This window comes from Dendropsophus ebraccatus, chromosome 12 (genome assembly GCF_027789765.1).
Source record: "Dendropsophus ebraccatus isolate aDenEbr1 chromosome 12, aDenEbr1.pat, whole genome shotgun sequence".
Classification (NCBI taxonomy): domain Eukaryota; kingdom Metazoa; phylum Chordata; class Amphibia; order Anura; family Hylidae; genus Dendropsophus; species Dendropsophus ebraccatus.
This window is the reverse complement of record NC_091465.1, coordinates 68,032,864-68,095,362: the sequence shown is the minus strand read 5'-3', so window position 1 is coordinate 68,095,362 and position 62,499 is coordinate 68,032,864. Positions and strand designations below refer to the sequence as shown.

General features: G+C 44.0%; 1 protein-coding gene across 5 annotated transcripts; it reads right to left on the bottom strand.

Moving 5' to 3' along the window:
* Nucleotides 1-5,422: 5,422 nt before the first annotated feature.
* Nucleotides 5,423-49,156, bottom strand: LOC138769910 (carnitine O-palmitoyltransferase 1, liver isoform-like). 5 transcript variants are annotated; one of them, XR_011359347.1, is made up of 20 exons: nucleotides 43,036-43,138; nucleotides 35,116-35,279; nucleotides 34,259-34,398; nucleotides 32,959-33,130; nucleotides 28,553-28,654; nucleotides 27,957-28,094; nucleotides 27,714-27,791; nucleotides 25,519-25,626; nucleotides 22,962-23,049; nucleotides 18,195-18,390; nucleotides 17,310-17,498; nucleotides 16,902-17,007; nucleotides 16,203-16,319; nucleotides 15,577-15,741; nucleotides 14,069-14,203; nucleotides 13,056-13,208; nucleotides 12,845-12,958; nucleotides 10,988-11,080; nucleotides 6,534-9,223; nucleotides 5,423-6,503 (listed from the first exon to the last, which is right to left on the bottom strand). XR_011359347.1 is itself a non-coding variant. In XM_069948644.1 (19 exons), the coding sequence occupies exons 2-19, from the start codon at nucleotides 35,254-35,256 to the stop codon at nucleotides 9,146-9,148; spliced, it is 2,313 nt and encodes a 770-aa protein (XP_069804745.1). In that variant the 5' UTR covers nucleotides 35,257-35,279; nucleotides 48,856-49,156; the 3' UTR covers nucleotides 5,423-9,145. The 5 variants fall into 5 exon arrangements, 4 of the variants coding, with proteins under 4 accessions (XP_069804745.1, XP_069804744.1, XP_069804746.1 ...); XM_069948644.1 differs by lacking the exon at nucleotides 43,036-43,138 and adding an exon at nucleotides 48,856-49,156 and having other exon boundaries at nucleotides 5,423-9,223; XM_069948643.1 differs by having other exon boundaries at nucleotides 5,423-9,223.
* Nucleotides 49,157-62,499: the final 13,343 nt, after the last annotated feature.

The window sequence follows — 62,499 nt, the reverse complement described above, 5'->3', positions numbered from 1 at the left end:
TTATGGGAAATGCTCCTATACTGCTATTTCCCTTAATTTAGTGTATCAGGAAGTGTTAGAATTCTCTCAGATCCAGTGACGTCACGACGAAAGGTGTAATTCCTATGGAGTGTCCAGCAGGTGGCGCTCTTTATATAGAAGTCAATGGGTACCATTGACTTCTATATATAGTGCGCCCCTGCTGGACACTCCATAGGAATTACAGTGTATGTAATGTAATGTTATGCACTGTACTTTTGGGGACTTTATGAATACATTTATAGAATACTTTGGGAAGCAAGTGTCCTTGCTCCCCAAAGTATCCCATAAATGTATTCAATGAATAGATTTGCTGGGCACCGAGCAGGGAGGGAGAGAGGTGCAATCTACCTCCCCCTCCCTGCTCGGTGCTGGGAACATATACAAATTACTACTCCCCCATTATCTGCAGATAATGGGGGAGTAGTACCTGTGCTATCCCTATCACCGCCGCTCACACAGGGGCTGCCTCTGACTGCCACTCACTACAACCCACCCGCCAGCGCCTCTACTCACTATCCAGCCGGCCGCGCCGCTCCTCACTATCCCTGACTGCTGACTGCCGCCCGCACGCCCCGTTCCTCACACTATCTGGCCCCGCACTCTGCTCATGCATGACGGCCGCGTCAGCCCGCACCCACCCCGGCCGGGAGCACGGCACTTCCTGGTGTCCCCGGCCGGGGTGGGGGCGGGCTGACGCGGCCGTCATGCATGAGCAGAGCGCGGCGGCCAGATAGTGTGAGGAGCGGTGAGGAACGGGGCGTGCGGGCGGCAGTCAGCAGTCAGGGATAGTGAGGAGCGGCGCGGGCGGGTGGGAGTGAGCGGCAGTCAGAGGCAGCCCCTGTGTGAGTGGCGGCGGCGGTGATAGGGATAGCACAGGTACTACTCCCCCATTATCTGCAGATAATGGGGGAGTAGTACTTTGTATATGTTCCCAGCACCGAGCAGGGAGGGGGGAGGTAGATTGCACCTCTCTCCCTCCCTGCTCGGTGCCCAGCAAATCTATTCATTGAATACATTTATGGGATACTTTGGGGAGCAAGGACACTTGCTCCCCAAAGTATTCTATAAATGTATTCATAAAGTCCCCAAAAGTACAGTGCATAACATTACATTACATACACTGTAATTCCTATGGAGTGTCCAGCAGGGGCGCACTATATATAGAAGTCAATGGTACTCATTGACTTCTATATAAAGAGCGCCACCTGCTGGACACTCCATAGGAATTACACCTTTCGTCGTGACGTCACTGGATCTGAGAGAATTCTAACACTTCCTGATACAGTAAATTAAGGGAAATAGCAGTATATGAGCATTTCCCATAATTAATGTACATTAGAAAATTGTATAACTTTTCATAAGTAATAACATATAAAAAAAATAATTTTGGCCGGACTTCTCCTTTAACTTCTTGGTTCAATCCAAGTACAGTATCAGTCGCTAGCACTGCTCCTTGCATGCCATCCATATCCACAACCCCTCCTGTATCTAGCCATCCAGTTTCAGCAGACAAAGTTGCAAGGACATGTGATGATACCATTTATTACTTCAAAGTATTCACTCACAGCAAGAGTATTGGCAAAAAGTGTTGTCACGTGTTGTTTCTGTGATTCGCTTTCTTGCTTCCAGAGGTTTGGCATTTCGTGGAGAAAATCCAACAATTGGCTCTGCAAAAAATGGAAACTATTTAGGTATTCTAGAGCTGTTGAGTGAATTTCTGTGTGTTATTCTTCAAGAAATAAAAGTATTTTTCAATAAGTGTGGATTCTACACCTGACATCTCACACACAGATCAGTTGACATTTACAATACGCTATGTTCGAGGATGTGGGCCGGTAGAACGTTTTCTTAAGTTCATCCCCATATTTTCTCACGGAGCAAAGACTCTAGCAGATACTGTTGTGGATTTCCTTAATCACAACAAAATTCCACTATCAATTTGCCGTGGTCAGTTATATGATAACGCTTCAAATATGTTTGGACGTTATTCTGGATTGCAAGCAAGGATAAATCAAATGAATGAATTCGCTATCTATGTCCCCTGTGCAGGACACAGTCTAAACTGTATGAGTGTTGTATGCAGACTGTTAAATTCTTTGACTTTGTTCAGCATCTGTATTCCTTCTTCTCTGCCTCTACATATCGATGGAACGTTCTTTTAACATCTTTAGGAAAAGATGTTGTGGTCAAGCATTTGTCAGACACAAGGTGGTCATCACATTATAATGCTGTTCATGCTTTATATGGTGGTTTTGAGAAAATTAAAGATGCACTGGATTCTGTATCTGCTGACACTCAACAAGAAATGAACGCAAGACGAGAGGCAGAAGGATTGAGTGGGAGAATGGAGGACCTTGAAACCATCTTCCTCACAATTCTTTGGAATGACATTCTTGAAAGAGTGGACAAAACAAGTAAAGTTTTGCAGTCAGAGGATGTAAACATACTTGTCGCCACAAATCTTCTTGAGTCTTTGAAAAGCTATCTTCAGGAAATTAGAGAAAAGTTTACAGAATATGAAGATAAAGCCAGAAGTAGGTGCCCAGATTCTGATTTTAGAGAGTTAAAAAAACGGGACCGAAAACGAAGTGTTCGTCTTACTAGATATGATGGATCAGAAGAAGAAGTACTTCTCAGTAAAAGTGAGAAGTTTAAGGTGGAAACATTCCTTCCTATGGACTCTGTAATTCCTGAACTGACAAAACGTGCAGAAGCTTATTCATCTGTTTTCTTTCTTCAGTGAATTAAAAACGATAGCTTCGGATGACTTAAACAAAAAATGTCAGGATCTTGCTAATAAATATCATGAAGATCTTGATGGCGATGACCTTTTAAATGAATGTGGACAACTCAAGCAATACATTGCTCTTGATGAAACTTGTGATACTCTTCCTGCATTGTACAGAAAAATAATTTCAGAAAACTTGACATCTGTGTTTCCCAATGTTGAAATTGCACTCAGAGTGTTCATGTGCATGATGGTGACCAACTGTGCAGGAGAACGTTCATTTTCCAGGCTGAAACTTATCAAAAATCAGCTCCGCAGTACAATGGGGCAGCAACGTTTGAACTGGCTTTCGCTCATGTGTATGGAAAATGACATCCTGAAGACAATTGACTTTAAGCCAATTATAAAGGAATTCTCTGACAAAAAATCTCGCAAATTTAGTTTGTTGAAAGAAACTATAAATAGGCTGCTCTGCCAAAACGTTGCACTGGTGTGAAAATAAACCCTGCAGATTGCTGTTGGAAGTGCTGTCTCCATTGCGTTTTTTGGATACTTTGAAGCCAACCTGGTCTGGTTTGGTGAGCCAAGATGGAGCCAGAAGAGGAGGAGAGCTGAATTAGGTGAGTAGGATGTTCGTTTTTTTTGGGGCACCTCTGGGGGCATTACTAGTTCATAGGGGGCACCTCTGGGGGCATTATTAGTTCATAGGGGACACCTCTGGGGGCATTATTAGTTCATGGGGCACCTCTGGGGGCATTATTAGCTCATGGGGGCCACCTCTGGGGGCATTATTAGTTCATGGGGCACCATTAGTTCATGGGGGCATTATTAGTTCATGGGGGGCACATCTGGGGGCATTATTAGTTTATGGGGGCATTTTTAGCTCATGGGGGCACCTCTAGGGGCATTTTTAGTTCATGGGGGCACCTCTGGGGGCATTATTAGCTCATGGGGGCACAGCAGGGGGCATTGTTAGCTCATGGGGGCCACCTCTGGAAGCATTATTAGTTCATGGGGGCACCTCTGGGGCATTATTAGCTCATGGGGGCACCTCTGGGAGCATTATTAGCTCATGGGGGCCACCTCGGGGGGCATTATTAGCTCATGGGGGCACAGCAGGGGGCATTATTAGCTCATGGGGGCACAGCAGGGGATCCTACATACAGGGGGCATCTCACATTCCTACTCGCTTTACTGCACATAACACCAAACAGCGCAGTTACTTTGGGAGCCTACAGGAGGGAGAAAGGAAAGGAAGTTGCTAGAAATGTGCGGAGCCTAAATTGTTTGTCTCGCAGGTTCTGAAAAGACGAAACGTATCTGGAAGGAATCATCATGGAGGTCTGGGCCGGATGGAGAGGAAAAGGGAAAGTGACGCCTCAGATCAAAGAAGACGTCACCTGTGAGTCACTGTAGGACAGTTTTCTTATTTTGTAGAACATTATTTAGTAGGGGTGCCCCGAGGTAATTTTTTTTTCCAAGGGGTGCCCCGAGGTGGAAGAGGTTGGGAAGCACTGCACTAATCTGTCCTGCTGCGCCCGCTGGCACATGCTGTCATCTGATTGGGCCTCTTACCTAATCAGATGACAGCAAGTACCAGCGCCCCTCCTCCAGACATTTGCGTTGGCGGCCCAAACTGTGTCCTATGGCCGTACCTTTACCGCATTAAGCTCCAGCTTGTGCTGCAATCCACCTCTCCTCAGCGTCGAGGCCCCTCCCCCAGGTCAGATGACATCACTATACAGCCGGCAAGTAACATCAGAGTACAGCAATGTTGTGATTCGGTGGGGGAGGGGCCTAAACCCTGCGGGAACCACTTACACCACTGAGGAGAGGAGAAGTGGACTGCAGGTGACATCTACATTATCTGTACTCAGAGATACCACTGTGTTATCTGTGATGGTACATAGGACTGCAGGTGACATCTACATTATCTGTACTCAGAGATACCACTGTGTTATCTGTGATGTTACATAGGACTGCAGGTGACATCTACATTATCTGTACTCAGATATATTAGTGTTATCTTTGGTGTTACATAGGACTGCAGGGGACATCTACAACATTATCTGTACTCAGAGATATCACTGTGTTATCTGTGCTGTTACATAGGACTGCAGGTGACATCTATATTATCTGTACTCAGAGATACCACTGTGTTATCTGTGGTATTACATAGGACTGCAGGTGACTACTACATTATCTGTACTCAGAGGGATATCACTGTGTTATCTGTGGTGTTACATAGGACTGCAGGTGACATCAGGTGACTTATCCAGGTTGCAGAAGTTCAAACTTCATCGTGCCCTGCTGACAGTTTATTATGGGAGTTGTAGTTTTGCAGGATGTGGTTCTTCAGACTGCAGCACTACAACCCCCATCGTTTCCAACTGGCAGTTCATGATGAGAGTTGTAGTTTTTCAGCTGGAGAGTCAAAGATTGGAAAACAATGATTAGACAATGACACAGTACAGTCCATTATTTATAGGGGGCAGTAGTGCAGTACATGAGGTGGAGGCAGTGACAGTGCATTAGAACATGGTGGCACATTAGAGTAATTGGATATAACGTTAGATATGATTTTGCCTGATCGGGTGAGATGGGGGGCCCCAAGCTAAAATTTTGCACCAGGGCCCATCAGCCATTAGCTACGCCCCTGATAGACAGCACACATTACACTTTAAACATAGGCTTTTTATTGCCCTCAAGTCCTTCCCAAATTGAAATTGCATTGATAATGGCAAAAGAACAAAAATATACAAAGTTTTTTTTTCTTAACAAGAACAATAAATGCAAGTAACACCGAAAAGCAAATTGTATGTAATAAAAAAAAAAGCGTATTAATATATAAAGGAACAATGTTGGACTCATGCAAAAGCCTTTCCATAGGTCGCTCTGATGTGCAAATATAGAACTGTATGACATGTAATATTGTCACTGTAATGTTGTCCTATATAAAATGACAGCGATTTAGTTAGTGACGCCACACTATGTAGATGGCAGTACTGGAGATTATATGAGGTTTTCCTACAATATATATATATATAGCCCTCAATGAATACAACTAAAACTGAGCCTGTAATAAAGCCTCTGACCTCTCCCTGCAAGACTCCAGACCCGCACAGGACAACACAATGAGAATTTTTTGGGATATAGTCAGGAAGTAACGTTCCTTTAAAAACAGTGGATATGCCTGAAATACCTTAACTGTGGGGGGCATGTCTGTTCCTGGTGTAGAGGATGACAGTACACAGGCCTTCACTCCCCATTGTATATGCTCGCACATATTTATCCACTGCTCCCATAGATTATAAAGGAGAAGGACATACATGCTCTCGCCTTCTCTGACGGGGACGTAGATCGGGGTCTGAGAAAATTTGCACCAATCAGATTTATGGCATATACAACTTGTTTCCTTATTGTATTGATGGGTATCACAGCAGTCTCCTCAGTGGTGTCACCAACGAAATGACGGACTAACTTATGTCCTTATTGGACAATAGGCCCCACTAGTGAAATGATAGCTGATCCCTTACCGATATCACTTGTGAACTTATAGGAATCTGCTTACTGGTGTCACTAGAGAAATCGCAGAAGCCTCTTCACTGGTGTCACTAGAGAAATCGCAGCAGCCTCTTCACTGGTGTCACTAGCAGAACGGCGGGCTAGCTTCCCCTTGGTATCATTTGTGGAATGATAGGCCTTACTAGTATCAAGCTGATTTCTCCTTGGTGTCAATAGTGAAATGATAGGTCTCACTGGTATCACTAGTGAAATGATGGGCCTCACTGGTATCACTGGTGAAATAATAGGCTGTCCTCTCGTTGCTGTCACTGGTGATGTAATAGGCCTCACTGGTATCACTGGTGATGTAATAGGCCTCACTAGTGTCACTAGTGAAATGATAGGCCGTCCCTTCACCGGAGTCACTAGTGAAATTACTGGCTGCACAGTCACTGGTGTCACTACACAGATGTCATTGCACTGGATTGCACTGGCTCAGGACATAGAATATATGTATACACTCTATATAGGATAAGAATCTAAATGATGTAAGTGCGAAACAAGAAATCATGTACAACAAAGTCTATATAACAGATCAAGAAGGAAGCAAAAAGATCAAAGCTCAAGTAAAATGAACAATAAAAATGAGGTAAAATTAAACCCAAGAATCAGCAGTGGAAATGATAGGAAACAAGCCGGCCTCAAGTGTGGATTTACCCCCCCAAATTAATACAACACAGCAATAAAAAAAGGTTTTCACCCGTTTTGGCTTTGCCAAGTCTGAATCATTTTGCAATCCTTTGCAATTGCAGATTATTCTCAGATACGTGACCTCACCCCAACCCTTAGACATTGTGCACGGAATGTGCAAGAGATCAACCACTGTGCATCTTATGAGAACCTGGTGTTGATTCAAAGACTTACCCTGTAGGTGTACTGGCCATGGACCCCGGTGATCTGCTTCATTGTAACACCTCTAAACCTATAAAATAACCATACAGCATTGCATAGATCCGTATAATCATGCCTGCTCTTTATACCGATAGAGGCCATCAATGTACAATACCCATCATTCAGGTGATTGTCCAAAATCCAGTTTTATCTTCGCATGAGTGTGTGGGTCGCAAAAGACAGGAACCTGGATATCTCAGTTATGGGGTCATGTAGATAATGCCATCATCTTGGAGGAACAGAGGAGGGATCTACTGGCCCGTATCTAGTCAGAAAGTTTACCTTTTTGGTTTTGCCTGAAAGTTCACACACATGACATATATACTCTGTGTACTTTCTTATATATAAACCACTATTATAGTATCTAGTGATTTGGGGAAAGTGAATTCCCAGCTATTTAACGTGAAAAGTGCTTTGATTGTGTCTTTTTGTTATTCTCTTACTATAAAGATCCCCTACGATCCCGTAAATATAAGTAGGAGGTTTGGTGTAGGCCTATAATCACAGTTTTAGCTCAGATCTCCATTCTGTCCATTATCCTAAATGTTTCTGTTAGACTTATACATTTCTGTATCCTCCCTTTAAATAAGGCAAATAGCATTGGAATCAGTGGCTCTAACAGCAACATATCTCAATTTAGTAAACTACCACAAAGCTATGACAAAATTTAAAGGGGAATTCCATCTTACACGACTCAATGACATGGGGTCTGCGAGCTGGGAACAATTTCGTAAAGGGGTATTCATGTCAGCAAGTTATCCACAGAATAGGTAATATCTAGTAGGTTGGTAGGGGTCTGACTGCAGGGAGTCCCGCCAATCCTGAGGCCACAGGTATACTGAGCATACTACTGAACAGAGCTCACTGAGCATCCACTCCATTTATTCTCTATGGGGCTTCCATTACTGAGCACAGAACTGGGCAATGGTCGAAAGTCCCATAAAGAATGAATGGAGTGCTCTGACTGAACAGGATCCTATAGTACCCAACCCAAAGTCAGGGGAGCTATGGCTGGGCTTGGCACGATATGGAATGTAAAATGTCTCCATATTATGACGAAGGACGAATTACCTCTAATGGCGAATCCTCAATACAGCGCTACTTCAATAACACCATTCATTTAGTGGTCCTGTATTGTGTATGTGCTAGTAGGAGCCACTGAAACGAACGCTACCATCATGGGAGGGCTATCTCTGAGCTAATAGAAGCATACCGAGAACCGATACAGATAAATAGCCCATAAACCAACACCCATGTGAACTTCTGTGTAACAGATGAAAGTCCCCTTTAAGTTTAGCAGAAGAGTCTGCATAAATAGATTAGAAAACAAAGACTGGTCATGTGAACTGAATAATGGCACAAAAACAATAAAAAAAAAAAACCATGAAACGCAGATCAAACACTCCTGTAAAGTTACTACAACGATAAAGCAAGCCAAGAATATAACTTATGAAAAATAACCAACCTAGAGGTATGTACGGTGAAACCCAGGAAAGTAAACGGTTATAGCCGGAGGTGGAATGGTTCACATGTGCAAGGTAAAAAAAAAACAAAAAAAAAACGATTGCATTGCTGTGCGGCACACTTCACTATAAGCAATAAGAACTTAGACAGAACATATAAGGCACCAGCTCACACATGGGACTTGTCCAGTCTCTAGCACCCCACATTGCACTTCATACAATAAGCCGTCAGCCATAGGACTGTATCAGGTAGGCCTTCCTCGTCCCCAGAGATCCCTGCACCGGACAGGCCCTTGCTGCCATGATTGTACTGCATGTAAGGCAGCTCACCGTCTGCTGAGTTATTGTATGTCTTTGTGGCTGTAAAATAACGCAATGGTCCCTGTATTTGGCAGCAATTTGTTGATGCTTATTTTTTTCTTGCTCCTTGAGGGGTTACTTGAAAGATGTTTGAAAGACTGGCGAGAGAGGAAATATTTTATATCTTCTCCAGCTTGAACAGGCTCAGAATATCGAGCAGGGCTTGTCGAATGTGTCTGCCAAAACGGTGGGAATCCTGCAGAGAGGGAAAATGGGCGGATTAATGCGAGGGTGACAGCACTCAGAGTACACAGGGCATGGGATTGTAACCAGGTTATAATGCAAATCAGTGTAGAGGACTCATAGGGAGCAGGACACTGAGCTGAAGGCTGGATTCGCATCTCATTTAGTGCCATAGGCCGGTGGTATACACTTTTATACTTTAAAAATGTATACTACAATGCATTACTGGCACTTCTGATATGTCACACAGACATGTAAAACGTTTTGGTCAGTTGTTCCCATCCCCACAAATAGCCAGAAAGAAGCGCGCATCTAAGTGCTTCTCTCCCTGGTCACCCCATGTGGCTGCAAAAGACCGGCTCCTTAGACTTATAGAATCCGTCGAATGCGGGTCTAAACAACCAGGCCCTGACTTATCAAAACTTTTGACACGCTTTCTTACATTTGTTTCCCTGCTTATGATGGTCCTGAAAAGTGAAGACTACCAAGTGTTTTTTATCCTTTTTTCAGCTATCAGTTTTTCTTTCCTCCCAAAAAAACTAATGTAAGGCACAGAACTGATGTAAACCTAGCCTTATGCAATATTCTGCGTAGAAGACAATGCTAAATTGTGGCACACAATGGAATTCCTTATCCAACAGTGGAATTTATAGAATATGTAGTATATAATATCTACCTGTAAAAGTAAAAACATTTCCTAAAGAAAATGCAAAATTAAAGGGATTCTCCAGAACTAAACAATATATGGCCCAACCTTAAAGCGTACCTGTCATGACGGCCACTGCCGGATCAGCGTTGAATTCCTCTCTTCATCCGGAAGTTCAAGTCTCTATGGCTACGAACCACTCTGTGATGGAAATAAACGTGACTTCCATTCTGATCCAACTGAGGTTTCATGCATTTCTGGCATGGTGTGGTTCATAGCCACGGAGACACAAACTTCCAGATGAAGGGAGGAGTTCACAGCTGATCTGGCAGTGGCCGCTATGACAGACACACTTTACACAGTCACATGGAAGGTTGGTGTATGTTCTTGGTCATGGAAAGTGCTCTAGTGGTTTAGTGACTGTCCTGGTAAATCCCTTCAACTGACAACATTGTCACTAATAAATCAGTTTGCTCTTGTATTTGGCTTTTGGCTTTACGATCCGAGCTGTCACTTAGGAAGTGTGGGTGTGCTGAGATTATTGGGGAAGTAGGGGCTATCAGAGAGATTGTCTGACAACCGAGCAACTGGTGGGCTGCTGTGACAACAGGAAAACTGCAACAAGGTGGGAGGTTTGGGGGATACCTGATGTGACTACTGGGGGATTTAATATTTACATCTAGATGGATGGAAGGTGCATGGTTATAACTACTAGGAAGTTCTATTATGAATACTGGGAGGAGAAAAGGGTATGAAATTATCCTCAAGTGATGTGTAACACGAGGCAGATCACACAGCTGCAATGCGTTTACTGGACCTTTTATTTCCCAGTGTACATCAATCCTTATAGAGTGGCATTGCTGGCTCCTAGAAATGGCCAGTACATATACTGTAAAGTGTTTTTTTTTCTTTTGACAACTTCCTATTTCCCCAGTGAGTGTGCGGATCCTGAGGTGTGTATACTAATAACAGGGTGGAGCTGGTGACTGCTAACATGAAAGACTCTCAGAGAAAATACCAAGTGCTAATATGCTAGCAACAGACGTGATGGTAAAGCAGGCTATATAACACAACTATGTGGGCTGATTCAGGAGGAGGATTCTCTCTCTGGCAGAGAGTCAAGTAACTCACTGTCTCGTGGCTGGAGAATTTGCAGGACACATGGAAGTTGATAAGATTTTCACCAACAATAATGTAGGAGACCCCGTATCCATCATCGGCCACCTGTAAAAACAGGAAACGGACTGAGAGACAAGAACACTACAGGCATTGTATTAGGAATACACATGAAGGGGATACCAGAGCCTGTAAAACATTGAGGACATGCAATCACCGACAAAAACGCTATTGGTATTTACTACAAGAGTAGTACGAGCCGCAAAAAGGCCCCATCGGCACAAGGACAAATCGCACTGTTTCTGCTATCAACTCCACTACTCATTTACATCTAAAAGAAAACCTGTACCCATGACAGATCTAATAATATAAGGATATTAGTGAGATCTTCAGAAACCCTCAAAGAGACAGAATGGAGCGCAGTAAATATGCGCCAGCCTCCATTTATTGGGGTACAATTTTCCTCAAATCTTGTGATCAGCAATCGGACCCTCATTCATCAGCATGCTATCCCATGTTCTGGGGCTAGGGGATAATTTTCTCAGTTCAGAATACCCCCTTAATAAAGATACATTACTGAGTACACTCATAGCCACTACACAGCTCCCCATGAAGCACAAAGGATGCACTTCCAGTCACATACTCCATGTTTTTCTTAGAAGCTCTGTGATACAGTAGACTCCTGTTTCTGAGTTGTGGAGTGTATGTTATATGCTCGATTTTACAGCTACAGACTGGATTATGGGACAAACAATGTGACTTCACATAACCTGTGCTTTCTTTTCATTCACAATTAATAACAGGATAAAGCATGAGAAGGCAAACCAAAGACATCAGAGTCAGCAGGCATCCCCTGTCCCCCTTTTAGGAGCAGATGTCAGGAAAAAGAAGGACCAGGCTGCTGGATTTCAATGCGTTTCATCCCTTTGTTTTCAGACAAGATAAACCACAATCAGAGGTCTCTGGCAGCGGCTTGCTTCCTTTTCACGTTCAGAACACATGCACGTTCTGCCAAGCCAAGTGTGCACGTGTTTAGGAAAGTCAGGAGGAACAGCTTTCTGTAGTGTACGACCAGCTAAATATCAGGTAGAAGTAACGTTATATGTTACGGCCGGTTAGCATGAATACACATTTGTCACTAGCAGCTACTGGGTGTAACAAGAGTGACAAATAGACCCCTGGCTCCGCAATTGATTGGTCCAAAGCAGACAGGGTTTATCCCAGGGCGGTTGCAGCGGACAATGTCGCTAGGGTATTTGCCAACATTCAGTTGGAGGAAGATCTCCCCCACTCCATCCTGTCATTGGACGCAATGAAAGCCTTCGACAGGGTGGAGTGGGGCTCTCCGTGGAGTACCCTTGAGGAGTTTGGCCTGGGGGATACTTTTATTTCTTGGGTTAAGAATTTTTAAAACTGAAAAATGGAATTGAACAGATTATAAATTTTGTCAATGAGATGGTGTTTATGATGTAAGAAGTATGTGATAGTTTCTATTAATTTCGAAATAAAGATTTTTCCTATTTAAAAAAAAAAAAAAAAAAGTATCCATAAAAGTAACATTGTTGTGTCAGAAAAATAAATTAATAAAGCTCGAAGATTTTTACAAATAGACCCTTTGTCTGCCTGCAGCTACTTCGGCTGGGCGCACATTCACACTTCTTGTGACACATGTAGCTGCATTAATACCAAGACTACCCTGTACTGTTTTGTGTATGCATGCTAGTCAGTCTCCCTTTAAATACTGGACACAAGGGAGATGGAAAGCTTCTGTAAATGCATGTCCTCCTGCGCTCGTATAAATGACAGCAATGCTTTATAAGGACCAAACAGATGATGAACGAGCCTTTGCATCATTTACATCTTGTTACTTACAGGTCCAAAGCCACCGCCACATGAGACGTATTCTGGGTGATTGACTAAGTCGAATAGCTCCACTTGCTGAATAGGAGTCTGGCTGGTGGAGAGGCGCCAGGGCTCAGAGAGAACCTAGAAAAAGAAAGACAGCAACATTACAGGTTACTAACTGGGCTCTATATAAGATATAGTCAGGGGCAGGTGGTTTCCTTTTCTCAGTATTATATACCTCTCTCAGGAAAGGGGAGTCCACTCCAAGGTATTTAGACACTACATAGAGACAGAAGAGATGCCGATCGATCCCAGCCCCGGTCATCGCATTTCTGTACAGCAACTGATGCTTCTCCGCAGCTGCTCTAAAAAGTTTCAGTCTCTCTTCATTCTGTCAGCAGGAAAGGGGTATAGTTACTGATCTACTCCATCTACATTAATAGCAAAAACTGCTACAAGATGAATAGCAGTGTCTTCTGTACTGACGTGATCTAAACACATTTGGGGTAAGACAATGGCATAATGGCAGCATAAAGAAAATGAACATGTCATGTTTATCTCCATTCTAGAATAAAAGCAACCCTTTAAGGAGCCATGACGTACCTGGTAAGGGGTACAGAGGGTACTAAGTAGGTACAGAGCCATGAGCCCTCTTAGTACCAAGCCACTCCCAGGTGCTATCAGAGATCCTCCGTGTCAGCTAATTAACCCTTTAAATGCTGCTGTCAAAACTGACAGCGGCATTTAAATGGCTTTTAAATGCCATCCATGGGAGTGAAAATAACATTGATCAATGCAGTATGTAGGTACTGCATTGATAGCTATGAGCAATCATGGCATTGCTCATAGAAGTCCCTTGGTAGGCGCTACAAATGAATGTAAAAAAAAAAGTGTTTTAATATATATCATAATCCCTAATAAAAGTTTAAATCTTCCCTGGTCTCTAAGCATATTTTATGGAAAATACAATTGATGTTTCAAAAACTGAGAACCCATATGGGTTTGTTGGTTAAATAATTCAAATGCTATAGCCTTAAAAACATGAGGAAGAAAAAGCAAAAGTGCAAAAATGAAAATTGGTCTAGTTACTAAGGGATTAAGATTATGGACCATGTTTTTCCATACCAGTCTAGTCTTATGGTTCATGTTGGGTAAACAGAGACTTATGGATAAGTTTTGTGCTGGAAGCAGTGTATACTTGAAATGGATATTACAAACATAATATTAATTCAGCCTTATTTATCTGCTCACTGTTTTTGAGGGCTCCATCATGGCTTTGACGAAGTTTGAGGACTCTTGAGTACACGAACGCACAGTTTCTGTTCTTCCTTCTCTAAAAAGTCTTGTCATGGAAGCTTCATATGTTAGGCAGAATTTTCCTTTATCCTTAAAAGAAAAAAAAATGGCTGAAGGGTACAAACTATGATTATGTCATTGTGAATAGTGCGGTACTACCAGGGTCAGCACTGCAGGTCAATATGACTAGTGGGGTACCACCGGGGTCAGCACTGCAGGCCATTGTGACTAGTGGGGTAGCACAGGGGTCAGTATTAGAGGCTATTGTGAATAGTGGGAGTGGGGTACTACAGGAGTCCTCACTGGAGGTCACTGTGACAAGTGAGGCAGCACAGGAGACATCAATGGATGTCAATGTGACTAGTAAGGTACCACAGGGGTCAGTATTAGAGGAGGTCACTGTGAGTAGTGGGGTACCACAGAGGTCAGTATTAGAGAGGTCACTGTGACTAGTGGGGTACCACAGGGGTCACTATTAGAGGAGGTCACTGTGAGTAGTGGGGTACCACAGGGGTCAGTATTAGAGGAGGTCATTGTGACTAGTGGGGTACCACAGGCATCAGTATTAGAGGTCATGGTAAATAGTGGGAGTGGGGTACCACAGGAGTCATCACTGGAGGTCATTGTGGCTAGTGGGGTACCACAGGGGTCAGCACTGGAGGTCATTGTGACTAGTAGGGCACCACAGGGGTCAACACTAGAGGTCATTGTGACTAGTTTGGGACCACAGGAGTCAGTTTTAAGCTCTAATCTCTGTAAGCTATTTCTTAATGATCTTGTAGTTCTACCATTGTACAAATCACTAGTAAGCCCGCACATAGAATACAGCACCAGTGTACAAGAAAGAGAGAGAGGGTTCACAGACAGCCAATAAATAGAAAGGGGGGACTATAGTACCCAGAAAGATTACCACAATTGGGGTTAGAAAAAAAAAGACCCCTGAGGGGTCTAAATATATCATGGAGCAGTACATAAAACTCTGCCATGACCTAGTTATACCCAGGATTGTATCTATAACAAGGGGGAATCATCTAAACGAAAAAAAGGGGGATTCTTTACTGTAAGAGTAGTGAGACTAATGTGGAATAATATTAAAGGTTATATTAATCGATTCTGAAGAAGGGTCAGTGATCGGGGGATTTATTCTGGTTGCCAGATTTGGAGCCAAGAAGGGATTTTTCTCCCTATGTAACTATGTAAAATCTTATCTACTTGCCTGCCAACAAATTCTTTGTAGAATTGCACCTGTGCAAATCTAAAGGTATAATCGGCAGAAATTCCATCCCATGTCTATCCATATCTTAACTATTAGGCTTTAAGCTGCACACCAATGCATTATGGGACTATAGCTGCAATGGCTGGCAGTAATTTTCCAACATATGTGAAGGTGAAATCTGAAAATATTTCATAAACCAACAACAAAAAACAAGACGTCAGCATGATGGAAATCCTCGGAGCCTCACCCTATAGTGTGCCAACTGCAGAGCAATCTGGATGAAAGCGTCAGGGCTGGTCTTACACTTCTTTATTAAACCTTTGCCAAAGTCTTTGAAGGGAAAAGTGTGAAAATCAACATCGTCTGCTATAGCTTGGGCGACTTTTAGTGAACTGTGGATGATTTCTTGGCACTGTTAGAGAAAGGAAAATCGTAAGAATAACATCCTCACATAACATTGAGGGTAAAAGGAGAAGAGGTGGGAAGCAGGCAACATACAATGGAATGGATGAACTTGTATATATCTACAGCCATAGCAGATGCTATGGAGCTTAGAGACTAGGGGCCCATTCAGGTGCATGAATGTAGTGAGTTCTCTCAATGAATTAAAGAGTACCTGTCAATAAAAATAACTTTGGACATGTCATCAGGCATGTCAAAATTTATTGATCGCATCGGGTATCCGATCAGGAGATACAACCAGGGAGTGGATTGCAATGCCACCGCGCTCTCTCCCAGGCTATATCTACTGACCAGAGCGGGTGTCAGTGAGACCCCCTGCGATCAATAACTTATTTTTAATGACAGGTACTCTAACACATTGGAAAAGATTCCTCAAATGTATGTCTATTGCAACCATCAAACCAGACCCACCTCATTGGGAATTTCCCATTGTAATCTCTGTGGTAACAGCAATGTGGCATCTGCTTGCCCCTTGCAGTGACCTTCATCGTTGTACCCAAGCTGAAAGCAATCTGTGGCCAGCATTGCCTGGGAGGAAAAGAAAGGGGGCAATAAAGTGATAAAGTTAGATATTATCATAGATTGAATCTAGATGTTAGATGTTATTATAAGATCGAATACAGTGCAGTAAGTGTATTATTCATATTAACTGCAGAACACGCTTTATCCAAGGTACTGTGGACTTTATCCAAGGTAAGTGGAAGATTTACTACAAACATTTCTGCGGAGAAGTATCTCTAGTACATCTGCTACTTGGTTTGTTCCTTTATGGCCACTAGGTGGCACTGACCTTTTACCATATGTGTTGCTTTATGATCTGACTACTGTAAGATACTCTTCCTTTAGTCCAGGGGTGCACAACCTGTGGCTGTTGCAGAATTACAATTCCCATCATGCCTGGACAGCCAAGAAGATCCAGGCATGATGGCAATTGTAGTTCTGCAATAGCTGGAGAGCGGCAGGTTGTGCAACACAGTTTTTTTCTATGAAAAATGTCACAGGGTTGGTTGCTGTTAACATGTGTCCTAATGAAACTGCTGTAATTACTGAGGGGGGCAGGAAACAATAGTAACCCGGGGCTTATGGTTTTTACCCTTCTTCTGCTCTTACCTCCCACATATGTCCGATGATGGGTGCATCTGCCCATGAATGCTCAGCGTTCAATCCCACTTTTCCATTTTGGAATATCACAAAGGAAAACGACTTATCAAACCATCTAGGTAACAGAACAGAAGAGATGTAAGTCAGTCCCTTACAGACAAAGATTTTAGAGAGCACTGAAGGGGTGTATAGAAGTTGCCAGGTTTGGTTCATATGTTAAAGCCCCAAAAGCTTAATGGTGTTAACACCGGAGATATACAGATGGCTGAGGATATATGCATGTGGCACATGGAATTTTATCTGCTAGGTGTGAGTATCCACATGATATACTTCACATCAGTGTCCTTTATCCACAGCCCAGGAGAGCAGAACTGGAGAGGGAATTATTCCAACAGACAAGAGAACCATCTTTCTGACCTGTCATAGCATTTCCCATGTAGGAGAGATTTGGCATAGGCATCCAAGGAGTTCACTGGGTCTTCTGTGCGCAGTCCCTGCTCACTGTCATCTAAGGTGACAAAGAAAGCAGCTCTCTCTACAACATCCAGAGACTGCAGGTTCTTCCCGCTGCGGAAGTAAGACCTGCGAGCTCGGGCCCAAGTGGTCCTTAAAGAAAGGAAGAATCAATGTAATCAGAACATGACAATAAAAGAGGTAACACATAAAATACACAGAATGATATTAAAAGGGAAACCTAGAAGCATCTAACCTGCTGATATGTCCTTACAGCACACAGGGAGCGGAGGATGAAGGTAAGTTTCTAACCTTTATCCCCGGTGCCTGGTCAGTCCGTGCTCTGGGGGCGGTAAACCTCCACCCAGTGCCCCAAAATGCCTAAAATCCCAGCACAGAGTAAGAAGGTAAGAAACTTACTGTCATCCTTAGTGGCTTTATCAGCAGGTTGCTCCAGATCATCCTAAACTGGTCCGGTTAGGACAGGTCCTGTCCGATGATATCCTAACATTGTGTTCACAAGCTGGTGGCTCGGTGGTGCCTGGCCTGTACCCCCAGCTTTTAAAAGCTGCAGATACTCTTGTGCTCTAGCGGCACCAGACATATCATAGTGTAATTTTAACACCCAACCCTATCACTGAGCAAGTGTCATATCACTTGGTGGATAGTGTATCTTTAATAGGCTTTATTGGTTATGATGTACTCTCAGCCCCAAGTATGTGGGGGTAATGTAACGTGGGTCCAGGTATATTCAGGTATATATTGTACCAGAATAATCACTGTCTAGCACAGACACATCTCTCCTTGTCCTCAGCCACACCGTTCCTCCAATGGAGCCCAGCCTCTCACCTCTCTCCAGCAGTCAGAGCCGCTAGCTTCTCTTCTCCCACTTGTGGGGGGCTTGTGTCATCCAGAATATGCTGAAACTGGATCTCTAGTTCTTTGGGGTTCAGGAGGCGTCCACTATGGTAAACCCAGACCCTGAAGAAGCGCCCTTTGTGGTACACCACAATGTGTTTACTGTCCGAAAAATGCTGGATGGTATCTGGCCATAGAATATAGGTATGGTTAAAACCTCATAGGACACCATAACACATAAAATCTCTATCTATTATGTTATCAGAATGAAACGGAAAAGAAGTGACTTCCCTTTAATTCCTGTCATATATGGTACTCCCTACTATAAAGTTCAGGATGGGGCATAAATGTCCCAGTTTAGTTTTTCCAAGTGCTGCACGTACATTAGTATAGCAGGTCACAACTCTATGTGGAGCTACAACGTGGCACCACTAGACTGGGTTCACACTATGTTTTTGTGTATATTTAAGATATATGTTTTATGCTGTTGAAGTGGATAAAAATGTTTAGGTTAAACAAGAGGTGGGGAACCTTCGGCCCTCCAGCTGTTGCAAAACTACAATTCCCATCATGCCTGGACAGCCAAAGCTTCATGATGGGAGTTGTATTTCTGCAACAGCTGGCGGTCTTGACGGTCGCCATCCATGTGGTAAACAGATGCTGCTGTATGCCACACAGCAGGATCCTTTCTCCATTGACTTACATAATAAAGAAATCAGATATGACACCAATAAAAGTGGGAAGAGTCACCAGCCTGCGTTCAGATTCCCATACATTAGGTACACCTTTTGTAGGGAGCATAAAACAATGGCAGAGTGGTGTTACCTTGTCTAACCACAATGTAAGCTGCTTCTTTCCAAGCTACAAGACATTCCTATGACTAGGGAAGAGTATGAGGGGATTACACTGGATTTAGATGAGGAGCCCCCAGAGTGGGCACAACAGCCCCATCTCTAAAGGAAGAAGCCATCCAAAAAATACATGTGTTGCTGTGGCTCTATGCAGTAAGACTACAGTGTCATGGAGTTGTATGTAATCTGTGGGAAAATCTCTGCATTCTCACAAATCTTGGGGGACTTTAGTGTTTTTCCCTATGGAGAAAGCTGCAAGTGATGTTGTTTTTCCACATAAACATTAAAGCGTAACTGTCATGGTTTTTTTTTATTGCAGAAATCAGTAGTATAAGCGATTTTAAGAAACTCTGTAATAGGTTTCATCAGCCAAAAAAAGCCTCCTTCTGTACTCAAGAAGCAATTTCCCAGCCTCCCCCCCTGACTTCTTATCTGTGCATTATCAGGCAAATCCGTCTTCATTACAGAGAAGCCAGTGAAGACGGGCTCTGCTCTCTCCATTGTAAGCCTATGAAGGGGGGAGGGGCTGAGGGAGATGAGGGAGCAGGAAGAGGTGACATGAAGGTCAGCTGTTTGTAGACTCTCTGGGCAGCTAAGACGCTGGATTCAGGTGTCAGAAAGGTCAGTGCTTATCTATGAACTTACTGAGAGAAGATTGCAGGGTGTTGTGCTGTGCAGGACTGCTCCGTGCTCAGTCACTCCTCACAGCCCCTCCCCTCTCCATAGCCACATAATGGACACAGAAATCCTGCTTCTTCTGATGTGAGGGGGGAGGCTGGGAGATTGCTTTTTCAGTCCAGAAGAAAACTCTTTTAGTACATAAAACCTATTACAGAGTTTCTTAAAATCGCTTGTACTGTTGATATTTAATGTTTTCAGAAAAATGACCCTGAAATGACAGTTACGCTTTAAAGTCAAGTGTAAGTTGTGCTAACATTTGACAGCACAGTACTGGGTACGAAGGGGGCACATTACTGTACTGGACACTGGGGGGGGGGCATTACTGGATACAGAGGGGCCACATTACTGGATACAGAGGTGGGGGATATACTGGATGGGGGGAATTACTAAATACACAGGGGCCACATTACTGGATACGGAGGTGGGGGATATACTGGAAGGGGGGGCATTACTAAATACACAGGGGCCACATTACTGGATACGGAGGTGATGGATATACTGGATGGGGGGGGGGAGGCATTACTAAATACACAGGGGCCGCATTACTGGATACAGAGGTGGGGGATATACTGGATGGGGGGGAGCATTACTAAATACACAGGGGCCACATTACTGGATACGGAGGTGGGGGATATTACTGGATATGGGGAGGGGGGCACATTACTGGATACGAGAGTGGCACATTACTGGATACGGGGGTGGGGGATACATTATAGGATATAGGGGGTGGGGCATTGCTGAATACAGAGGTTTGATAAGGGCCCATGTTAGACAATATGGGGCCGAAACCCGTTGCAATAAAGAGTATATGTTTACTATGCCATCTACCTCTGGATGATCCCTGGTTGCACCGTTGTGTGCAAATCTGAATACTCCTGCGCTTATTATACCTGGTTTGGATTCGACTCTTGGTCCTGTAATCGGCTGATTACAAATCTGAATACAGAGGCGCCACATTATTGGACACGGAGGTGGGGGATATACTGGATGGGGGGGCATTACTAAATACACAGGTGCCACATTACTGGATACGGAGGTGGGGGATATTACTGGATACGGGGAGGGGGGCACATTACTGGATACGGGGGGGGGGGCACATTACTGGATACGGGGGGGGGGGGATATTACTGGATACGGGGGTGGGGGATATTACTGGATACATAGGGGGCACATTACTGGATACAGGGAGGCACATTACTGGATACAGGGGGGCACATTACTGGATGCGGGGGAGGGCACATTACTGGATGCAGAGGGGGGCACATTACTGGATGCAGGGGGGGGCACATTACTGGATACGGGTGGGGCACATTACTGGATATGGGGTCGGGGGATATTACTGGATACATAGGGGGGGCACATTACTGGATACAGGGGGGCACATTACTAAATACAGGAGGGGGGGCACATTACTGGATATGGGGGGCACATTACTGGATGCGGGGGGGGCACATTACTGGATACAGGGGGGGGGCACATTACTGGATATGGGGGGCACATTACTGGACATGGGGGGCACATTACTGGATGCGGGGGGGGCACATTACTGGATACGGGGGTGGGGGATATTACTGGATACATAGGGGGGCACATTACTGGATACAGGGGGGCAAATTACTAAATACGGGAGGGGGGGGGGCATATTACTGGATATGGGGGGCACATTACCGGATGCGGGGGGGGGCACATTACTGGATACGGGGGCGGGGGATTTTACTGGATACATAGGGGGGCACATTACTGGATATTGGGGGCACATTACTGGATACGGGGGGGGGGGGGGGGGGGCACATTACTGAATACTGGGGGAGCACATTACTGAATAAAGGGGGAGCACATTACTGGATAAGGACGGGGGGGCACATTACTGGCTACAGGGGGGCACATTACTAAATACGGGAGGGGGAGCACATTACTGGATATGGGGGGCACATTACTGGATGCGGGGGGGGCACATTATTGGATACGGGGGGGGCACATTACTGGCTAAGGACGGGGGGGCACATTACTGGCTACAGGGGGGCGTTATTAATGGCTACATGGGTCATTATTACTGGATAAAGGCAACAGGAAGCATCCCCATTACTGGGGAAGGGGGAATCAATAATGGCTACAGGGGGGTGTTATATGTTGAGAAGGGGGCATTATCACTGGGACATACAGGTTTATCATAATGTTATTGGGGGGGGGCACATGATCTAGTGCCAAAGGTTGGCCTTATTACAATTATAAATGATCACTTCCATGAGGATACATCCTATCTGTACAAGTTACATGGCTTTACAAGGCTGAGAAACACTGCCCTATGCCCTGTTGGGAGAGGCTTATTACCAATCTTAATCACTTTCTTCCAGATATCAAAGGAATGAGATGTGCTGGAAAGTCCTGTCAAAGCCGCCTGAAGCTTTTTTTTTTCTATGATTAGTTAAAGATTTTTAGAAATGCACAAGATTGTTCCTACCTGTCTCTATTCCAGGGATACGTGCTGTGTTAAACATGCGCTCGTACTGAGCGGAACACATGGGCAAACAATCTTGGATCATCAGCTGTATGAGAGCGGAAACAGGAGCCACACACCAACGGGCACAGGAAAAGAGAGAAGACAACGTACCAGAGGATGGGGGTGGGGAGGAGGAGCGCATATAAATTACAAGAAAATTGTCAGAGGAAAAAAAAAGTGATTGCATGAAGTTTAGGTAGGATTGGATTTTGTGTATAGGTAGGTGAATGGTTAGTAGAGGAGAACAACATAAAAAGTGGAAGAAGGGGGGGGGGGAGAAGAAGACAGAGAGAACCATAATCAATAGACGTTTGACAACCATAGAAAGATTATTATTGCTGAAACAACCTGTCTATGTTAATCCCAGCACGAGCTCACACATGCAAAGATAAAGTAAGGCGAACCCTCACCGGGCCTGGAGCTCAGGCTGGTAGTATAATGGACACTAGGTTTTGCAGGACACATTTGGAGCCTGTATTTTTGGTTCAAACTAAACACAAATCAGTCAAATAAGATTTTGTTATTTGCGTTAATAAAATACGTTGGAATTTCTGCTGCCCGTGCCCTGTCTAAGCTCCAAATGTGGAACCTGAAACCTGTATGCAGCAGCTTCACACACAAATCTCATTAGAAGAAAAAGGAGAGGAAGACTCTGGTCTGGTCTGTTAGGTCCCGTCCACCAGAAGGGACAATAATGTTGGCGATTTGGTTCACCCGCTCGCTTACCTGTCTCCTCTCCGGGGATGCGGGTGGTGTTAAAGGTGCGCTCCCACTGGGATGAGCACAGCGGGATAATGGATCCTGGGACCCTGCTCTATACTCAGTTATAACAGTGGATACAGGAGCATCGCAGAGATACCATGGGGGGAGATAACACAATGCAAAAGAGTTGATATGAATGTCTGGTTGAGATCTCCGCCCGATGAGCGTATCACAACATGTAACATACGCAGAACCTTTTTGTGTTCAAGCAAGATGTTAATAGAGGAGACGTATAAAATTACATTCATTTCTCGTCATTTTCCTAAAGAGTACCTACTGTTATATAAAATAAAATGTATACGTAATGTGTGTTATTAGGTGAAAGTACCATCTTCTCACCTTCCAGCACCATCTAGACTTCCTTATACCTGTCTGCAGACTCTAAATATTTAGAAATCTCTTCAGTAAACCATAAACTAGGAAAAGGGTTAGGCTGGGTTCACACTGCGTTTTTGCAATCCGTTTTTTCATCCGTTTTTTTGCAAAAAATGGATGGAAAGAAGGATGCATTTGTGTGCAACCATTTTGATCTGTTATTCCATTGACTTCCATTGAAAAAAACCTGATCAAAACGGATCCATTTTTTTTAACGCACACAAAAGTAGGGTCAGCTACATTTTTGTGTGCGTTAAAAAAATGATCTGTTTTGATCCTTTTTTTTTTTTTTTTTTTTTTTTTATAATGAAAGTCAATGGAAAATTGGATAAAAACGGATGCACAAAATATGCATACTTTTTTTGCAAAAAAAAGATAAAAAAAATAGATTGCAAAAACGTAGTGTGAACCCAGCCAGGGGGATAAGGCTGCAGCTTCACTCTATCTAAGCTGATGTGTGTGTACATCAATAATAAATAATACTGCTGCTGCCCATTATACTACTTGTATATGGCATTTCCCCTTCATAAGTTGCATCTCTAATTTTCAGCTACTCCTGACCTAGTGTGTGGAGCCTAAGGCTGGGTTCACACTACATTTTTGCAATGTTTTTTCATCTGTTTTTTGTTTTTTTTTAAACGGATGCAACTGTGTGCATCCGTTTTGTACCGTTTTTCCATTGACTCCCATTATTAAAAAAACTGATCAAAACGGATCCGTTTTATTTTTGACGGACACAAAGCGTGGTCGACCTCATTTTTGTGTCCGTCAAAAAAAAACAAAAAACAAAAACGGATCCGTTTTTTTAATAATGGAAGTCAATGGAAAAACGGATCAAAACGGATGCACACAGTTGCATCGTTTTTTTTTCCATCAGTTTTTCATCCATTTAAAAAAAAAAAAAAAACGGATGAAAAAACGGATTACAAAAATGTAGTGCGAACCCAGCCTAACCTCTACAATATCTCCTATACATTGCACACACAGAAGAAAATCCCAGTACTATGTCTCTGGTGCACCCTTAGATGCAGCAGAAGCATGGAGGGCATTACAGAGCCATGATAAATAGTGTAGGTGTAAAAACCTGATCTCTTAGTGAGCTGATCTCATGTCCCAAGATGGATTTTGTTGGAAAGTAAGAATGAGTGATCGTTGCAAAAGGCAACGGGAGGAGACAAAGTGGCTCATGAGTGGAGAAGGAGGCATTTTCCCCATAAAATATATCACAATGTGTCCTATATTTACTTTCACTATGATTTATGCAAAGTTTGCTGACTTTTCTTTTTTTAAAGGAGAACGACGGTCAAACATAACAAATATTGTGAGAGCAGGGGCTGGTGGGAACATAATAAAGAAGTTACACTTACCTTTCCAGTTCCCCTACAGCCACAGCAACACCACTTATGGTCGCTTGCCGATCTCCTGTGGCTGCCGGTTTTGTGACGTCATAACCCAGCTCGGAAATGCCAGTTCAGCCAGTCAGTGGGTAAGCCGTGACACTTTTGCAGGTACTGACTGGCTAAGCGGGTACTCCATGCCGAATCATGATCACACAGGAAGAAAACTGGAGACTGACAGTCAGCCGGTAGCGCTGTGGGGGCACCAAGATGGGTAAGTATAACTTCTTTATTATGTTCCTATCCCCCTGCCTGCCCTGGATTTTTACATTTGGCCGGAGTTCTCCTTTAACAATAGGTAGACTTTAAAGAAAATCTTGCATGAGGCATATTTCCATCAAACAAAATGGTTAGCTTCACATTGTACAAGAGATGGTTCACATTCTGTGGTGTGCATGTTAAGAAACTGCAGAATAACCCCCATCTATCCTGGGCAATGTTTTATGTAGCTTAAAAGGATGACAACCATCATGTGCAATAAGTATGGAGCCATTGCCACTTCCTTCTTACAGCAGTGAGGGAAAGGGGAGATCGTCTCGTATGCTTATTTCTCTTCATGGACAGACCACCCCTGAAGAAACGATATCCTATCTTATTAAACTGGCCTAGTAGCTACTACAACTATGAGCTGAATTCTGGATAACAATGTGTGACTCTGAACCATGCCAAACATATTAGTCATTGCACACATTCTGCAGTAACACACAAAAGCCTTTTTCTCAATTGTGCACAAAAAAAACAACTCTTACCGGTTTCAGTTCCTCGCGGCTGAGCTTGCGTCGATACAAGAGCAAGGCATGGACTGTGTTACCTGCACGGGCTGCCTGAATTGGTGTTGGTGTAACATACAGAAAGTCCTAATGTATAGGGCAAAAAGGAAATATAGATGGGGGATTTTGATAGCTTTTATTAATTTTTGTGTGATAGATAACATGACAAAAAAAATCTGCAATGCTGGCGCTTTTTTTCTCTTTATGTTTACGCAGTTCACCGTGCATTAATAGTATTGTTATATCTTAATAAATCGGACAATTGTGCATGCTAGATTGCATACACTGTTCAATGCTATGCTTTTACATAGCATTGATTAGCTTTATATGTGATGTTCTCATAGAGTCTGCCTCAGGCAGACTCTATGAGAAGATTATCGAGCAGAGGTACAGAGGTAAGTAATCAGACAGTGACAGGAGCTCAGCCTGCTCAATAATGTAAACAAGCGCCGATCTGCTAGATCGGCGTTTGTTTACTGGGCCTATTACACGGTCCGATAATTGTTTAGCGAGGGTTGCATAGACATTGTTACCAATGTCCTTGCAGCCCTTGTTTAAACACAATACTTTACCTAAACATGTTGCAGGTCTTCTCCTGCGTTTCTTTTTCCTCCCGGTCCCGCGCGCAGCAGCAGCTTCGGTGGTCCTGGCCAGTGATTGGCTGTGCGGTCTTTCAGCTCAGACAGGCCACTCTGAAGCTGCTGCTGCGTGCGGGACCGGGAGGAAGGAGGAGTGCAGGAGAAGACCTGCAACATGTTTAGGTAAAGTATGGTGCTTGTGGAATCGTCAGTAGCCTGCCGCGCATGGCTATTACACGCAGCGATGCGTGGTTGGTGCGCAATGATTTTAGGTTTGAACCTAAATAAACGATCAGCCGATGACGCGATTATTGGCTAATCATTGTCTCTATTACACGGAGCGATAATCGGCCGAATCGGGCTGATTTTGCCGATTATTGCTCTGTGGAATAGGGCCCTTTCACTTAGACAGCATCATAAACTGCCAGTCATTAACAGTGAGGACACAGCTGCTGATAGCAGCCGGTCCTAATCCTCCATAGAGCCCCTGGACTTAAGTGACAGGCTCCCATGATGTACTGGTACGTCATGGGTCCTTTAAGGGGTCAAAAGAAGTATTCCTTATTGTTAGGATATACCATCATTTTTTTTTTGGTGGGGGTCCCATTCATAAGAATGAGGAGCTAAGTTATATTTTAGTGTTGTGTCTAAGTTTTCTCTATAAAGCAACGCTCCCAGCTACCTGTGCAGGAAACTTGAAAAGGGCTGGTCACGTAGCCTGGACTTCAGGGTTAAACGCCCACCAATCATAAAATGATAGCATATCCATGTCCTGTGTCTCTGTTTAAAAGTTAAAGTCCCTGTCCCCACAACATTTTTTGACATGTCAGAGAGACATGTTAAAAGTTTTTATTTGTCAGGGTCTGAGTGTTCATACCCTGACCAATCAACAGAATGGTACATGGTCCACTTCCCCCTCTTTGTTAATAGGAAAAGACAGCCACATAGACTTTCACTATGGAGCCATCTTGTAATGTGACACAGAGCCTGGAGACGACTGTGCTGTGTGTGTACTGGCTCGTTCTCACAATTAGTCAGGGTCTCATACCCAGACGGATCAAAATGTTTGATGTATCTCTTTTTTAATATCTTTGTTTTATACATCGTGCTCCTTACAGAGCCAGACAGTGATTTTACACTGGGACAAAAAAAACTAGTTAAGCAGGCATTTTGTGCAATTTCACAGGAATCAGAAAGAGGTGGTGAGCAGCGGGGGACCAGTCGCCGTCAGGATGGCTAACGCAGGGGAATGTGCAAATGGGTATGCCGTAGTATGCAAGCTTTCATGTGACTATGCAAGTCTGTTTTAATTTTACGATAACATGCAACTGGGGTCTGAGAACCCCTGATCATTAGAACAAATGTCTAGAAGTATGTGCTTTAGTTCCCAGCTCACAGCAATCTCCATCCAGCTTCAGTTTCTGGCCCTATTATAAGTCTATGGGGCCGTCTAGTGAGACTGGACACAGATTGCTGTGAGTCAGGGAGCAAAGCCTGTTTCTCCCCACTTCTAATGATCAGTGCTGAGACCCCAGCCAATCGCATCTCATTGAATATCAAAGGATTTTTTTTTAAATGACAGGAGCTCCTGCTTACCATTGCATAATAGTTACTGTTAACCATAATGGGACTCCTTCCACGCAGGTAGATGTACTCTTCCCACCAATCGCTCACCTATAAAGAGGGAAAACATAACTTGCTGACTTATAAGCTGAAATGTAATAGAAAAAATCTAGAAAAAAATAAAATTCAACAAGAATGCCCTATAATTAAATGGAGATCGACCCTGAGTACATTTCAGAAAAACATGTCACAGTTTTCTTGAGGAAGAATTCTTACATAGTTAGATGCCCACCAGGATTTCAGCTTCAGGTACCACTGCAGCTTGGGCCCCAGTTTCACTTCAAAGTCTTTGGCGAGCCCGGTCATGCGTTTGAATTCCTCATCGTTCATCAGAGGCCGGACCGATTCCAGATACTACACATAAAGAGATGACAAGTAGGTCACATGGCATTCCATCATTCAGAGACCAACTATACACAATTTTACCATTCTTTATTCCATCCTGACCCCTATGGCAGTGGAAATGTTTCCCTGGTTGACCTGCACATCATTCATCACTATATTAATAACTTAATATCCTTAGTCCTATGTAGCCTACAGTTTATAGGTGACCTGAAGAACGCTAGAAGGGCACATCTGATTGATGGTGTCACCAAGCTCTTCAGACCCAACTGTACAGCCTATATTAGTCTATGATGAGTACACAGATGAAGGCTTCAGTCTCCATTTAGCAATGTGTCCACATACTCGTTACCAGGTCTATACATGAGCAGACAAATCCTATTACCCGTACGATAGTTATGGTAAAACAGCTAAGACTTAGTACAATGTAATGAGAACATACTGTGTATATCTGGTCATTCCCATCTTACCTTTTCCATTGTGTCTTTAATTTTTGGAACAGGGAGACGAGGCAGTGATGCCTGGTAACTGTACAGCATGGGCTTGCGGCCAGAGAAAATCTTCACCAAAGTCTAACAATAAAAGAAAAGGAGTGTAAGCAGATTAATAAGGTGTGTATATATCCTCTGCTGACATTGTGAGACTTATGCAGCCATTCTATTATAGAAACCAATGTTGCCACTGTTTAAAGGGAATCTGTCAGCACCTGGGCTGGTCCTGAGGTGCTGACAGTGTAGTGAAGGTGTGTATCAATAATTGTGTGTGGTACCTTTCTTGTAGCCAACCGTGCCATACTTTTTTAGTGCCAAGGAGCGGCGCAGGCGCACTGAGGGTACCAGCTGAGGGCATTGGCTTCAGTCCTCAGCGTGCACGCGACGCTCCTCGGCACTACAGCGCACGCATGAATCCGGCCTCAGGAGCGCGCAGACCGACAGATCCAGGGCGCATGCACGGACTGGCAAGTCGGCGCGCGCGGCCCTTGTCAGCAACAGCGCATGCAGCCCTGAAGATTATGTCACCGGGACACAGGAGGCCGGGCCTGAATTAATATGCAAGGAAAAGCAGGAGGAGGCGTGCCGAAGTGCGGCACGAACACCTCATTAATATTCCTCTTTGACACTTGGATCGCAAATTACAGGCAAGATTATGAAAAAAGTATGGCACGGTTGGCTACAAGAAAGGTACCACACACCAGCCCTGCATAGGTGCTGACAGATTCCCTTTAATTGGTTTTCATTTGCAAGCTAAATCCCAGTGTGTTAGCTGCTTTAGATCCTTGCACCCCTGATCATTTTACTGTGTATAAGTGCCAGCGATCAGCCAATGAGCGGGAAAATGCCTGCTTGTCAGCTAATCGCATCTTTATCGTTATTGGCCGTATAAGCAATAACCAGAAGATGTGCGGCAAATAACAATGAATGTTAATAGGGGAACAAACAATAAAGCGATTGTTTGTGTGGCTCAGCCACATGATTAATCTTGCTGATCAGTATTCTTTTGAGGCTGTGGAACGTTGAAGATCTGGTCATGTAAATGGGCCTTACGTCCTCTATTACATAGAGCGATTATCTGCCAGGCAGGTTCAGGCAGATATCGCCCTGGGTAATAAAGACAACGATTGTCTAAGCAGCCGATCATCGGCTGATCGTTGTCTTTAAGTAAATTTGAAATCATTGGCTGTAGTCTGCACCTCGTTCTTTGTAATAGGAGGTGTGCAGCTGACTTTTGATAAACTTGTATAGAAAATAATAAAGATTATACATAGCGCTCCCCGTAGCTGACACTTCCAAATCTCTGTCTCTGAAGTGACAGGCCACTCAGCCAATGATGACCATGGCTCTTTCCCGTCTTGGTCAGTGATTGGCTGAGCGGCCTGTCACTGCAGAGACTGGTTCAGCATGGTCAGCGGTGGCTGCAGCGAGCAGGAGACAAGCAGGAGGACCCCAGGGGGGCCTGGTGAGGTAAGTATAATTTTATTATTTTCTATATACACTGGTGTACCAGCAAGGGCTGCACAGACATTGAGACAGATCTGTGATCCCTTACATTGCACATCGGCCTTAAGGGTCATTTTAGACCCATTATAGACCCATTCCTCATGTGAGCATTGATCTAGCAGATCTTTGCTCATTTTACAAGCCTTTTACATGATTCTATTTGTGTGACCCTTTTACTTGTTTACACAGGGAGATGTGTGGCTGAACAATGACTTTTATGGTGCGTTCACACCTACAGGATCTGCAGCTGATTTTCTGCAGCAGATTTCATTTAAATAACTGAACACAGCATCAAATCTGCTACAGATCTGCTGCAGATCCTGTAGGTGTGAACGCACCATTAAGGCCCTTTTACACAGAGTGATTATCTTCCAAATCAGCCAGATCTCTCCCTGTGTAACAGGGACAGTGATCAGCCAACAAGCAAGCATACACTCCCCCGTTGGGTCATCGCAATCTTTCAACATGTCAAAAAATCATCAGCCTCTGGCCACACATCTCTCCGTGTAATAGGTGATATGTGTCTGACTGCTAACTAAAGCAAGCGCTATTACTGAGCTGTGTAATAGGCTCGGTAAGAGAGCGACAATCTGGCGGATGGGCACTTGCTTGCAGCGCAGGTCTGGGCCGTATGTTCCCAGAAATCAGCCGATGAATAAGTCATTGCCATTCAATCGATAATCACCCTGTGTATGAAGTCCCTTATGGGGGTTATCCAGGATTAGAAAGGAACATGGCCGCTGTATTCCAGAGGACTCTGGTCTTCTGTTTGGGTGTGGTTTTTAGGGTCATTTTTATTGAAGTGAATGGAACCCGAGCACAGGGGTTGTGCTACTTTGGGAGAAAGCAACTATGTCTTTCTAATCCTGGATAACAATACATCACAGTATTTCTTGTGTGTGCCATTTCATATAATAGCCTATTGCATCTGTCGCTATAACACAAAGCCCTTTAAGGGAACCTGTCAGCAGACTCCTACTGCTCTAACCACAGACAGCTTAGAAATACCAAAAAGCTTCCTCATTTCAATGAACCATATTTTACTTTGTAACACTACAATGTTTCTAAAAAAAATTATATAGCTTTAGAAAGAAGTCGGTATTGGAGGAAGTGTCTGCTGGATGGATCCCCTTTACGTTCTCACCCCTCATGTTGGCTTCATTGATCGTTCGGTTCCTATTTTGCCTAAAGTGAGAAACCTGTCGGCAGACACTTTTCCCCATGGCGCAGTGTTTCAGAGTAAAATGTACTTTATTGTAGTGAGGGAGTCTGACAGTATTTTCTGGAACCCCTGGTTAGGACACCATAAGTCCGCTGAGACTGGAAGGATCAGGTGTCATTTACTTTTCGAAAGACCCTTATTTCTTACAAAGAAAACTTAAGGCTTCCTTGAACTATATATGATTGGTATCAGCGACCCCTCCCATCGCTAACGTTAATCAGTTGATTCACTATGGTTTAACTATATAACTATAACTATATACCCAGCTATATACCTCCTCCCGTGATATCACCCCCGCACTTCTACAGAACACCAGTAACTGTCTGTCTGCCGTCTCCAACGCTATGTCCTCCCTATTCCTAAAACTAAACCTTTCTAAGACTGAGCTTCTTGTCTTCCCTCCCTCTGCTAAACACCCTCCACCTGACATTTCCATCTCTGTCTGTGGTGCGACCATAGCTTCTACACAGCAAGCCCGCTGCCTTGGGGTTATGTTTGACTCAGATCTTTCCTTCACTCCTCACATTAAATCTCTTTCACGTTCCTGTAATCTGCATCTAAAAAACATCTCTAAAATCCGTCCCTTCCTTCCTGTCAAATCTGCTAAAACTCTCATTGTCGCTCTGATTCATTCCCGTCTTGACTACTGCAATTCCTTACTAATCGGCCTTCCTTCCTCTAAACTCTCCTCTCTCCAGTCCATTCTCAATGCAGCGGCCAGGCTCATCTCCCTGTCCAGCCGCTATACAGATGCCTCCCCCCTGTGCCAGTCACTATACTGGCTCCCTGTTAAACACAGGATACAATATAAAGTCCTCCTGCTCACCCACAAGGCTCTCCACAGTGCTGCACCTCCATACATCTCCTCCCTCATCTCTGTCTACCGCCCTACCCGTACCCTACGCTCCTCTAATGACTTACGATTAACATCCACCTTGATCCGCACCTCTCACTCCCGTCTCCAGGACTTCACCCGAGCTGCACCAGTTCTATGGAATGCATTACCCAAGACTGTCAGACTCACCACCAATACACAAAGCTTCAAACGTGCCCTCAAAACACATCTGTTCAAACAGGCTTACCAGGTTCCCTAATTTTGACTCAACCCTCAACCCCCCCTCCACACACACACACACACACACACACACACACACACACACCTCCACCACGCACACAGAAACATACATACACGCACACACACACACACACACCAAGCATTTAAGCACTTAGACCTGTGCATGCAGGCATTGGCTGGTGACAGGTTCACCCCCCTTTACCCGCACTGCCTTATTTATAAAGATGGCTGGACCATAAGAACAACGATGCACTTTGCCCCTCTGCCATTTTGTCTCGCACCCCCTCCTGATAGTATGTAAGCTCATGCATGCGAGCAGGGACCTCACTCCTCATGTATGGATAATTATATGTATATCTCTGTAATGTCGATTTTTTGTCTATGTATGTACCTCCAGAATTGTAAAGTGCTGCGGAATCTGTTGGCGCTATATAAATAAAAATTATTATTATTATTATTATTATTTAACCAAAGCTCTGCTCCCTCAAGGGTTCAAAGTTCAAGCTCGGCCTAGCGCTGGTTATGTGGCTCAGAGTTTTAATGTGACATCAATTTCCAACAGGATAAATGTATGCTTCTTACCAGCCATAACTTGGTGGTGGTCGACATCTTTCCATGCTGCTCGTACATCCAGCCGTGGTATGATAGGAGTTGTTTTAGTATATAACGCATAGTCATGATGAGAGCAAACCACAGGGCTGTAGAGAAGAGCAAGGCGCTAACAATACTCTGTCCCTGGTGGGATAGGTAGCTGCTGCAGAGACAAGGAAAGCTTACATAAAAAAATGCACCAGCTGCAATACCATCAAGTACAATACAATGTCCTCATTGTAATCTTGACTCAGCAGAAGGAAACAAAGGGGATAGCCATACTTATAATACTCAGCTGTACAGGCGCTATCAATAGGATAGTGTGAGGAGGGGTCTGCAGTAATGTCATACTTAAAGGGAACCAATCACCAAGATTCAGTGTGGTGAGGTAAAATAATATTGTTATAAAGCATGCTGCAGCGTTCCCTACCATATCAGCTGATCCTCTGCCAATGTCTCAGTCTTCCTGAAAATTTAGCTTTTTTCCACCTTGCTCTGTATGCAAATCAGTGCTAACTAGTCATGTGGGCGGCGTCTCTGAAATAGTCACAGCTCCCGGGCTGTGGTTATGCCCATCTGCAATGTAATCCCGCCTCTCTGGGCGTGATTTATAGGCCAGGAACCTGGTACATCATTCAGGGGTTGCCCAGAGAGGCGGAAATACATCGCAGAGGAGAGTAACTAGAGCCCAGGAGCTGTGACTATTTCAGAGAAAGGCCCCGCCCACATGACTAGTTAGCACTGATTTGCATGCAGAGCGGGGTTAAATAAAACTACATTTTGGGGAAGACTGAGACAACGGCAAAGGGCAGCATGCTTTATAACTGCTGAATCTTGGTGATAGTTTCCCTTTATGGTCCCCATAAACCTTAGTTGGCCAAATCTGCTGCTCACTGTAAATTTGGCCGTTAATCTAAGGTGTATGGGGCCGTCTAGAACAACCACCAACGATTGATGTTGGTGGTGATAGAGGTCGGTGTGATAGAAATTCATGGCCGACACCTTTGTTCTGGGACAGATGAGAGGCAGAGAGAGCGCTCTTGCTGCAGCTTACCCCTCCCCATAAAGAACACAGGAAAACTTGCCCGTTTCGAACATTCCTGTGTATAGAGAGGATGGGCAGCAGACATAACTGAAGGCTGAACGATAATTCGGCTATCTATTATTGGTAGTGCTTGAGGACCTTTAAAGCAAAACTTATGTACCAAAAAAAGGTAAGTATGTACAAAAAAAAAAATTGTTGATCATAGAAAAAACAAACAAACAAAAAAACATCCCGGGAATTACAGACCTTACAGGAAGATGTTCTTTGATTTTGCCAATCATGCCCATTGAGGGGTCCACACGAGCATACATGGTCCCCATTATTGCGATTACCACAAAGAGCCAGCTGGAAGGGCTGGCAGGATAAACTCCAGTGATGAAGCTATTCTACAGAGAGAAAACAGAGAATTAGAAGCAGACATCTATCTCATATCTAGCTATCCACCCAACAACTCATATCTATCTCATATCTAGCTATCCACCCACCCAACCCATCTATCTACCCAACAATGAAGAAATCTCGCAACACTCTGGAATGGAGCAGAAAAATCTACTTGTGTTTATTCCACGATCCAGCACAATGGAGCCTTCCGCGGCATGTTAGAGCATACTGGTGAGTATACAGGTATGTTCACACTACAAAATATGTGCAGAGACTTCAAGCGGATTCCACCGCTCGGCCACCACTTAAAGTTGCGCCTGTCCCATAGACTCAATGATATTTGACGGCAAATTTCACCATCCGCCCAAAGAATTGACATGTTTATACACAATATGACTGTGTATAATCATATATAGTGTATTAAATTGTTGGTGCATGAACCATACAAAGGATTCATATACACCTCTCTATCCACCTATGGTGTTTGCTGCTGTACACGTGAACTGAACATGCACCGGCGCCTGCGCTGTGAGAATTCATCCACACCAGGACGCCATGATGACTGCATGGAGTATATTATTCTCTGCTTGGTGGTGAGCGGTGAGGACTCTGCCCATTCATTATGGATTATTGAACCTGATTCACTTTGTATGGTTTATGCACCGATGATACAGCACAGATGGTGTGGTTGTGCCCTGTCTATCCTGGGTCATATTACTCACCCTGAGTCGAGCTATTTTTTTCTTCCATGACCGCAGACCTGAGAGGTAGACCTGTTTCAGTGCCTCATGGCTCAAGCGAAGGTCAATACCATCTGGAGTAACTGTAAACTGGAATGCCACAGCCTGGTGGGCTTCAGCCATGTTGGCGACACTTCAGTCCCAAGCTGCAAATGGAGACGACAACATTACGACTTCATCACGTGACTCTTGTGTATTGCTTATGACAGTAGATAAGGGACACTCTTAGGCTCTGTTCAGACGGAGTAAAACTGGCGGAATTCCACAGCCGTGACATGGGAGGCTCGTGCACCTCCTCTTTCTGTGCTGAAGAACTGGCATGTCCATTCTTCAGTGCGGAGAGAGGAGGTGCGCGAGCCTCCCATAGACTGCCAGAGGCTGGTGGAGAATTCCGCCAGTTTTACTCCATGTGAACGGAGCCTTAGTTGCAAATTATTTTACATTTAAATGTACTTATGGAGGTGGGGATTAAATCTGGTATTCACCTACTGCCGATACCCCCAACAAAGTCGTCAGTCCTGCTTGCATCGTAACACATAGGAAATGCTCACTCAGCTAATCAGGTCACTGCAAGCCTAAAAACTCTGCAGCAGGGACTGGCACAGTCATGGGATTGATGGTGGGTGAGTACCAGCACTTAAATTTTTTTTTTCTCCACCGTGAACACTTTTAAATAAGTTTTTTTTCCCCCAGACTACTCCTTTAAAATTCAGACAAATCTGTTTCAGATGGCACACTAGAAATCCAAGGCTGTGATGATGTGTTTGAGTAGAGAGTTTGCCATGCACATGTGTGGAGATCTGTGGGATTTATACAGCTGTATGCGGCCATCAATTTCTGCCTGGACATGATGAGCAGCATTCACCTCACCAAGGGGTTGGGGAAACCCCACATATGTGTAACCCACACCTATACTGCTCATAATTTTATGATAAGCAGGGGGAATCCTATTCTCCTGCATATTAGGTGAACGGCTGAACAGAATGATGGAAGTAATACACCGATCTGTTCAACATTTCAGTCAATAGTTTACGCTGCCCTCATTTAGGGCCACAAAAAACCTAATTATTCAGCTATTACAATAAATGTCCTGTAATCTGGCATCACAAGGACCTGAGATTTGCTGACTACTCGATTTTCTAGATGGTTCCAATAAGGACTAGTCTAAAGCCCCTATTACACTGACCGATGGCGAGGAGCAAGCGAGAGCCAACCTGTAAGATTGGCGCTCACTTACACTGTGTTTCCGCCCCCCGGCAGGGGGCACAGGTAGCTGCAGGAGGGGCTCCCCAGACGATCTTTTCCGACATCATGCACATCGGCTGATCATTGCCTTTTAATTGGAGCTATTACACCAAACGATCATCGGCCAGATACGGCCGATAATCGCCTGGTGTAATAGGGCCTTTAGGGATACCATAACAATGGTAGGAGGAACAAGCACTATTTATTCAGTGATAGTCCTATTTCTTATCCACATAATGAATGAAAGCTAGCTGATAGGTGGGCATCAAGCCAATGAGACCCCAAGAAAGGAGGTCATTTGCTTGGCCACTTTCCACTGTCTATGGCCTTCTTAACATAAACTTATGCAATGTTGGGAAACCCCATAGAGAATGACTGGAGTGCTGCCTGTGCATACACACAACCCCTCTATTAGTTAGGGGGACAATTTTTTGGGATCGGTGGGGTTCCAGCATGGATCAGCTAGCTACCCTGGGTCTGGATCATGGGATAACCCCTTTTAAGGTGGAAACATGAACTCAGCAAGTAATCCGCAGAGAAGAAAAACTTGTTCCACAGAAACGCGGCTAATCTGATTATGGACACTAGAGACAAGCTGGCACTGGATGGCGGGTCCTATAACCTACACAAGATTAGATGGAAAGCAGAAGTGATGACGCCGCCATGCAGATCCAGTATGTAAACTCTGCCATGTATATAGAGCAAAGGTCACACTACACACACCCATAAACCACATTCCTCCAGGGAGAAGACTCAAGACGACTGAACTGCAGACTACATAAAAGCTGATGACTCCTAAATTTCACAGAGCGCAGCCTCATCACAGTGCCTGGCAGGCAAATGAGAGAACAAGAAGGTCTACACATACACTGCAGATGTTTCACAAAGAAATTAAAGGGGTACCCTGGAGGGGAAAAAAGGTTTCAAATCAACTGGTATCAAAACGTTTTACAGATTTGTAAATGACTGCCATTCAAAAATCTCAAGTCTCCCAGTACTTATCAGCTGCTGTATGTCCTGCAGGAAGTGGTGTATTCTTTCCAGTCTAACACTGTGCTCTCTGCTGCCACATGTGTCCATGACACAAACTGTCCAGAGAAGGAGAGGTTTTCTATGGGGATTTTCTCCTGGTTTGGACAGTTCCTGATAAAGACAGAGGTGGCGGCAGAGAGCACTGTGTCAGATTGGAGAGAACACACCACTTCCTGCAGGACATGCAGAAGCTGATACGTACTGGAAGACTTGAGGCTTTTTAATAAAAGTAATATACAAATCTGTATAACTTCTGACATCAGTTGATCTGAAAACTAATTTTGCTCCCTTTAAGGAAACAAAAAAGCACAAATCTTCTACAAATGCTTTTTCTTTAGAGTGGGTGACTACTCTGACCTCCACATGAAGATGGAGATCAAGTCTGGTCACCCACCGGCTGCTGCCAAGCAACAGTCTGCATCTACTTTACACACTGCACAACGACTATTATTCCCTTTATAACGGCAATAAACCAGTAATACTGATAACAAATCACTAATAATCCTGCCAGTCTGAACCTAAGGGCCCTATAAGGCAGCCGGAGCTTAACTGCACACAGGCCCTGATCTCATAGATTGGCGCTCTTTATATAGTCTGGGTAGGGATATGCAAATCAATGAGATGGCAATGAGCAGATGGCAATTTTTTGGCAGGTTGAAGCCCCTATTACAAGGGCCGATCAGCAGAAACAAGCGAGCACTGACCTATCACACGCTCCAACAGCAAGTGGGTTTAGAGAAAGGGGCAGCAGGAAGCTGTGGGAGGGGTAATATTTAGACAGCAGCAATGTGCGGAGCGGTAGCCAGCATGCCGCCGTTATCGTAAAAGAAAAGAAGACCAGAATCAGCCGACATTGTGCATATCTGTAATATATCTTATCAGACAAAAGTGCTTGTTTCTTCTCTTATCAAGTTCTTTTCTCTTCTACCTGCTAAACTGTCACCCTGAAAAAAAAACAGCTCAATTCCAACCTGTCTTTACAAGACAGACTAGCAGCTTACTGAGAGCAGAGGCAGAGACGGGCACATAGAGACTGCAAAGCGACAAAAGGTAATTATAAGTATTAGATATCACAGCTACTTTCCACAAGCTCTACAATGTCCTAAATTGCCTGAACGCTGGATGGTGCGAAACCACAAAAGCCAATGGTAATGTGGCTGAGTGGCTCTATGGGCACATCATTGCTGCATCCATGTAATGAAAAAGACTGATGGTGGTCGGATAGAGAGGGGTTTATCGGTCGAGTAGTGTGTCTTTTACTTTTTTCCGGCATTATCCTCCCCTTGGCCATAAATTTTTTAAATTATGGATAACCACTTCAAGAGTCTGATCTCCTTGTCCCTGGATCAAAGTACTGTACATTTACTGCATTGTTTAGCAATGTTTACAGGCTGGCACCATGCCCCGTGTGCCCCTAGGCAGCACCAGAGGGGATAACCATGTGCAACACATCCCGCTCTTCCCGGCATGGCTCCAGACACATCTAACACACTATTAGGGTACAAACCCACACACCGTATACACAGCAGATACGCAACAAATACGCAGCAAATACGCAGCAGATTTGTTGGTACAGATTTGATGCTGTGTTCAGTTATTTAGATCTAATCTGCTGCGTATTTGCTGCGTGTTTGCTGCGTGTTTGCTGCGTATCGCAGCAGTAAATATGCTGCTTATACGGTGTGTGGGTTTATACCCTTAAGCTATGTTCCCACACAGGATTTTTGCTCAGTTTGCAACAAAAAACAGAAGTGGATTGGAAACACAGAACGGCCGTTGTTTTAAAATACCATCTGTTATTTGCCATTAAATGGCGGCCATCCACTCAATTTTAAGTGTGAGAACATAGCCTTTCTGTGTTTTCGATCCACTTCTGGTTTTGGTTGCAAAATACTTAGCAAAAATACTATAGCCTTAGGATGGGAGAAATACAGCCGCATTTTTGCATATACTGTATGTCAGGGATGGAGAACTTTCGGCCCTCCAGCTGATGCTAAACTACCATTTCCATCATATCAGAAGCTTTGGCTGTCCAGGCATGATGGGCATTGTAGTTTTGCAACAACTGGAGGGCTAAAAAGTTCCCCATCCCTGCTCCATGTTATCTCCACCACGGTGGCCACACGTGAGCAACTGCTGCAAAGTGACTCGAGTGGTTAAAAACAGCTCCATCATGCAACCTGAGCCGAGCTGTAATCCAGATCTGTAATCATATACAATGATTTCCTGTTTAATCTTTCAGAGGTTTTCTGCTTCTTTAACCTTAAAAGGAGAAGTTCGGCCATTTTTAAAATTCGTCACCCGGCCGGGACAGGAGGGAATTTGATTAAAATTACGAATTTACCCCTCCCCGTGCCCGCGGTGAGCAGTGGGCGTGGCCTCAGGACCCCTGCCAAGCTCCAGGATCTCCAAGTTGTACATGTTACGACCTGGCTTACGGACGGGACTCCGCTCCAGTGACTGATAGGCTGAGCGGCCAGTTCATCAGCCGGGACAGACCTTTTCCCGAGTCGTGACGTCATCACAATGCCTTCTGGCGGGGGGTCCCAAGGCCATTCACACAGCGGGCATGGGGAGAGGTAGGTCCATACTTGTAATCAGATTCCCCCCCGCCCCTGCTGAATTTAAAAAATGGCCAGACTCCTTTAAGATAGGCCAGCGTACCATAAGGCCTCATTCACACGTCCGTTGCTTAACATAGGACCAATGTTATTCAATGGCCCTGACCACGCGTCCGTAGATGTATACAGGGCTGCGATCTGTGCTATAAACAAAAAGGACTTGTTGTAATGTAGATGGGGTTTGTGGCACGGATCGATATGTTAATGAAGTGCCAATGTAGTGCTCCATGTCACGGGCTGCACTACGGACGTGTGAATGAAGCCTAACATGCGACTCCCCAACTGTGGCAATACTAAAACGCTCATCAGGCCCTGACAGCGTGAGTTGTAGTTTTGCAACAGCTGGAAAGCAATAAGCTTAGAACACTTAGATCAGGGATGAAGAGCCCTGCAGTTATTGCAAAGCTACAATTCCCATCATACCTGGACAGCCAAAGCTTTAGCTGTCCAGGGATGATGGGAATTGTAGTTTTGGATGACTTAGGGAGTATATCCTGACATACACCTCTCATATTCCACAATATAACCATACAGAGCCACATAACTGCAAAACCACTGGAGAACAGATACCACTGGATTTTAATGGGGGTCATTGGGTTTCCCTGTTGTGTCTGTTCAACTGACAGGTTTTGACTGGACAGAAAGATACCAGTGTGTTTGGACAAAATGTACTGCTGGGCATGTACCACTGTGCAACGCCTCTCCCTTTAAGTGTATACGCTCCCAAATAGGAGCGCATACAGTTAAATGTGGTGCTGTATTTGCCAAATCAAGGAGTCATTGTCTACAAGCCCCTTCAATCACTCTTGTGGCCAAAGGTAGAATTATACCTCTGGCCACAAGAGACTGGAGAGGAAGAACCTGTGCAGCAGGTAAGTATGGCTTTTTTTATCTTCAGTTTTTATGGTCAGGAAATACTGATGGTTTCCTAAAGCGTCCTGAAAGACTTCCGAGTATTTTCTGACTGTAATAACAAACACAAATGTGTGCATGGGGCCTAAAGGACAGAATACTTACTTCTTCCCTTTCCCTCAATGCTGTAGCTGTCAGATCTTACACTTGTTTCAGCCCTCCTTCCTGAAAGGATACAGCAAGAACCCTGGACATCATCAGAAGCCGGTACATTGGGGATACAGCAAGAATTGGAAGACCTGACAGCTGCAATGCTGGGGGGAGCAGGACAGGTCAGTATGGTGGGGGAGCAGGACAGGTCAGTATGGTGGGGGAGCAGGACAGGTCAGTATGGTGGGGGAGCAGGACAGGTCAGTATGGTGGGGGAGCAGGACAGGTCAGTATGGTGGGAGAGCAGGACAGGTCAGTATGGCGGGGGAGCAGGACAGGTCAGTATGGCGGGGGAGCAGGACAGGTCAGTATGGCGGGGGAGCAGGACAGGTCAGTATGGCGGGGGAGCAGGACAGGTCAGTATGGCGGGGGAGCAGGACAGGTCAGTATGGCGGGGGAGCAGGACAGGTCAGTATGGCGGGGGAGCAGGACAGGTCAGTATGGCGGGGGAGCAGGACAGGTCAGTATGGCGGGGGAGCAGGACAGGTCAGTATGGCGGGGGAGCAGGACAGGTCAGTATGGCGGGGGAGCAGGACAGGTCAGTATGGCGGGGGAGCAGGACAGGTCAGTATGGCGGGGGAGCAGGACAGGTCAGTATGGCGGGGGAGCAGGACAGGTCAGTATGGCGGGGGAGCAGGACAGGTCAGTATGGCGGGGGAGCAGGACAGGTCAGTATGCCGGGGGAGCAGGACAGGTCAGTATGCCGGGGGAGCAGGACAGGTCAGTATCCCGGGAGAGCAGGACAGGTCAGTATGGTGGGGGAGCAGGACAGGTCAGTATGGTGGGGGAGCAGGACAGGTCAGTATGCCGGGGGAGCAGGACAGGTCAGTATGCCGGGGGAGCAGGACAGGTCAGTATGCCGGGGGAGCAGGACAGGTCAGTATGCCGGGGGAGCAGGACAGGTCAGTATGCTGAGGGACAGGTCAGTATGGTGGGGGAGCAGGACAGGTCAGTATGCCGTCTTTAATTGTTTTACTACACAGAAAGGCACATAGAAAATATTTCCATTTTCCTTGAAAACCCCCTTTAACTTAAAAATTTTCCACTCTGAATCTTTACTAAAATTTAAACAGTGTCAACTGTTCTGTCTGCGTCAAAGATCATACGGCAAATGGTTACAGAGCAAAAAGCAGAAACAATAATAAGAGGGATCTACGGAGTGACTATTTATCTGCTGTAAGTGACTCCGGTCGCAGTAGGTATAAATGGGTCGCACTTAGAGATGAGTGAACCTGGAGCATGCTGGAGTCCATCCGAACCCGAACTTTCGGCATTTGATTAGCGGTGGCTGCTGAAGTTGGATAAAGCCCTAAGGCTATGTGGAAATCGTGGATATAGTCATTGGCTGTATCCATGTTTTCCAGACAACCTTAGAGCTTTATCCAAGTTCAGCAGCCACAGCTAATCAAATACCGAACGTTCGGGTTCGGATCAACTTTGCTTTGGCTGTCCAGGCATGATGGGTATTGTAGTTTGGCCACAGCTGGAGGTTCCCCCTAAATACACCAGAAATCCGATCACCTCTCAGCAGCGCCACTATGTGGTCGAGCAAATAAAAAATAGCGCACATAATACCAGGCGTGTAGCTGTCATGTGATGTATGCGGTATCATGTGACACGTCACTGACCAATCGTTTTAGTGACAGTTACTGCTGGTACACGCCCACCTATAGGTGCCAATTATCAGCTATATACTGTACCAGCAGTGACACATAGATATAGGAGTCTGTCATCATTGCATGAAGGGAAAGGGGGGGCTGTTATCTGTCACCCAATGTTATAATTACATGGCTATGACGTCACACAGCCTGTCATTGATTAAAAGCAATACGTCACGAGCTCCCCCATCACATCCACTTGCTGTCAGTCAGAACCAACAATAACAAACACTGCAGTCACTTCGGTAACGGACGGTACCGAGTACGGGCATCACAGGACTCACCACACGGGACAGCGCATGAGCCGGGAGGTCTCGATTACCGCTGAAGGGATCGCGCATGCGCAGTCCCAGGTGGAAGGGAAGCGACGCGCACAGGAAGGTGGCGCGCCTGCGCAGAGGGGTGCGTGCGTGACGTCACCGGCAGCCTCTGCTTTCAGTTATAGCTGTAAAAGCATAGAAGGAAGAATGCGCGTATAGTAATAGACATAGGAAGGAGTAATGAGGGAAAGTGGGGGAGGGGTGTAAGGGATGGGCTTGTTTAAAAGTACAACTAGTTGAATGTCTTTGGTCCAGTGCTCTGCCCTGTGGCTGGTGATAAGAGGGCTGGGGGATGGTGGTAGAAGAGGATCTGTATATAGAAACTACAATTCCTATTGTGTCATGATGGTGGTTGTAGTTTAGCAACACATGTAGAGCCAGGTGAGCTCTGAAAGATAGTATAGCACAGGGGTAGGGAACCTTGGCTCTCCAGCTGTTGCAGAACTACAACTCCCATCATGCCTGGACAGCCGAAGGCTGTCCAGGCATGATGGGAGTTGTAGTTCTGCAACAGCTGGAGAACCAAGGTTCCCTACCCCTGGTATAGGATATTCTATCAGTGGCGAAACTGCAACGTGTGACTGTAGCATTAAAGTAGAAAGAAATACAAGCAGTGAAATAAGTCCTAATAACTAGGTACGTGTGCATAGTGTGTGTTCCTATCAGAAGAAAGAAAAAAGCGAAAAAGTCTTTTGTGGAATAAGTCCGATAACAAATCCTTCTTAATGCATGGCATGTTGCACTACCACAATGCTTAGGCAGGTGCTACACCCAGACCCAGCATAGGTTTAGAATGGGAAAAGGGGGGGGGGATCCATAATTTATTTGATAAGTTTACATTTTTTTTCCAGTCCTTCTAAAGGACTCCTATAAGTGATCAATACAATTTCACTTGCTTATACAGATCAGCTTATACTGTGTCCATACAGTGGCAGGCTGTAATAGAAGATTTCTCATGGCAGCCATGGAGGTGTAGAGAAGGCCTTGTGCTGCAATGGCAACCAATCAGCTCTCCACTATTGTGTTGCAGAGAAGACTGACCCGATCTCTGGACTACTAACGTCTGTTCTGCCACTGTCCACATTGACAGAGCTGTATATATATATATATATATATATATATATATATATAGTGGTGCCTTGGATTACGAGCATAATTTGTTCCAGGACCGTACTTGTAATCTAAATCCACTATTAAACCAAAGCAAGTTTTCCCATAAGAAATCACTGAAATGCAGACAATTGGTTCCACACCCCAAAAATAGTGATTTTATATGCTGAATAACGTGTAAAAAAAATGAAACAAACATTTGAAAACAGCAGGATATGTGATATTATAAGTTACTGTACAGTATAGCAATCAGCATGTGGAGTATAATGTATAGTAAGTGCATAAAGCTGAAAACAGCTGCAATTTGTAGATACAGGATGGAATTGTAGATCCCCATAATGCAGTAGCGTAGTACAACAGGCTAGAATAGAGAAGCAGGGCTGCTGTCAGAGGTCTGTGTGGTCACATGACAGCAATGGGGAAGGGGTGTGTTCAGCATGGACCAATCAGGACTGACAGACTGCAGGAAGCATGAAGGAATCAGCAGGGCAGATGTGGTCACAGTATAGCAGCCCTCTCTGTCCGGGGAGGGAGGGGTTACAGCTATGGAGAGATTACCTCCACAGTCCTGTCCCCTGATGCAAGCCCCAGCCTGAAGTGGATCTGCTATGATTTGGAAGGTGAGGGAGACTTCCTGGGTCAGAGTACAGGGCTGTAGACCCCGCTATGCAGGCTATGCCCCTCCCCCACTCGCCCTCCCGCCCAGTACAGGGAGCTCTTAAAGGGGTTATTCAGTGTGGGGGCACTTTTTTGGGGGGACCGGGGAGGAGCTGGCTGAAATAAAAGACGTCCACTCACCTCCCCGGTTCCAGCGGCGGGTCCCGCATCACGGCGCTCCGGTTCCCGGCCGCTTCCGGGTGTCTGACGCCGCCCGAGACGCTATGTCTCAGGGCCGCTCAGCCACTCATTGAAGGAGGCGAGATCCGAGCTGGAACCAGGGAGGTGAGTGGACGTCTTTTATTTCAGCCACCTCCTCCCCGGTCCCCCCAAAAAAGTGCCCCCACGCTGGATAACCCCTTTAAAGCAAAGCAATGCTCTTAAACCAAGTCACAATTGTGAAAAACTGTGAACTCTTAAACCAAAACGCTCTTAAACCAAGTTACCACTGTACCACTGTAGTACAATATATATATATATATAGTTAGTTAGATATACAGTGAAACCTTGGATTACAAGCATAATTTGTTCTGGTAACCTGCTTATAATCCAAATCACTCATATATCAAAAAAAATTTCCCATGGGAAACAATTCATACTCAGACGATTTGTTCCACAACCCAAACAAAGGTAGGTAAGGTGTTCTGTATCTAAAAAGAACACTATCAGTAAGGAAGGGGTTAATCAGTTAACTCTCCTCCCACATACAGTATCAGGATGGCGACATGGGGGGCCTTCTATGAAGAAATCTTGTTCATTTACTGAGTTACAATTTTTTAAAATTGTTAGTTTGTCTTGCAAAATTGTTAGTTTGTGTCGCATGTTGTTTACCCAAAGGTCTGGAGAAGGCTTGTCTCCCAAGGCTGTTTCATACCTCCTTAATACTGCCATAACATACAGCTACTTTATGGGGCAATAATAAGTTAAAGGAGTTTAAATTAGAAAGAAAACACAGCTACTTTCTTGCACAAACAGCACCACCCCTGTCTTCAGGTTGTGTGTATTATTACAGCTCAATTCAATTCGTGGAACTGAGCTGCAAAACCCACACCTAAACTGAGGATAAGAGTGGTGCTGTTTCTGGAAGAAAGTGTATATGTTTTTATAAGACAGAATAACCCAGAAACCAGCTCTGAAGTTTCACCAGCGTTTGCGGGGAACAAGGAGAAGACAAGAAGGCATTGTGGAGCGTGGAGAGGTAACATACTTATTTTATTATTTTCTTTACAGATTCATAAGCCGACAGCCGTGCATCTCTATTACACATAGTGATGTGCGGTTGGCAGAAAATAGATTTTAGGTCAGAACCAAAAGTCACGATCTGCCAATGATTGTTGTCATCGGCTGATCATTGTCTTTATTTCATGGAGCGATAATCTCCTCTCTGTGTAATAGGGCCCTTATTCCTTTCCATCTGCTTCCTCTTTTTTGTTAAAAAAAAAAATTAATAAAACAAAACCACAGGATCTGACTACTGTTTGTAGTCTGTAACCATGGAAACATATTGCAGCAGCAACAAAATGTAGCAGCAGTAGCAACAAAATGACTCAGTTCACTGGTTGTCATTTCTTGGACAATTTTTGGTAGGTACTAACCACTGCATCCCAGGAACACCCCACAATGCCTTCTGCCTTCACCTGGTTTTAATGTTATGGCAGATGTGGGTAACTTAGTGCTGCTGTTCTCTCCAGTGCATCATGGCCTCCCTTGTCTATGACCATAAAACCTGCAATCACTTTAGCTGCGGGGCATTGAGCTGGGTGTGATATGGCATAATGTACAGAATTACATGATGGGAATACAGGGCGGAGGGCGGACATGATGTCCAAAGGTAGAAAACTGAAAAATCTATGTATTTTGTAATAAAGTAGTGAGAATAGAGAGGACTCCCAGTCTCTGCATTGTGTTTATTATATCCCTCAGAGAACAGAACTGGCTACTGGTTATACAGCTTACAGCCATGCTCTATACATGTACACCGTCTTGTTGCTTAGCAACGTACCACATAGCCTGCATATTCATTACATATTTGCTATGAAGGTTATATACAGCATTGAATTGTCAGGTCTAGAGGACAAACTGTAAACGTTCGCAATGAAGGTGTCACGTGTCGGCGCTCTGCACACCTGGTACCTGGTGGCACCTGTATCTAAGCACAAGAATATAGGCGTTGTACATTGTATGCATAGGGATATCACATAAGAGCTACCACCTACATCCCCCCCCCATCTATTTATAATTAGCAGCCCTGCCGCCACTGGTTAATAACGCCCCCCATACTGTGCAGTAACCTGTCCATCTGTGGTAGGCGGGCAGGAAAGCTTATATATACTATATATATATATATATATATATATATATATATATATATATATATAAAGGACTACAATCAGAATGCACACACAACTAGTGCTGCAGCTGGATAACAGTGGCACCATATTGGAATCAGGGTTTCTGTGGTTACTTCATATTGTAATCAGATTACAGATCCTCTTTTTCAATGAAATGGGTCAGCTCTGTGTTATGTTCAATGCTGCAGACATAGGCAAAAAGCCTATGATACATGCCTCTTAGCTGATGGCTTTGTAAAGTTATAACATCATGTTTTTACTTCTAAGTTCAAGAGTTCTATAGACTGGGTTGAGCTGCAGCATGCACGCTAACTCCCTCCCCCACTTTTCCCTGCTCAGCATGGATTGATATACAGGGCTTGGCTTCCAACACTGAGCCCTGCACATCAATCATGCAGAGCGAGGAGGTGGTGGTGGTGGGGGGGGGGGGGGTGTAAGTGTGCATGGTGCAGCTTAGTATAGATTATAGGAGCTTAGAAGCAAAACATTATTTTATAAGGGTATGTGCACACAGAGTAATTCAGGCAGAATTCCGCGGCGGAATTTTCTGGGAATTCCGCTGCCGCTGCTGTCCGCTCAAAGAAGTGACATGTCATAGGAGCACATATGGCACACTGAGACAATCAGGATTCTTCCGCTGTGGAATTCAGCATAAATTACTCAGTGTGAACATACCCTAACTTAGCAAACACCATCAGCTAAGAGACAACAGTTTTTTCTCCATCTCCAGCTATCATGTCTATACCGAGGATGGTATAGAGCATATAAACACTGTTACTGTCACACTGTCACATTTAGATTTACATATTGAAAAGGAGCTATAATAGCAGCCATATTAGATATAACAATGCCATCCTTACAGCGTTGGGGTACACTATTTGTTCAGAAATATCTTTGGTTTTCTTTGGGATACTCTGTAAGGGGGCATTCACATGTTCTGCAAGTACAGTCCATGCACATACGATGTGCTATGGGCCGGATTTTAGAACATTTTGAAACTTTACGCTAAATCTTCGACACTGCCTTGTCAGTACAGTAGCGCGAAGTTTCAAACTGTTTCTAAATTACTGGCATCATCCTGAATCATGAAGTCCGTTCTATAGCACATCGTCCGTATATACAAATAGTGTCCACGGAACGCGTAAATGTCCCCTAAGGGTAGGTTCACACATACTAAATGTATACATATAAATCTTGCTGCTAATTTTATCATTGACTCATCAGCAGAAGATCCACATCTAATATCCAGTTTGCTACCCAAGCCTTGCATCTTACTCTACAGGGGCTTGTTGGTGCATCTGCTGGGATACACCACCCCGGGCACACGCCAGCCCCCCTCCCTGCTACAGTACCCTACCCTATGACGGATCATCTTTAGCTTTATACTTCAGTCTACATGCAACTTCTTACAGCTAAGGAAGCAATAAACTGTTAAAGCTTTTTGTGCAGACTAGCAAAACAAAACCAGATGCTTATATGTTGCATTTCCTTTAGGTCATATGATAACTGTGAGGAGATATCAGAATCAGAAGTAGCCTTGCAACACTAAAAGGTGTCTACAGATAAGAAGAAGAAGTGAAAGCCATTCACTATCACACTTATCTCATGATTACGGCCTATATCCAGGTCCGCTTTATCTCCGTCTTGTCGCCCTTTCCCTTCTTACCTTAGTACTTTGACAATTCCTCCAAGCAAATGAAAGAAAGAGAGTAGAGCCGATAGGAGATCCAGGGTTTAGCCCGCTTCACTCTCTGATAGGACTATGGGAGCTCCACCAAACAGGTTGGACGTGTTTGCATTAATCAAGTCAACGCCTCGGATCTTCACTTTACCAGTGTGACATGGGAAAGGCAGACATGACAGAAGCCGGGACGGAGGGGATGTTAGGGAGGAGTGGCTGCTAGACACAGCCTGCAATGTATGTCCCAGTGCAAGCAGCTGATGGAAACTCGGTGTTTGGTTACTGGTCTATAATGTGTAACTGGAAATTCTACAAATACACCCACTGGGAGAATATAACCTTTGGTCGAGTGCCTTTTATCACTCTTATCTTTTTATAGTAAGGAAGTACCTTAAAGGGGTTATTCAGTTTAAAGTAAAATTTATGTTTGCAAAGAGATTAATGATGGCCGTCCATATTGAAACATCTGGGCCTCAAGGTAAAAGCCGTACCCGGTGCACACCGCCGATGTACTCTTATATGGCAGTAGGATGTTCTGGTGTTCTCACCTTGCAGTGCCCCTATGTGACACACACATTGCCCCGGGTACTCTGTATAAAGGCCACAAACATACATAATACAGGTGGAGTAAAAACTCATCATAAAAACAAGAACGGAGATGATAAAATTATAGAACTGGCAACAATACTGAAGAAATATTGGATCTGGGACAGTAAACAGGGCCACGTGTGGAGACATTTATGATACCCATATCACTCCTATCTGATATGCATCTTTCCCATCATGCCTGGATCAAGCTTTAGCTTTGGCTGTCCAGGCATGATGGAAATTGTAGTTTTACAACAGCTGTAGGGCCGAAGGTTCCCCATCCTTGTAATAAAACAGGCTTCTACTTGTATAAACATAGTTATAGGGGGATAGAACCCAGGAACTTGGTTGAGGAAAACAAAGGCTCCACTGCCTTATAAGAAGAGGAAAAAACAAAGGGCGACAGCGCTCCATGGCGAGGATCAAAAGGGCAAGGTGAAAAAGGGATAGGGGTGCACGGCAACCCTCACCTGATGTGGTTGTGCAAAGGGAGGCACAACACTCTGCAGCGTATATATCAAGGACCGCAGCCACTCCCGATATCCAACAGGAAACAATGATGCAAACAACCTCCAACTCCAGACTACACGGATTATGGGGCGCAGGTCCAACTTGAGATCGAGGCACAGTGAGTAATAAAAATATATTTTATTGTGGAGACTCAACGCGTTTCGGAACCGCACCGATTCCTTTCTCAAGAGTCATGATACTGATAAAACAGAACAGCACTATATATCACAAACCAAGATGACATCAAAAGGGGAGGAGGACTCAGAACCTCCCACTTCAATCAACACAGACACCTGTAACACCAATAAAAAAAGGCATATAGCTATATACTACATTGCATTGAAATACAATAATATATAAGAGTATATAAAACGAATATGTATATAAATAAAAATAATATGTGTAGAAAATGTATAAAAAAAAAAAAAAAAAAAAAAAAACCTTTAAAAAAAAAGTATAAAAAAAAAAAAAAAAATTTTCAAAATTTTTTTTTTTCTTTTTTTAAAGGTTTTTTTTTTTTTTTTTTTTTTTATACATTTTCTACACATATTATTTTTATTTATATACATATTCGTTTTATATACTCTTATATATTATTGTATTTCAATGCAATGTAGTATATAGCTATATGCCTTTTTTTATTGGTGTTACAGGTGTCTGTGTTGATTGAAGTGGGAGGTTCTGAGTCCTCCTCCCCTTTTGATGTCATCTTGGTTTGTGATATATAGTGCTGTTCTGTTTTATCAGTATCATGACTCTTGAGAAAGGAATCGGTGCGGTTCCGAAACGCGTTGAGTCTCCACAATAAAATATATTTTTATTACTCACTGTGCCTCGATCTCAAGTTGGACCTGCGCCCCATAATCCGTGTAGTCTGGAGTTGGAGGTTGTTTGCATTATAAGAAGAGGGAGATTCTCGGGCATGTGACTAAGAACCATTGTGTTGCACTACCTGAACAAGCAGCCTTGACTCCACAGTTGGGCTATGTTTACACAACGTAAGTTTTGTACTAATCAAGGCAGTTGTTGGCGATTTGCAACAACGGCCGTGATTCATACAAAACTTACATTGTACTGCAGTCAGAGTACACCTGCCACCTACTGACCTGGTATCATCTGTAGTGACATGTTTCTTTTCCCATTTCAGTTGCTGTGGAGTCAGGTGACTATATGAATGTTTTTTTTTTTTACTACAGAAAACCATTGTCTAGGGGTCCCCCTACGCCATATAACACAGACTATAGTCGCTCGTGGTGGGGTCGGCCATCCATCTAAGGTGAACGTCAGCTACTTTATTAACAGATTTATTATGTGCATCTTTGCACAAACTACTGTGTGGCAGTACTCCACTCTTACCCTGGCGTCGGTTTTTAGCCAAGTTTTGTTAGCCACAAAAATTGCGCAAGCACAGATGGAATGCGCAGATGAGTTTTTTGCGCAGCATGGAAAAAATGGGCAAGCACAAAAAAAAAATAAGCAAAAAATGTGGCCCTATATGTCCAATATAGTTTTGCCACCTTATCGTCTGCTATACCTCTGGGCACCTATTCTTGTGCAGTCAGCAGAATTCTGCATGACTTCTGAAAGCAGCTATGTATAGGAATGGGAAAACATGGGGTTTGGTTACTGTTCTATAATATGTAACTTGAAATTCTATACGTAGAGCAGTATAACCTTTGCTCCAGTGACTTTTATGACTCTTTATCTTTTAATAGTAAGGTGCCTTAAAGGGCTTACGCAGTTTAAAATAAAATGTGTTTGAGAAGAGATTGATGATGGCCGTCCTGGCAGATGAGTATATTGAAACATCTGGGCCTCAAGGCGAAAGCCGTACTTAGACTACACAGTCATTGCACGTCATTGATAGCAGTAAGCTTTGGGCCCCAATAACCGCCACCTCTACACCCCTAATAGCTTCATCCTGCTCTTGGTACTCTGTATAAAGTAATACTCCCTTGATAAGGCTAGGTGATGTGATTTTACCTACTTGCACCGTACCTATATGAATACACCTATATACTGTCCTCTGAATTAGGAGATGATCAGAGCGTGATCAGAGGGTGACAGACAGATGGTTTGGAAGAAGGAAAGGAATGCTGGCAGCACGTCAATGAGAACAGCTCCTTAAAAGTTATCATTTGTAGTCACAATACACAAGGAAAAGAGAGCCAGTAATCTATAAACAATTTATGGAAAATAACACATTGTGCTAGCTTGACTGCGCAGTACAGGAAACTGTTACCATTTATGGACTGGCCTACCAGAGTGTGACATGTATGTGTCTTGTGACTTGGAACCCTGCCTGTATTGAATGTTTACATATTTCTTATGAATAAACTATGCATGAGTAGTACCGCCCCATATTCTGACTATAAAATGTGATTACCATAATAAAACTTGGGCCATTATCCAGGCTTATAATCCTGATACATTGTCTTATCTGTGTCTGTGTTTTATAAGTGATGAGTTAGTAATACTGCAGGTAACAGCTCCTATACCTGGGTAGTTGACTTTTCTCCATAGAGACGGGTCAAAATCTAAATTTAGACTTATCACCCTCTAATAGGGAAATATGCTTATATGATACATTAGACATACACATTTTATTATAGTTGATATGTTGTACATCCTAATTCATTGTGACTGAGTAAGAACAACACTGGATCTGTCTAATATACTGAAATAAAGATTGGTTATTTATCACTCCCCATCTAAATCCCAGTTCATTTTTGCAGGTGATAGATGGCCAGAGCCTACTGCCCTCTACCAAGCCTTTTTAGATTCCTTCAGTTAAGACAGGTGGTGCGGGCTGAGTTTGGTTTGAGGTCAGTCTTCTAGCCTTGAAGCTTTGGTATGTACAGAAGACTTGGACAAGTGATAGAAAACAGAGGGTGGTCATTGATTGAACATACTCAGATTGAGCAACAGTTACTAGTGGGGTACCACAGGGGTCAGTATTGGGTCTACTCCCTTTTAATACGTTTATTAATGACCCAGTAGAGAGAGTAGAATCTCAATTTTTGCAGATGATAATAAATTGGGTAAAGTAATCACCAAAGAGGAGGATAATATCATATTACAGAGGGATTTATAGAAGCTGGAGGCTTGGGCAGATAAACGGCAAATGAAGTTTAATGTGGATAATGTAAGGTTATGTATTTTGGCATTTTGACGGTTATGTGCTAAATAGTAAAACTGCTTCCAAAAAGAATCTGGGCGTATTAGTGGACAGCAAACTCAACTTTAGTGATCAGTGCCAGGCAGCAGCTGCCAAGGATAATAAAATAATGGGATGCATCAAAAGAGGCATATATACTAAGGATGAGAACATAGTTTTGCCTTGTTATAAATCACTGGTCAGACCACACATGGAATACTGTGTACAGTTTTGAGCACCGGTATATAGGAAGGACACAGCTGACCTGGAGCAGGTGCAGAGGAGGGCAACAAAGGTCATTAAGGGAATGGATGGGTTACAGTGCCAGGACAGGTTATCAAGCTTGGGGTTATTTACGCCAGAAAAAAGACGTCTTAGGGGCGATCTGATCACAATGTACAAATATATGAATAGACAGTACAGAGATCTTTGTAGTGATATTTTTACTCCTAGGCCTGTAACCATGACAAGGAGGCATCCTCTATGTCTACAGGAAAGAAGATTTCACCATCAGCATCGACGTGGGTTCTTTACTGTACAAGCAGTGAGACTGTGGAACACTTTGCCACATGATGTTGTCATGGCCGATTTATTAAATAAGTTCAAGGGAGGCCTGGATGCTTTTCTTTTTTAAAAAATTTAATAAAATTACATAATATGGGCACTAGATTATATGTGATAGGATGCTGATCCAGGGATTATTCTGATTGCCATTGGAGTTGAGAAGGAATTTTCTCGCTGTGATGGGGCAATTGGCATCTGCCTTATAGTGGTTTTTACCTTCCTCTGGATCAACACAGTAGGGTTCCTTTAGGTTGGATGAACTCTTGGCTTTTTTCAACCTTAATAACTATGTTACTATTAGAGATCAGCGGACCGTCTGACTTTTGGTCCGACAGCATCGGCGCTCTCTCATCATGCCTTTGATCCCAGCTGCATACTTGCGCTCCCGCGAATATGCGGCCAGGATATTCCAGGGAATTCACCAGGGATTCCCTGGAATATCCTGGCCACATATTCCCGTGAGCGCAAGTATGCAGCCGGGATCAAAGGCATGATGAGAAAGCAAACTGCTTTCGGACCAAAAAAATCTCAAGCCCTCCAGTACTTATCAGCTGCTGTTTGTCCTGCAGGAAGTGGTGTATTCTTTACAGCCTGACACTGTGCTCTCTGCTGCCACCTATCCATGTCAGAAACATGTCTGGAGCAGTAGCAAATCCTCATAGAAAAAAAAAAACCTCTCTTGCTCTGGACAGTTCCTGACATGGACAGAGGTGGCAACAGAGAGCACTGTGTTAGACTCTGAAGAATACACCAATTCCTGCAGGACATACAGCATCTGATAAGTACTGGAATGTTTTAATTTTTTCTTTCTTTAAAAAACCATTATCTTCATCCAATGCTGGTCACCCTCCTCTGCTTTTCCATTCACCTTTTCCAACTATAGCTGTCATTTTCAGAGAAGGTAGCCGTCTTTTGATCTGTCCAGAGTAGTTCAGACCATATTATTATTTTTATCTTTGTAATCCATCTTTATTACTTTATTACTATTTTTTCTGACCTTCTGTAATTTCTAACCCCAACCTCTGTCCATTTTTTCTTGTCAGCAGAATAGTAAATGACTTCTGAAAGCGACTATATATAGGAATGAGGAAAACAAACTAAAAAGCAATAAAGCAAAGTTGTTGAAATGTTAAATCCTGTAACTGTTTACTTAGATAAAGAGATTGACGTTATGTGAAAGGGTAGGATGGTATTTATGACCTCTAATGTCAATGGCACCAAGGCAGGAAAGATGAGTCTAGGTTTATGACCAGCTACCTCCCCCCCTGGTATTTAGCAGGTCAGACAGAGGAGAGGTCAGTAGACATCTATACCATGGGGGAAGGGGAGGAAGACGTGAACAGTTGTATCTGGATATTCTCTAGAACTTACCAGAAAGTGAAACTAGAAGGAAAATAGTTGATTTAGAACTAAGCATAAACTTCCGTCGCTTCCGTTTATATTGCCTATTAGAGATAAGCATAAATTGAGCATGCTCAAGGCCAGTCGCATATATACATGTTTGACCTTCATATGGGTTCCTGACCCTGTTTGAGTTGCTTTCTTGACCCATGTTTACCTGGGCTTGTCTCTTTCATGTTAGCTTTTTGTTTAGTTGTTCCATACTTGACTCCAATTGGGGTGTGCTTACCCTGTCTATTGGTTCTCTTCTGTCCAAAATGTGTTTAATAAATAAAGAATTTATAAAAAAAAAAAAAAAAGTCTGTTGTTCAGCATTTGAATACTGCTCACTGAAAAAGTTGGATGCAACCCTAAGGCTGACCACTGACAACTCAGACCACAACTTCCTCTCCTTTATGATAACAAATTCTCGTCCTCCTCTTGACACCCCGACCTCACTCATATACAGGAACTTACATGCTATAGACACCCAACAATACTTAGACACTGTACAGTTATCATTGCCCCCCATCTCTTCCCTCTCCTGTCCTAATCTGGCTGCCAAACAATACCACGACACCCTCAAAATCACCCTAGACAAACTTGCACCCCCTATACCCCGAACAGCCCGACACAGACGGCCACAACCCTGGCACACATCTAGAACTCATTTTCTTATACCCCTATTCCACAGAACGATTATCGTTCATAAACTCGCTCCAACGACCGCTCGTTAACGATCACTAAACAATTTTTTTTTTTGCGAACGATAACACATAATGCTATTAGACGGTGTTCTAGGTGTGATGAACGTCTGTGGAGGAAATCCAAGACAACAGCCAACCTCCTACATTATAAGTTCATGCTTAGAAGCTACTCCTCTGCTCTTCACTCTGCTAAGCAATCCTACTTCACCACTCTGATCTCTTCTCTTTCCCATAACCCAAAAAGCCTCTTTGATAACCTCAACTCTCTCCTTAAACCCAAACTTCAGACGTCCATCACAAACCTCTGCGCTGAAGACCTAGCCCACTACTTCAAGGACAAAATAGACACCATCCGTCAGGAGATCATCTTCCAGTCCCCAAGTAATAGTAATCCTAGGGGAGCTTAGGGGCTCTCGGTGTCTGGACGTCCCGCTCAGCCAATCAGTGGCTGCGGCAGGGCAGCGCACTGATTGCCTGAGCAGGATGTCCAGCTGGGAGCCCCCGAACCAAGACGGAGCGTGGAGCAGGTAAAGTATGTACCTGTCAGCAGGGGTTAAGGGGGCTGTCACTTAGGGGCCTATTCCACAGGAGCGATTCGGCTCAATTCGGCCGATTTTCTCTCCATGGAATAGAGAGAACGATCAGCCGATGATCATGTCATTGGCTGATCGTTCATTTAGGTTCAGACCTAAAATCGTCGTTTGAATAGCGGTGCACGACGATTTCAGCAGAACCATACATTACCTGTCCGGGCGCAGGTCTTCTTCTCCCTGTCTCGCGAGCCGCAGCATTGGCTTCGGAGCGAGGCTGTCTGAACTGACAGACCGCTAAGCCAATCAATGGCCAGGACCGCCGTGGCCAGTGATTGGCTGAGCGGTCTGTCAGTTCAGACAGCCCCGCTCCGAAGTGAGAATCTGACCTTATAGTACTTTCCAGGGATATACTTCTGTTTTTGTCACTTTATGTGGACATCTTAACATTGACAGCATTTTATGTGGCTTTTTTTCCTCTCTCCTACTTCTTCTCAGTCACTTTTCCCTAAACTTCTAAGCTTGAAGCTTTGATTTACATATTCCTTGTCAGGAGGGATTACACACCCAGGGCCCATGAGAAGGTCACACGAGGTAATGAAGTTTAGTCTGAGGAACATCTTGTATGGAGGAGAGGCGTTCCGCTCAATGCAGATAGTTATGAATAGCATTTTCTGCATTTCTGTGGGATAGAGACATTTTCTTAACAAAGTAGATAAGTGTGTAGAATCAGGGATGTAGACTATATATAGTCACAGGGCTTGTGGAAATCCACAGAAGCTAAAAATGAGTAGACATGAATGTAATTTTACCAGGGGATTGAGTAGAATAGGCTGGGCCCCAGAGCAAATCTTCATATATCCTCCTGTTTCAGAGATATCTGGGTTGATAGTTTGTCTGAAAATTCTGTGAATAGTCAAATGGGCGTAACCTTAATTTTAATAATGGGAGTGACTACCAGGTGATGTGTGTGATTATACAGTCAGAGGGTGCGAATGTTTAACTTTGATGGGTGGGAATGCCTAATACACCCCATAGTGTATAATCCCACCAATGACCTAATGGTCACTTCCGCTATTAAAATGAATTGTACACCCATCTGACTATTAAGCAAATTGGCAGACAAACTATAAACCCAGAAGTCCATAACAAGAGACTGATAAAGGTGTGTAAATTATGGCTATTATATGGTAGAAATATCTCCTTATTTTAGTTTTGCTACGGGTCCTCCATAAGTAGGTAGATATGTCCCCTATTTTCATAATTTGTTAGGTGGAGACCCCTTAATTTGGTAGGTAGGTCCCCATAGGTAAGTAGGTCCCCAGTAGGTTTTCCTGAAAATAAGAATAAGGCCTAGTAGAGGATTCCTAAATAGAATTACTAAATATAAGGCCTCTCTGAAAGTAAGGCCTCCCAGAAAATAATGTCTAGTAAGAGGGTTGCACAATTCCTAAATATAAGGCCTCCCCAAAAATAAGGCCTAGTAGGGGGTTTGCAGAATTCCTAAATATAAGGCCTCCCCTGAAAGTAAAGCCTCTCTGAAAGTAGGATTTCCCCATTCCAATTAATAATGCATCTCCTTTTGTGCCAATACATAGGGGGCCCTTCAATAAGTGTTCAGGCACGATAGGGTGTGTGCAATGATGTCATTGTTTGTGTCAGAGTTGGGGCCAAAGGTCACAATTTACTCCTGGTTTCTTGCAGGTCTGAAGCTACCTGCGTTCTACAAAAGTGAGTGACAGAACAAGGAGCCAATGGCCATTTGGTCTGTCGCAATTTTGCTGTGTGCTGAAAGGAGTAATTTCACCCTAGAATTTTACGATTAGTATAGTATAGCTGCTTTATTTGGAAAACCGCACTACACCTGTCCACAGGTTGTTTATGGAATTGCAGCTCAGCCCTATTCACTTCAATGAAGATGAGCTGCAATACTAGACACAACCCATGGACAACATCGTGAGCATATGTACACACTATAACATTCTGGCCATGCTTTGGCACGGAAAATGGCTCAAAAATGCTATGAAAACTTTTCCTGGTGCTTACACATATTAGAACAGCCCTGTTCCCGCCATCTTCCTCCTGTCTACACACCAGCACAGGTGATGCAAGGCAGTGACATCATAGCACTGTCTATACTAGGATGCTGGTGTCCTTAGCTGCCCCCGACCTCTTGTAGGCAATAAAGCACACCTATGGCTTCCAAGGCAAGTGGTGGGTCAGTGAGCCAATGGCCATGACAGCTGGACTGGCAGTGATAATAGTTCTCACTGCATCACATGGTGTATTATACGGAGTGAACGCCATTTGTTCAAAGCACATTCATTACATTACAATACACTGCGGACAAATGGTGCCCCATAGTATTATGGAGGGGTCCGTGCACAAGCCCTTGTTATGTGCGTGAGCCCTAAGGCCTTCCGCTTGTAGCGTTGTTACAGCAGGGGTAGTAGATTAGCAATGGACAGCGTAACAATGAAAAGAAATTCCCAGCATGCTGTACTCTCCAAGCAGAAACCACTTGAGCAGGGTCTATAATCTGCGCAAGGTTTAATGATTTACCATGTGGAATGGAAAATAACTTTCAGGGAATGTCTGCGTTTCTAAGTGATCTGGAATGTATAGAAGCGGCCCCGGCTTATCATTCCTGTCACTGATTCACCAGTCAAGTACCTGCGTCTATCTCCCTGACTGTACAAACAGAATGACAACTCTCATCATCTGCCGGCAGTCATTTATAAGATGGAAAAGTTCTATGGAAATTCTATGTATATACAGTATATATATAATTCTTCAGCTTTAAGTATATTATGTCAGATGAGGAGGAGGGTGCAGCCTTGATATGGATTATACTGTACACTAAATAAAGCGACCCCATTACTATCTGACCGGATCAGCCTAATCTGTATCACAGCAGATTATGACTGTATCACTACCGCCTGTGCATAGCCGCTGTATACAGTCCAGCATAGGAGCAGCAGTATAGGATTTGCGCGTGTGGGAGGGGGCCTGTTTGGTTGTAGTTTTCTAATGAAAGCGGACAGAGTAGGATAATCATATAAATCACAGAAAGTATTAAAAATCGGATAAAATTTTTAAATTTTCAAATTACTTTAAAGGGGAAGTATTGGCAGGTTAGATGAATCTAACCTGCTAATAGCCCCCTAATGTACAGGAGACCCTGAGGATGAAGGTATCTCTCTTACAGTTAGCAGCTGAATCCACAGCCCGGAGCACCCTTAGGAGCACTGCCCCGCCCCCAATGCACTGATCACATCGGCTCGATGTGATGGGGGCGTACAGAACAATCAAGCAACAGCTGTTTCGCTCGCACTTTGCTTTTTCACAGCCCTGTTAAAAAGCGCAGTAGGTGCGAAACAGCTGTTGCTTGATTATTCTGTCCCCTCCATGTTACCTGTTTGGTGAAGAAATAAAGGATCAAGTTTGTTGCTACATTTGGTGAGTGCCACATCTATTTTTTTCTACGTATCCAATTTTACAACATGGTGAGTAGCATGTGTTGATGAGACAATGTTCACATATGATTGCCTGGTTGACAAGTGTTTATTGATAGGGAGGGCCAAGGACTTGTTGCATGGTGATATTTAATGATACATGAGGTCGGGAGTTCCGATAATCCGTTCCATTGCACACCGTCCATACAGTATATACAGAACAGAACGTGTGCATGAGGCCATAGTGTATGCAGCTAAGTATTGCTAGTGAAGAGGTTACTTTGACGCTGTTGTTAAGGATCTACACAGATTTGGCAAACTGAAGTTTAGTGTAGACTTTACTTGTGGATAGGTTGCGGTTTCAAGTAGAGATGAGCAAATCGCTCATCTAAACGAAACAAAGCACTTCATTTGATCAGCGCTCCGCTCATCAAGCCGCCGGCCTTTCAACGCTGCTCTACTCCCTGCCGCTCCTTCCAGGATGCCGGGGAAAGCTGCATCTAATCCTGAGAAACTACCCTCAGTTTCCCAGGATTGGATCCAACTTTTCCCCGGAGCAGCAGAGAGCGGCAGCGGCAGAGAGAGCAGCGCTGAAAGGCAGGTGGCTTGATGAGTGATTCCCTCATCTCTAGTTTCGAGCCACTAGACGCTAACTCCGACTTAAAGGGTACTCCAGCAAAAAATATTTTCTTTCATATCAACTGGTGCCAGAGATTTGTAATTTACTAATCTCCAGTAAAAAAAAAAAAAAAAAAAAAAAAAAAAAAAAAAAAAAAAAAAATTCCAGTACTTATCAGCTGCTGTATGTCCTGCAGGAAGTCATGTATTCTTTTCACTCTGGAGAGTAAAGGTTTTCTGTGGGGATTTAAAGCGACTCTGTATCCACAATCTGACCCCCCCCCCTACCTTCAGATATCTGCTTTTAATCCAAGATCTGTCCTGGGGTCCGTTCGGCAGGTGATGCAGTTATTGTGCTAAAAAACAACTTTTAAACTGGCAGCCCCGTGACCTACGGGAGTGGCCTAGATTGTGTATGCATTAGGCTGGCACAACCTCTCTGTCCCTCCTCCCCGCCCACCTCACCATTAGGAATGCTCCAGGCAGATTGCCTACTATTCCCCACCTGTGGCAGCCCGGCACATGGGCTGGATCGTTAATCAACTGTGCAGTGTTCAGCATACAGAAAATGTTCCAGTGGCATTTCTAATGATGAAGAGGGTGGGGAGGAGGGACGGAGGGGTGGTGCAAAGTTAGGGCACAGATACTCCCGTAGGGCATGGGGCTGCAAGTTTAAAAGTAGTTTTTTTAGCACAATAACTGCATCAGCTGCCAAATGGACCCCAGGACAGATCTTGGAGTAAGAGCAGCTATCTGAAGGTACAAGTGGTTTGGGGGGTCAGATTGTGGGTACAGAGTCGCTTAATACTGCTCTGGACAGTTCCTGACACAGAGGAGCACTATGTCAGACTGGAAAGAATATACCACTTCCTGTGGGACATACAGTAGCTGATAAGTACGGGAATACTTAATATTTTTTAATTAAAGAAAATGACAAATCTATGGCACTTTCTGGCACCAGTTGATTCGAAAGATTTTTTTTTTTTTGCTGAACTAACCATTTAAGCCAACAAAAAGTTAACTGTAGCAAAAGAATTCTTAAGGAGCTGATACCTTTTCTGACTGTGTGAATTTCCCTACTGGAATTAGGAACAGGTGCTTGTAGTAGAACTTTCCTTGGACAAACCTCCTAAATTCACACAATGCGGGGATTTACTATGTATTAGGCACAGATCTGTCCTTAGTTAAAGGAGGAACTGGACCATGGTACTAGATCAGGTTCAGAGGCACTAAAGAAGCAAAGTCTTCTGTTTACTATGGATAGACCTTCTCACAGGTATTGCTGGTTTAGAGGCTTTAAAGAGGTAGAAACTTCTCTTTATGTGGCTTGACTCTTACAGGAACTGTAGACCTGGTAGCAAGTTACTGGAAACTGTCTAGGCCTAAGGCCTGGTGTGAGAGCTAACAAACTGGGGAGACTGCTGGCATAGGTGATCTCATTGCCATAGTCAAGACATAAATAACTAGAAAGTTCCATTCCTTTGAGTAGGGAGGGTTGAAGGAAATCAGCTGCAGACATTAGTCTTTCCATGACTGTTTTCCTCTGGTGTTTGGACATGGAGGTAGCCTGTTTCAGTGCTGCCAATCTGTGCCCGTCATTTATCAGCAATGTACAATGTACAAATCCACGGCAAAAAAAAATGCATTATTTCACCAGTGAATTTCTCCCTTGTGAACATAGCCCTAGGTTAGATTAACACTGGAAGGAAATCATGGAAATTTTACATCTGCAGCAGATTGTAGTAACAGGCGGCTGGATACAATTTTACTAATCTCATTCAGGTGGTGCCTTCATTTTCATTGTGCGTCATGGGCGGCCTCTAGTGGCTGCTATGTGTATCACTAAAATATAACACCTTTATCTTACTAAAAGGGGGAGAAAGTCCCTACTGGAACCAGCATGTAGGCTTCAGGAATTAATAATGGGATCAATATCAACCATCCTATAACTGATACTTAATTTTATTAAAAGGGCAGGGGCATAGCTAGGATTCATGGGGCCCCATAGCAAAAAATTGTAAGGGGCCCCCTCCCCTACGCACAACACATATATGTATATACATATTGTGTTGCAGCATGTAAGTGAACATTGGGTCACTTACACAGTGCAGTACATAAGG

Excerpts from the sequence above, each read along its gene's own strand:
- LOC138769910 (XM_069948644.1), bottom strand. The coding sequence starts at position 35,256 with ATGGCTGAAGCCCACCAGGCTGTGGCATTCCAGTTTACAGTTACTCCA. Across the intron at positions 18,391-22,961 it reads CATCCCCGGAGAGGAGACAG|ATACCATCCAGCATTTTTCG; the intron begins GTAAGCGAGCGG and ends TTCTATGGCCAG. Across the intron at positions 17,499-18,194 it reads GCTCTGACTGCTGGAGAGAG|GACCACTTGGGCCCGAGCTC; the intron begins GTGAGAGGCTGG and ends CCTTTCTTTAAG.